Source organism: Solanum verrucosum, unplaced genomic scaffold, assembly GCF_900185275.1.
Source record: "Solanum verrucosum unplaced genomic scaffold, falcon-dt-bn FXZP01000012.1, whole genome shotgun sequence".
Lineage (NCBI taxonomy): Eukaryota > Viridiplantae > Streptophyta > Magnoliopsida > Solanales > Solanaceae > Solanum > Solanum verrucosum.
In genome coordinates, this window is record NW_026020063.1 from 257,155 (window position 1) to 326,290 (window position 69,136).

General features: G+C 31.8%; 2 protein-coding genes and 1 non-coding gene across 3 annotated transcripts; all 3 read right to left on the minus strand.

Annotated features, from left to right (window-relative positions):
- Positions 1-10,521: 10,521 nt before the first annotated feature.
- Positions 10,522-16,096, minus strand: LOC125823513 (protease Do-like 9). Its single transcript, XM_049502892.1, has 9 exons — positions 15,458-16,096; positions 14,333-14,532; positions 13,993-14,173; positions 13,707-13,898; positions 11,493-11,725; positions 11,289-11,390; positions 11,159-11,209; positions 10,933-11,037; positions 10,522-10,847 (listed from the first exon to the last, which is right to left on the minus strand). The coding sequence occupies exons 1-9, from the start codon at positions 16,041-16,043 to the stop codon at positions 10,749-10,751; spliced, it is 1,749 nt and encodes a 582-aa protein (XP_049358849.1). The 5' UTR covers positions 16,044-16,096; the 3' UTR covers positions 10,522-10,748.
- Positions 16,097-27,939: 11,843 nt separating this feature from the next.
- Positions 27,940-28,570, minus strand: LOC125823461 (uncharacterized). The gene is made up of 2 exons (XM_049502841.1): positions 28,214-28,570; positions 27,940-28,119 (listed from the first exon to the last, which is right to left on the minus strand). The coding sequence occupies exons 1-2, from the start codon at positions 28,568-28,570 to the stop codon at positions 27,940-27,942; spliced, it is 537 nt and encodes a 178-aa protein (XP_049358798.1).
- Positions 28,571-53,755: 25,185 nt separating this feature from the next.
- TRNAQ-UUG (transfer RNA glutamine (anticodon UUG)) lies at positions 53,756-53,827 on the minus strand. Its single transcript has one exon. It is a non-coding gene; the product is annotated as a tRNA-Gln (tRNA).
- Positions 53,828-69,136: the final 15,309 nt, after the last annotated feature.

Genomic DNA, 69,136 nt, shown 5'->3' on the forward strand with positions numbered 1-69,136 from the left:
TGTGCATTGGAGGGGATTATATAGGGATTCTTGTGAAAGATTTTTAATCCTCCCACAAGGCTTAATAAGGTGAATTTAGAAAATGAAAATCTGATTTGGTTGAGATATTTCATGTCCATTTTGAAGCCACACCAATATGGAAGGATGAACCAAAGAGATAAGGAAAGAAGAATATCTTCATTGACTTGGATAAAGGAAAGTTGATATTCTTTTTTATTTTCAAAATCCAACCAATCTTCTTGGTTTTTTTTCACACCTTGCAAGGAAGATCAAACGGAAAAATAATGTTACTACTCACTAGACCCATCTATTTGAAATCAATATAGAGGGTTCATGTGGTTGTCGAGCAAGAATGTTTAAAAAATTGAGATCACTACAAGCAAATCATTTGTAGTGGCTTAGTTATAATACGACAACAAGAAATAAATACTCTTGAAGTCTCAACAATGCATTCATGAAGACTTCAACTCTAGTCGTCAAATTTGGCAAGCCTACACGTAGAGAAGTCTCAAAAAATGAAAATGCATTCATGAAGACTTCAACATTCGTCATCAAATTCGGCAAGCCTACACGTTGACAAGTCTCAAAAAAAAAAAACAAAAAAAAAAACACACACACACATTCATGAATACTTCAGGTCTTGTCGCCAAACTTCGGCAAGCCTACACATCTACAAGTCTCGAAGTAAGGGGCATTTGTAGACACATAAATTGTATTGGATCAAATTCATACAAAATTTGAATTAAGTCCATGTTCATTTGGGCTGAATGATTAATTTGGGCTTTACAAATAAATAAGTCTATCTTATTAAATTCAAATTCAAGGTCCATTTCGCCCTTGAAGCCCAAACTCATGTCACGTGTCACGGTGACTAGGCATCCAAGACCAACAAGGTGACGCCACGTGTCCAAATGAGGTGGTAGTCTCAGTCAAATGCAAGAACCAATCACAACATGCCAAGTGTCAAAATGACATCCTTTGGCTAATCATATGCAACCTTGTCCACCCCCTACAACTATAAATAGGGGATGTACATGACATTCTAAGGGGATGAAGAAAACTCTTCAACAAGCATTCTGCAATTGGAGGAAGCTATACCATCAACTACATAGCTCTTCGAAGGAGTCATCAATGGAGTTCTTCCCGGAGATCGACTTGAAACGACGAAGCGCTTTTTGATGTTCCCGGAGATCGACAACATCTCAAGGAGGTCTACATCATCCAATATTTCAAGAAATACGCTACTGAAGGCCCTCGAATCTTGGAGAATCTTAGGAGAGAGAATCAAGAGAACAACAGAATTGTACTCACAACGATTCATCAATAAAAATAATATTTTTCTTTTATTTATTTTGCTTGCAGTCGATTTTCAGCGCATAAGGAAATTTGTTGCGAACAAGTATAATTGAGGAACAATCACTATTTAACAAAGTCAATCCTTAATCCATAATGTGGAACTTTTAAATCCTCAATGATACCATAATTGTGTATATGAGATATTGTTAAGGGGTCGTTTGATAGAGTGTATTAGGAAAAACAATGCATGTATTAGCCTTGTGTATTATTAGTACCTTGTTTGGTACTCTTTTTCAATCAATGTATAACTAATGCAAGCATTAGTTATACATGTATTAAGGTGTGCATTGCTAATACCATGGATTTCTAGGTATTAGCAATGCAATGGTTTTAATGCATGCATTATCATGATAAAAGACTCATTTGCCCCTCAAACCCCTTTTTTACATCTTTTCTACCATAATAGTGAAGGGTATCTTTGTAAATATTTTTTTATGCAATGCATGCTATTTTTAATGCATCAAACCAAACAATGCATAAAAATAATCTATGTATAATTAATACAATCATAACTAATACATACATTGCTAATACAAACATTACTAATACACTCTATTTAGCATTATTTTTATACACTCTACCAAACGACCCCTTGTAGTATCATTGAGGAACAACTATACATTCAGAAAAATTGCACAAATAAATTATACCATCATAAATATATACACGGTGATGATATCATAAAGGTTTTTCTAAGTCATTCAATGGAACAACTATACATTCAGAAAAATTGTGCAAGTACTGAATGATACCATCATAGTATATATACACGGTGATGATATCATAAAGGTTTCTTAAAGTCATTCAATGGTAGATGAATGGTACCATTACAGTATATTTGTATATTATCATGATATAATTGAGGAACAACCATTGTTTCACCAAGTCAATTATCAATCCTTAATGAGGGACTTCTGAAATCTTGATACACTATAACAATTTATTGCATAACATAAATTTGCACAAATAATGAATGATGCCATCATAGTATATTATATATAGGAAAAATTACGTCACATATCTATTTAAGGCTTAATATTACAGCCTTTAGATGTACTTTTTTATATTACTACTTATAACAGTTTATTACAAGTATTAACAGATTATTTTTAATCTATAATTTAATTTATTTTATTTAATTAATTAGTTATTATTTTTATAATTACATTATAATTAATAAGTAAGAGAAATAACATTAATATTAGACAATCAATTGTCATAATCTCTTACACCATTTTAGGGATAACATTAATATTAGAGAATCAATTGTCATTATCTCTTACACCATTTTAGGGAAATTTTTTTCTAGTTTTCACACAACAACCCCCCACCCACACCACCACCTTCCTCTTTTACCCACACGCAAACCCCACACCCCATCCCCACGTTCCTCTTTTACAGAGAACTATTTTTTTCTCTCTCACCATCTTCAACGTTTGTCTTCTTCATTCAAAAAGAAAATCAGCAGAACTCTTCCACATGTATATGATTGAATGTTGGGAGGAGATCTACACACGACGAATGTGGAGAAAGCAGTTGATAAACTTTCCACAATTATACCATTGTTTTCAGCTAGCACGGGATTTTATGGTAAAAGGCTGAAAATTTATCCCAATAAATTACCTGCATATGTTGACAAGCCTCAATCCAAGCTCAAAGTTGTATCTATAAAGAATGTGCCTCAACAAGATCCAAGCTCAAGGTATGTATTCCTATCTTATTGTGTTTTGTTCATAATAAGTAATTCACTTTCCTTCTCAAATTTTTTTTCAATGTTATTTCAATTATTGTGGACTAGACGCATGTCTTTATGCTAAATATATTAGCAATGGAGTTTTGGATATGGGTCTCATTCACATTGATGAAAAGTACCACTGTAAAATGTACGTCACAATCATGTGGCAGTATGGAAGAAGCAAGAATGTTGATGACACAATTTGTGAGAGTGAAGTAACTGGAATGGTTGTTAGCAAATTTGGTGGACTCCGCATAGCAAAAGAACATGCTTAGGATACGGCCAATTATCCTACACCAAGACCAAGGAAATGAACTTTGAAATAGTTGATTGTAGTTTAGACTTTAATTATTACATGTTTTGATTTTGGATGATGTATATTTCTTTTGCTACAATTTTTGTCAATAATATATAATTTACATTGTCAGATTTATTCTTCCTAGATTTATACTAGTTGAATACCAATTTCATACATTTTTAATTTTAGTCTCTATTCTAAAATTTCAAGTTGGATACCAAGTGTATACAAATTGGATACAACATTAACTTGTTTTAGATTGTCTAATTTGGTTGAAATATCAATTACATTTTATTTTTTTCATTTTTCAGTGGGATATCTATTGGATACCAATTTGATACAACATTAACTTGTTTTATGTTGTCTAATTTGGTTGAAATCTCAATTACATATTGATTTTTTCAATTTTTCCAATGGGATACCAGTTGGATACCAAATGTATACCAGTTGAATACAACATTAACTTGTTTTAGGCTGTCTAATTTAGTTGAAATCTCAATTACATGTTGGTTTTTCAATTTTTCCAATGAGATACCAGTTGGATACCAAATGTATACCAATTGGATACAAAATTAACTTGTTTTAGGTTAACTAATTCAGTTGAAACCTTAGGTTTTTCAATCTTTCTAATGGGATATCAGTTTGATACCAAATGTATAACAACTGGGTACAAAATTAACTAGTTTTAGGCTGACTAATTTAGTTGAAATTTCAATTACATATTTTTTAATTTTTTGCAATCGAATATTAGTTAGATACTGAATGTATACCAATTGGGTGCAATATCAACTAGTTTTAAGTTGACTAATTCGGTTGAAATCTCAATTACATGTTATTTTTTTTATTTTTTTTCAATGGGATATCAATTCATACCAAACTAATTGGATACAACATTAACTAGTTAATTTGGGTTGATTATTTTGGTTGGAATCTCAATTACATGTTTTTTCAATTTTACCACTGGGACATCAGTTTGATACCAAATGTATATCAATTTCATACTAAGACTTGACTTAATTTTTCCAGTTGATATCAATTGCATACCAGGATTACCTAATTGTTTACTATACATTTTAAAAACACCGAATACACAAATGATTAATTAGTACACATAATAAATGTTCTGAATATATAAGTCATTAACTTAAAAGATAAATAAATCAAAACATGAGTTTGTCACAATAAAACAATCAAATAAAAATAAAAATAAATCATGTCTTTTTTTAGCAGGGTAATTTGAACATGTCTTCTTGTTGTGTCCCACCCGACGACATGTACTGCACGTAACCTTAGACCTCTTGAATTTCAAATCAGCAAATCCTTTCCAGCGTTCAAGTTATGGACTCCCTATCGTCTTTTTGAACCAGGTGGCACTAATTTGTGCTCCAACACTTTTTGAATTGCATATTTTCATGTTCCATCATAAATTATTGTGTCAGCATTATAGGATACAAAAGTACAAATAACTTTTATACATATGTTATATCAGTATACGAATTTCATACCATTTTTATGCATACTTTCTATACCTATTTCATGCCAAAAGTAAACACTGATTCATACAAGATTCATGCCAAAAAGAATACATAATTATACGATTTATAACTAGTAATTGTCTTTTATTAAATAAATAGTATGCCAAAAAGAAAAATACATGTGTTATATTTCTATTCAAATTTTATACAATTATTATTCACACTTTTCATACATATTTTTACTCAATAGTCATCGATTATTCATACAAATATCATGCCAATAGAACACCAAATTAATTCCAACTTATAACAGTATACCAAATTTCATAACTTTACAATGCTAATACTATTAATATTCCATACACTTATACTCAAATTATTCAGATATTAATCCAATATTGCACAAATTCATGGTATAAACAGTATACAAAATAACCAAAATAAAATAAATAACAAACACAATCGTACCAACATTAACTCCAGTTTCACAAAAATGATTACTTATTATGAACAAAATAATGTTCATACAAAAACATCACAACTTAAATCTAGTATACATAGGGCTGGCAAGGGGATCGGGTCGGCCCGGCCCGGCCCGCGACCAACCAAGACCCGTCTCGCTGGACCCGGACCCGTTACTGTTCACGGTCTGGGGGGATTTAGGGTAGGGGGACCAGTTAGGGGATGGTTCACCCTTTGGTCCCGGTCAACCCGGCCCGGTTTTGCGGGATCCCAATTTTTGTTTGTTTTTTTTTTTTGAATTCTATCTGTTGGGGCAAAGGCTAGTGGGGGCCCCCAACGGATTTATTCAGCCTTTTCACTTCCCCAACACCCCCTACCACCCCCTACTTTTAAAATTTTAATTCAAACCCTAAAGTTATAATAAATACACTTTAATCCATTTTTAATATTATAAATACCCCCTATCCTTCATTATTTCTTACAAAATCATTTGTTCTCTCATCTATTTTCTATATCCTCTCATTCTTAAGTCTTAATTTTTTATTCCATTTAATTCTCATATTATATCATAATATATATATATTTTAATTCTAAATTTTATATATATATATATATATATATTAATTCTCATATTTGCTATCAAGTATTGGAGTTCCAAAATACAAGTTACAACAAACTACAAGCTTCAAGAATTGGTTATAACGTCTGCTATTAACACAGATGTTTGGTACATTCGTTTCATAATATTTATATTTTATTTTTCGCAATTAATTTTTGTGTTATTATTATTTTTATATTACACTTCACATTTAATTAAATATGAGTTCTAGCAAAAAAAATATCAATAAAGGAAAAGAGAAAGTAGCAAACACCCTTAGTAATCTATTTAATTTTAATTTAAAAAAAGAAAGTAAATGTAGTGGTACTTCTTCTAAATCAATGTCTAGAGTTAGATTTAATACAAATGATTCTACTTATGTTGATGATACTTCTTATGATATTGATTCAAATGTTCAACTCGATCATGAAATTTTAGAACGACATTATGGTAATATGAATCCTAATCTTGATGAAAATTCAGGTGAAGAAGTAGAATTTGATTCGGGAGAAGATGAATTAGAAGAAACACCTACAAGTCCAGTGACGGAAGTTCCAACTGAAACTACAAATCCAACAGAGCAAAATTGTGGACCCCCCCCCCCCCGTACCTCCTACAAGAGAGAAGGTGAAGTATCAACGCCCTAAAACTTCTGTTGTGTGGCAATTTATGACTTTCGATAAGAAAAACTCTATTGTTATTTGTAATAAGTGTAAGCAACCTTTTAAACATAAACAAGGTGGAGATCAAGGTGGGATGGGGGGCATAAATAGACATTTGTTATCTTGTATGCCGATTAAATATTAAGAAGATAAAGCTTTAGCCGATAGAAAAAAAGGAATTCAAGTTAATGATGTTGATATTAATGTTAATCAATCGGTAGGGGATTCTAACATGGTTCAAGGAACATTAGATCCTTCTAACCCCAGTGGTCCACTAACACAACGTAAATATAATAAGGAAAGAGATCGCGAAAATTTAGCTAAGATGATTTCTGTTTGTGGTTTGTCTTATAGTTTTCCTTCACATCCCGGTTTTATTGAATATATTCAACAAACTTATAATCCTTCTTTTACAGGTGTTTCAAGAAATACTGTTAAATCTGATGTTTTTTTTATATCAAGATAAACATTGTCAATATCTTCGTTGTTTGTTTAGCATATTAGATTGTAGAGTGTCTATAACTTCGGAAATGGGTCATAGTGTTAATGGACATGATTATTTAACTATTACAGCATATTGGATTGATCATAACTTGAATTTGCAAAAAAGAATCTTAAGTTATAAAGAATGTGTAGAGAAAAAAACTGGTACTTATTTAGCTAAAATATTTTGAGTGTTTTGAATTATTACATGCTTTTAGATAAAGTAATGTATGTCGCATTAGATAATGCATCTAATAATACAAACGCTGCTAGTATGTTAAAAACTAGATTATGTCCAATTGATATTAATGTTTTTCATGTTAGGTGTGTTGCACATGTAATAAATTTAGTTGTACAAGATGGTATTTCATTATTTGATTGTGGTTGTATGAAAATTGAATATGTTGTTTTATGAATTTTTTATGCTCATAGACCTGCTAGAATTAGGAAATTTAACGAGTGTTGTGTATTATGTGATATGACACCAAGAAAAGTTCCAAAACATATTTAAACAAGGTGGAATTCTTTTTACGAAATGTTTTCAGTTGCTTACGAATATAAAGGACCCATACAAATGGTGTTTAATGCTCATAATGCTGACCCATTAGATAGAATTTGTGAAGAAGATTGGGAAGAAACTAATGGACTATTGGAATTTTTAAGACTTTTTTATTATGCTACAACCATGTTTTCTGGAATTTATTATCCTACTATTTCATCAGTATTAATAAATATTTGTGCTATTACAATTTAATTTTCTAAATACAAAAACAAATGAAAAATTTAGAGTTGCAATTGAAGGTATGATTGAAAAATTTTAAAAATATTTTTTTCTTATTCCTCAAATTTATTTGACTGAGACTTTACTTAACCCTCAATATAAATTACGAGGTGTGCAGGGACTTGTTGAAACTTTTTATGATACTTTAGAAATTTTACCGGAAGAAATTTCAACTTGTAAAATGTGTAAGTCTAGCATAAAAGTAGAAGCAAAAATTTTGTATGAAAAATATAGAACTATAGGAAATACTAAAGAAGAAGTTGGTCAAACTTATAATCCTAAGAGTAAAGATCGGATTGATAGTTTTATGCGAGGTTTTCTTGGTCTTAATTCTACTAACTGTGATGATTTTGAAGAATATTTTAATCAGTCTTTAGAAACAGTTGACAACGAGGATGGCAATGTAGAAATATTAGCATGGTGGAGGAGACGGAGCGCTGCATTTCCAATTCTGAGCAAAATGATTAATGATGTTCTAGTTATTCAAGCTTCATCAGTTGCATCGGAGGCTGCGTTTAGTGCGGAAAAATTTCAACTTGGCGATCATAGACATTCATTGGCGGAAGAAAGTTTGGAAACATCAGTTTTATTTAGAGACTGGGTCAACGCAGAGAGGAGGAATTATAATTTGCCAAAGTTAACTTCCAAACAAGAAGCTTGGATTAATGCAGTAATTAGATCTAGTGACGATGAATTAGAGGCACAAGAGTTTCTAGCAAGTTTGCCAACACCGGAGGATGTTACCGTCGATATGATACGACAATTAGAATTGAATTTTCGTGGAGAATACAAATATTAGATTACATCTGAGAACTAATTGAAACAGATTCCTTCCTAGAAGGTGGCTGCGTAGATTAGTTACTCCTCTAATATTTGTAACAAATATTAGATTTACATATGAGAACTTATTGAAACAGAACCCTTCCTAAAAGGTGGCTGCGTAGATTAGTTACTCCACTAATATTTGTAAATTGTAACTTTTAAGTTATAAGTTGCAATTAGATTTTAGTTGAATAAATTTATAGGCTTTATTCAAGTCTTTTTATACAACTATTGTCTTGCATTTTAATTTTAATACATACATACATATTTACGTATATACTAAACTTACTTTAAAATACTTAATTTAAAAATTGAAATTTGAATACTTAAGCATTTTTTATTAGCTAAAAATGTTATTGAAAACCAAATAAATTAAAAATGGTATTCAATAACATATAATTTCAATACAAATAAATAAACATATAAAAAAAATAAAAAATCCCACGTCCCATCCCACCAAACACCATCCCATCCCGTATATATAGTGGGACGGGATGGGACGTAATTTTGTCTCGCCAATCCCGATCCCGACCGAATCCCGGCCGAGGGCGTCCCCCTTCGTCCCGTCCCACAGTCCCCTTGCCAGCCCTAAGTATACATAAACAAAATCAGAAAATGTCATTTACAGTTTCATTGTTCTTTTTTTTTTTTACGTTTCAATAATATACAAATACAAACAATTAATCGTAAAGAATACTAACCAGAAGAATCTCATCTACCACCATGTTTAATTAATATAGATAAGAAATCGTCTATTACAACAAAATGAAGATTATTCAACAAAAAAAAATTGAATCTACTCATGAGTAATGTCAAATTCTGAAGAAGAAAAAATGAAGAGAGAGAAACGTTTGAATAAAATCTGAATTTTTAATTAATGTTAATAGATTTGAGTGAAATAAGGAAAATAAATATTCTTAATTTGTTTGAATCTCCTAAATTTATGCCAATTAACAATTATCATCAATGAATTCAAAATTAATTAATATACCTTTATCCATTTTTTATCTTTTTATTTTTTTCAAAATCGATTTTTTATCCCTTTTTATCTTTTTGTTTTTTTCAAAACTGATTTTTCATAATTACTTTTTAAAAAAAATTATAAATTGTTAGAACCTGAAATTATTTATTGTTACAACCTGAAAGAATCATTATACTGTTTTAGATGAGAATCTTTTTTTACTGTTATGAAATTATTGGTGACAAAATATTTAGTAACAATTAGAAACTTTCTAGAAATGTTGTCTAATTGAAACAAATATTCGTGCACTCTATAGCAACAGACAGCAAGAAATCAACAACACTGTTAAGAGTTTTTTTAAAAGTTAAGTTAAACAATAGTCTACTTTTAAAAACTCACAATATAGTGTATCAATTCGTTCTATATCGATTTGCTCTGTATCAGACCGAACAAATACAGAGTGAATTGATACATCGATAAAGCTCCAAGCTAACAAATATAGAGCGAAATAGACAAAACTTAAAACTCAGTGTCTCCCAAAAGAAGAAAGAGCAGACCCCATTGAAAAAATATGTTTAGTAATTTTCCATATGAAATCAAATCGGAAGTTTATCATTTCGATTTAAACAAGGTCCTTTCCAACTGATTTTTTCTCTTACAGGCATTGGATTGATTCTACAGTGGTAAGATAATTTCATCCCCAAAAAGAAAACAGCAATCATAATGCTAAAGGAAGCTATGTTTTCTCAGTGGGAAGACTGTCTGCATATTTCCTTGTTTGTATACATCTCCTCATATGATATCTCAACTACATTCTACAGCTTTTAAAAGCACTCAAAGCCGTGTCCCACGCTACTTGTATCTCTGGAATGAAAGAAAGAACAGAAAGAAAGAAAATCTGGTACAAACTAACATAGCATCTGTTTCAGTTTCCCTATAGCAAGGATGAGAACACAAACTCTCTGTGGATTGGCCATCAAAGACACCACACTTGGCACTAGAACTCCATAACCAATGTAAATTGCCCAATGATAATGAAAAGACAAAGTAGCTAAAAGAGGGGAAGAGGTGAATCTGGAGATTTCCTACGCATCCAAAACATCACAAAACAGCTCTCATGTCTTCAGGTCATCAGACATGGCTGAAGGTATACAATGCATTGCAAGAATATCAGACGTTGCCGCTTTTGCATTTTTAGTCTGCAGTACAACAATCTAAAGAAAACAACAGAATCACCTTGAGAGGTCCAGAAGGATAAGAAACAAAAGGAGAATACAAAAGATCAGTTAGAGAGAGAACCTGATTATAATCAAGATCAAACTTCAAGTACTCTTCTTTACAGGCCTCCACCATGTTAGCCAAGCTCTTCAGATTTTTTACAGGCTTGCCGTTGAAAGCAATAACCTAGATTATATAGGATCCAATGTCAAAACATTCAGATGGACGTGAATAAGATAACAATGGCATCTTGCTAATTTGTAAATACTACTGTGATCAGCTCTGTTCCACAATATTTTCTTCTCACCTGAGTGTTTACCAGTTCTTCATAACCAATATTGATGTCAGCCACAAGCACCTAATAGGAAGTGCACAAGGCAGATCAGAAAGGAGTAATAGATATAATGGCTAGTAAGCTAACAGAGAGCTAGCCTGACCTGAGAAACCACAACCAGTTGTTCATCAATTGATTGTGCCATTGCGTGTAGAAGTTTGTCCAACAACTTAACCGGAGCATCAAACTCATAATCTTTTCCATACTAAATTTAAAGAAACAAAGATTGTACCAAGATATGTAAGCTCTCTGAGTCATGGACAAGAAGTAATAAATAAAATCTTAAGTAATGCAGTTGATTACAAACCTCGGAACGTAAATATGGAACAGAAACAGCAGAGAAAACAAAACCACCGACAATGTAGTAAGAAGGAGGTTTTCCTTTGATATGAGCTGGAATCAATCGTTTGTGTGCATTAAGCTTTATCTTAAATTCTAGAATCTTAGATTTGCGGAGAACTTTCACTTGAGCATCATCCCCAGTATATTTTTGAGAAACAAGATAGCTGAAACCAATACGCTCTCCATGCCTGAATGGTACTGAAAATAAGAAAACCAAAAATCAGGAATTTATAATTTTTAAAAGAACAATAATAAAGTTCAGAAATTTACTGATTGAGAGTCCCCTGTTTGCATCTCAGGAAGTCATTATATCTGTGAGTCGAATTTATTTTCAGTCTCTCAGGTGTACAAGGGATTTAGTTCATGGTTTGGCTAAATACAGGATTCATTTTTTCTTCCACAAGAAAAACATACAAAACAATCATTCATCCAATAGGAACCATAATGGCATTTCGGAAAAGTCAAACTACATATACCAGATTCATACATCCATTATTCCTACCCAACCATCCCTCCTAGGCGCTAATGGTTCTTTATAAGCATATCTATGCAGATTCCCCAAATCCATTATTCCCAGCCAACCGAGGGGGTACTTCTGAGCCCTAGTGTGGGGACTGAGGACGACTCTGAATTGGAGGATCTTGCAATACTTACATTTATTATCACGAAAGCAAGCAACACAAAGAACAGTTACGTATTTTCATTTTCCCATTCTCCCATCCCCCCAACCACTTATTTTTTTCCCTGAATGGCTAAAAAAATTCATCAACAGCATAGAAGAGAGAATTTGAAGATGTATGAAAGATATTACAACTATTTTGTGATCAATGAAATGCACTCTTCTGCAAGTATAAATGAATTGCTTGAGAAACTAGATTTACCAATTGAGCAGTGTGTACATTACTATATTCTACGATAAGTTAAACAGCTATCAAATGAACATCTTCGCAGGAAAGTTGGATATGTATTAACTACTAGACAATAATATCTAACTTAAAAAGAAACAGATCATATGGAAGAAAAACTAAGAGTAAAGGACAAAGCTCGAAACATATTCTAGAGCATCAATGGATAAGATGTCTAGTAAATGAATTCGAACCTTCCTTCATCTTTTAGGTTAATCTTTTTTTCTTTTTGTTTGAAAAGGAATAACCTTTTTCTTTCTTCAAACCTTTTCTAATTGCCAGGTACCTAAATCATATTGATTGTACAATTTCTCAGCAATTCTTTTATGTTGTGGATATACTATATGGAATTAAACAGAATTTCATATTTCCTTTTCAGATAAGCATTTGAAGATAGTATACTCAAAAAAAAAAAAAAAAAGCAAACAAAAGGGATAGTGAAATCTTGATGCTTTCATGATTTCAAATATGCTTTCTTGCTCTTGAGCACAACAATACACTCAACTCTAAGCACGTAAGTCAAGTATGAAAACCCTGATACCAACTTGTAGATTTACAATCATAATTGGGTACTCAGTCTAGCACTTGCACTAGTCGGACCCCAACATGCTACTTTGAACTGATCTACACTTATCTAGTATTGTTTTCTTTGGGGTATAAAGCATAATCTTAAAGTCACCAATTTAGTAGTCTATAAGACCAGACAAACACAACTGGCAAGCAGGAGGAGCCTTCAAAATTAGGTTGCATATTACATATAGTCTTTACTCTTTCATACTCCATTTTATTTACATGGCGTTAATTAACTGACGCAGAGTTCAAGACAAAACAATTTAGGTTTGACTCATAGCTAAACATGTACAACAAACCAAAATGCCCCTAATCCTGTGGTCATAAAATATGCCATCTCATAACTATAAAGAGTGTCGTTAAGGGCAAATGGAAATGTTATTACTCCCTCCATCCCAATTTATGTGATGTCGCTTGACTTGGCATGGAGTTTAAGAAATATGAAAAACTTTGTAATGTTCCAAAACCACCCTTAAAATAAATTGAGGCAGAGGGAGTATTAAATACTCTTCTATCTTTTGGAAGATTGTTTCATACTCCCTCCATTTTATTTAACAATCACTATGCATTTTCTCAATCCCTACTTCATCACAATCCTCTCTAAACCCTAAACCATACGTCAGTAGAGATAAATTTCGGACTAAAATACAAGCTAACATATCAGTGGAAGCACATTGATAATTTGGGATGAAATCAGTGTTCACCTGTTCCATCATTGGCTATATCAACCCCGTCAAAACTAAGGATAACATCTGAAGGCATTAGAACATTGGATTCTGGGGCCGTAGGCTCAACTCTTCGGATACGAACACCCTTCTGATTATGCGCCATACCCACCGACAAGCGGAGGTCAGGATTTTCCATTTTTTGCCATTCAATCCCAATGATAGGAAATCCTACAATGTAGGAGATGTCCATATAAAAATAAGTTTGCACTTTGAGACCATCCACTTTAATCAAGTTGAAAATGCTATTACAATTTTCAAGTACCTGTGTATGCTCCATTCTTCTCATAATCTTGAATGAAATGCATAATTACTGGTGTTGGTATGACATAACCAATGTTCTCGGCATCTTCATGTTTAAGGGATTGAAATGCAATACCGACACACTTCCCCTTATCATTGAATGCAGGTCCACCAGAATTTCCAGAATTGATGGCAGCATCTATCTGCACAATAATTTTTTTGTTGTTAAAAAATCCATTTAAATGCAGTCACATTATTTTTCTGGGGAAATTAAAAACATAGCAACTAAATAACAGAAATAAAGACCTGTATGATATATTAAAGAAAGTATTCGCAGAAAGGAAGAAACTTCCAAACATCACCTGCAATCCGAGGAGCTCGGTTGACACGTGAACATAAGATAGTATCTCGATGCGTGAGACAACACCGCTAGTCACAGAGATTGTATCTCCTCCTATAGGGTATCCAACAACAGTTACAGCATCTTGCAGTGCAGGCAGATCCCCAAACTCAAGAGGTGACACTCCTTCCCAGAACTCATCATCATTCACAGTTAACATTGCTGTTTCATAATAACAACAGAAATAGCTAGCTTAAGAACTCTTCAGTGCTGAATTTACTAAATTCTAACAGTAAAATGATGCAATTAGGGGGGATCTTAGTAGCTCAGATGGTTGGCTACCTGAGCTCCCACCTTGTTGGTGGTAAGGGTTTGATTCCCCACCTTGTAATCCACCCCACCCCCACCCCCACCCCCAACCATTTCCCCTTCCCCTACCCCTACCCCATTTTTTTTTTAAAAAATGATGAAATTAGAGGGGATGCATTTGGTAAGAAGAAAAGCACCTTCATGAAAAACATTTTCCTTTATGAAATCATTTTTTGGTATTTGGACGCTTAAAATATTCCCAATGAATACAAGTTCACTTATAGGCTACAAATATCTCAACTTGTATTCCATGCATAACTTGTTTGACCAATGTTATCAACCTTTCCTACTAAAAAATGTCATAGAAACGCTATTATCCCCAACCAAACGTAAATTACTTTCCAGGGTAAAACATTTCCCTAAATGCTTTGAATTGATAAGAAATGGACCTTAGGTCTAACTAAACCTCAAAAGTTGGCTCATGAGACAAGTATTACCCAAGATCATACAAAGAGAACTTCCCATCCCTACCCAAGGGCTTACAAAATGGAGTGTGGATAATATAATATCCCTACCCAAGGGCCAGCAACAGGTAAACCAATAATCGGAATGGGTCCTCACTTTGATGACATGATAAGAAATTGCCCAAAATCATGTAAAGAGACCTTCCTATCCCTAAGTAACCGATTTTTGAACTCAACATGAACTGACAAACCTAAAGTCTGTCTAAGAAAAACAACGGTCATCAAGATTTTTCAGAAATTGAAGCTTATGCAACAATAGCTAAAACAAAATTGAAAATTCAGTCAAATAAATAACTAAAAATTATGGAACATACCAATATCGCATTCCGTTCCAATGGAAAGTACGGTAGCCAAGTATTTGGTATCAGAACCACGTTTCTTGAGTTTAACCTGAGTATGGTGTTCCACGGAGTGGGCATTCGTGAGCACCCTCCTTCCACCAATGATAAACCCACTACTACTGGAGCTATATTGTCTCTTCCTCTGCCAAGGAAGCGAGAAATTAGGCTCTGTATGGACGCAGAACACCTTCACCACTGCATCCATAGACGGAGCCGCCTTTGCTGCTGCTGCTACCGCAGCCAACTCCGCCCCATGCCTCAAGTCGCCACTCAACACAGTGGTGATATCGCCGTTGTGGTCAGCAAACCTATGCCCTCGTCTCTCTGGCGAGGCCGCAATATCCCTGTCTACTTCTTCTTCATGTTTTCCACCTTTCTTAGGGCGTCCACGGCCGCGGCGGTGAGTTTGTGGGTCACCGTTGGTGGTGGCAGTTTCAACAGGGGTTGCAGATAGTACGCCGTCATCGAGGGCTTCTTTGGAAGAAATACCAGCGGCGTCGGCGGAGTTGTCCACCACAGTTTTAGGTTTCCGGCCTCTTTTTCTCTTGAGGTCTGCCATTGGAACGGAAAATCAAGAAAGCAGAGAGAGCAGTTCGAAATTTGACAGAAGAATTTCAAGTTGGAAATGAAAAGAAGCAATTTGCCTTATGAGTAATACAGCCCAAAATTACACTTTTGCCCAAAATAAATTTCAGCCCATTTTGTAAGGATTTGAAATGCTAGCCCAATGAGTTCTATTTGAATTCACTAATTAACTTGAGGGATACTTTTATGGGCAAAAAATTTAAGTATACAAATATAGTACCTTAATAATCACGATATAATAATAGTTTTAATTTTCACCAATATATTAATAATGTTTTTTTTCAAACCTAGAAAATAATATTTAAAAAAATATATATGGAAATCGTGATATTAATACATATTAGGTATATGTGATAAATCACAACAGAATTTTAGTTCGAAATCTAATCTTATTAGTATTGTATATGATGGTGTATTTTATGTCGTTAAAAAACACCAGTTTTCGTGATTGAATTTGGGTTGATTAGAAGGTTTAATTATTTTATTAAATTGGGAATTGGAATAATTAGTAGTCTGGTCTCAATTCCCAAATTAAGATTGTATATGATGGTGTATTGGTATTGTAATTTACGTTGTTATTAAACACCAAATTCGTAGTAGTCTTTTTGTATTTGTTGTGGTGTAATTGTGATGGTATTTACTTGATTATAAAATCAAATTCGTGATTTTATTTTTGTAGATGCATTGGTGATTGATATAGTATCTATTTTAATAAATGCCAAAATACTTGTGAATATTTTATTGGTAGATGATTAAGTGTAATTGATATTGTATTTGGTGTAGGTGATTTGGTGTAATTGATAGTGTGTATAGATTATTAATCAACACCAAATTTCGTTATTGTTTTTTGGTTTATGATCTGATGTATTTGTATATTTTATGACGTATATAAAAACCAAATAACGTGTTATTTTTTTGGTTCATCTATTGGTATATTAGACAGTGTATTTGCTAGTGTAATTGACGTATATAAACACCAATTAACGTGTTTGTTTTTTGGTTCATCTATTGGTATATTAGATAGTGTATGTGATTTGGTGTAATTGATAGTGTATTTTGTAGTGTAAGTGAAGTATATAAACACCGTGTTATTTTCTGGGTTCATCTATTGGTATTTTAGATAGTGTAGTTGTATATTTTATGACATATATATGTTAGGGTTTTGCCTTGATTTTCTTACCTTATTTGAAATTTATTTTTTCAACAAGAAAAGACAAAATATAACCATAAATGTTTTTACTTTTCATGAATGGAAAATATATTTTTCTTTCATATTTGGTTTATTTATTTCCTTAGAAGAAAAGTTAGGAGATCTATAAATTGAAGGCCCCTCTTCTCATATAAAAAACAACAATAGTATCCACAATGTAGTCGTTTAAGAGTCTTGTTTATGGGGAGATTTTCTCCAAAACATATTTATGTTTTTTTAGTATTAGTTTTCAATATGCTGGTCGCTTGACCAAACCATATTAATAATATATTTTTAGTATGTTTTTATTTGTCGTCTGATTTGTCAACCATATGATTTGCAATTATAAACTTCCGCATGACACCCTAATCACCTTCATAACCCAAGAAATGGTATCAGAGCACATGGTTCAATGATCCAATGGAACGAGGTTGAAGACAGGTTTAACGCGGTTTCAAATCAAGTTACAACCAATTTGTTGATAAAGAAGATTTTTGTCCAGCTACATGTGGAGAAGAAGTTTTAAACCATATTTTCAACATTCCTATTGCTGCAATTTTTTTAAAATAAAAATGAAATATTTTTTAACCATTTTTAACCCATATATTTTAAACCTTATTTTTAACCATGACAAGCAGTAGTGATGAAGACTATGTGAAAAACAAAGACTATCACGCAATTGAAGAAGGCGGATCAAGTTTTGTCAAGAAAATCCAGTCAAAATGGGAGATTTGTTAGGGTTTTGCCCTGATTTTCTTACCTTATTTGAAATTTATTTTTTCCAAAAAGAAAAGACAAAACATTACCATAAATGTTTTTACTTTTCATGAAAGAAAAATATATTTTTCTTCCAAATTTTGTTTATTATTTCCTTAGAGGAAAAGTTAGGAGATCTATAAATTGAAGGACCCTCTTCTCATATAAAAAACAACAATAGAATCCACAATGTAGTCGTTTAAGAGCCTTGTTTATGGGGAGATTTTCTCCAAAACATATTCATGTTTTTTTAGTATTATTTTTCAATATGTAGGTCACTTGACCAAACCATATTATAATATGTCTTTTGTATGTTTTTATTTGTCGTCTGATTTGTCAACCATATGATTTGAAATTGTAAGTTTTCGCATGACGCCCTAATCACCTTCATAACTCAACAATATAAACAACAACTAACGTGTTAGTTTTTTGGTTTATATATTTGTATATTAGATAGTGTGTTTTCTGGTGTAATTGATATATATAAACACTAACTTTTTGGTGTAATTGATATATATTTAGGGAAAATTGTGCATTATAGCAAACTATTAATTCAAAATAAATGTTATAGTAACAGCTTCATTTAATTCCAATTCGCAACAAACTTTTTGCCATTTGCCTCTCTCCCTTGAATCTCGCTCACCACTATATGAAATCTGGTTCGCCGCTCTCTAGCTCATCTCTCTCACTTTATACAAACACAAATGTATAAATTGTGTTTGTATAAAGTGAGAGAGAACTATATATACAAATACAAACTTCGTCATATACACTTATAATTATACAAATACAAATCTTCCCCTGCCCAGTTCTCTTTTGTCTTTCTCTCTTTCTCTCTTTATACAAACACAACTATATACAAAATACAATGTATAATTTGTGTTTGTATAAAGCGAGAGAGAGATTTGATATACAAATACAAATATTTTAACTCGATTCGATTGTATACAAATTCAAATTTTATGCAGATATATAAACACAATCATTGATATATATACATAGTAGTTGTATATATACAATTATCTAACCGATATTCATATACAATCGCTGTGATTTTATACAAATCAGATGCCTGTGAATCAGATGCTTACGATTTATACAAATCAAATGCTTAGAACTTTGTTTGCTATAGAACGCAAATAACAAAATTGTAGTTATAGAGTGCTAATATGATTTTTATGTTTGTTATTCCTAAAATTTGCTCATTTTAAGAATCTAGCTTCGCTAGCCCATGACCCACATCAGGCTGGGCTGGACTAGTATTTTTAAGGTTGTTTTAAATAGAACAACTTTCACATATAGCAAACATAAAAATCATATTTGTATGTTATAGCTATAGTTTGCATAATTGCGCTCCATAACAAATTTTATGTTTGCTATGGATCTTTTGATTTGTATAATTCGCTACAAACATCCAATTTTATACAAATTGTTCGGTTTGAATAAATTCATTTATACATTGTAATTTGTATAATAAGATCTGTATTTGTATAATTATCAGTGTATAGGACAAAAATATATGTATTTGTATTTGTATATACATTTTTCTCTCGCTTTATACAAACGCATTTTATACCGAAATATATAAAATGGCTAATTGTATACCGAAAAATGGCTAATTATATATCGAATCAGATGGCAAAACAAGGAGATGTTTGTTGTGAATTACAATTAAAATAAACTATGGCTATAACATTTAATTTGAATTAATAGTTTGCTATTTGATACAATTTTCCCAATTAAATAAAGATTCGGCCCATCCTAACTTGTCCATTTTCATATCTAGTAAGAGCTGACAACTCTAAACATGCCAATTTTCACTGTTCTATGTTAGCACCAATTGAAATACATATAGCAGAATATTAACAATTGCTCTAGTGATAATATTAAAAATTAATTGACAAATTTTGATATAGGCAAACACGTATAGGAAGTCCCAGATTCGGGGCTAAAATAATCCCTAACAAAAGCGACTCCTATCTTAGAAGACTCGAACCCGAGACCTCTTATTAAGGATGGAGGAATACATACCACTCCATCACAACCCTTGTTGGTCACGTACATTTCTTCATTTCCAACTTCACATCCACTCATATAAAGTTGCTTTAAGAGGGAGAGAAAGAGTTGAATGATGCGCTATCACCCAGGTAAAAAGATTAAAATGAACGAGATCTAATAACTTTGAGCATGTTATTCTTTTTTAAACAGACTAAAAAATCAAATAAATAAGACGAATAAATTAAAATAAAGGAACTAGATTTTATTTATTAACCAAGATAGACTTTTAAGATATATAAGCAACAAGAAACACAAACATAACAAGGAGCTAATAATAATAATAATAATTTATTTTATGTAATATATAGCTCTCATAAAATAATAATAAATCGACTGGCCATATTTTTAATAGCAGTAAGAAATTGTAGCAATGATAAATTATCTTGTTTTAATTTCTCATCTTCAACTAATTTATGTGTTGGAAATAAGTTGTCACAGTCGATTATGATATTTATTTCTTGTGTCAACGTTTCAAATACACCAACAGTTTCTCTGTGCCTAAAAATGACATACCAATCATAATGTGTGTATATGCGTATGCAATATAAGACCCACAATCTAGGTATACTCTCTTTAGCGTTGGATTGGTCGCGTTGTCACGAAGAGAAAATGACAAATCTATTGTTGATCATGTTGAATGTGATCGCGCCAAGGATATCAAGATCTTTGGTTTTAGAACGAGGATCTGATCGTATAAGTTTCTCGCACAAAGGAGGTTGGGAAGCCCTGGCGCAAACATCAGCCACCAAATCCCCCTTCACAATTGAAGATGTGAAGAGGATGACAAAAGAAAAAACACAAGAAATGGGGTGATACTGAAAGAAAAAATCATTTTATGAAATTATACTGAATATGTGACCCCCTATTTATATTGGATAAAAAAGGGGAAATGGAAATTTATTTAATTACTTGCTTTATTTGACTATAGATTGTTGACTTAAAAAGTTTATGACTAGTCAGGAGACGAGATCCCTTAAATGTATTAGTAATAGAATGAACAATAAATGCTTAAAGCAATGAACAAGGATGTTTATGAGGAAAAATTATTGCTCAAGGGAGAAAAAACCATGACATGTCAAACATGATTTCTCAAATCCCCACTAACTAATACCAAACTTGTGTGAATACAAACTCCAAAACTCACACAGATTAAACTTTTAATCCTACACACCTTGTAACACCTCTATTACAAGATACAAAGTAATAACCCTATCACCTACTATATTATCGACCTCTAGTTAACATAGACTTCAAACACACACTCGACTAACTTTAGCCTCAAACTCATCTCACAAAGGTTACGACTAAAACGATCTATAATCCTTTATAACATAAGCTCAGATCTTACAATGTAAGAGCACAAGTCATAAAACTCAAAATACAATAAAAGACTATGCAACATTCGATCAATTCCCTTGTTGAATATGTGCAATGTTCTTCTCTAAAATGAATTTTGCCTTTTCAAATAAACTTGATTGCAAAAAAGCTAGGTTGTTTCTTGTCAATACACCCATTGTAAAAGAGAGACAAAACAACCTAGTAGCATGTCATTGGTCGAGGACTGTTGTCCTTGGTCCACCTCTACTGTTGTGCCAACCTACCACAATAGTTCCTGCAGCTTTATAACTTTACTTCATAACTTGTCTTGTAATGATGAAAAATCGAAGGACCGGATTCTTTTACTAGATATTATTTTTTTATAGTTTGTTAAATCATCAAAGACCCAAAATACAACATAGATCTTGACAATTCACATACATATCATTTCTATTGTTAAATATCTCCAAAACGGCTTCGTTTGTTTGAATCCTATTTTTATAGCTATAGCAAAATATTATTATTCTTGTAGAGAACATATAATATAACATAGTATGAAAAAATCAGTTCCAAAAAATTTTAACTGTTATAAAATCTCTCTCTCTCTCTCTCTCTCTCTCTATATATATATATATATATATATATATATATATTAGCTGAATGTAAGTAATTTTATATGACACCTCTCTATGACCAGTATTCTATGGTTTTTTAAACTTTTCTTCCTTTTTCTTTCATTAATTTGCTCTATTAAAAAAATTATTGAATAAGATAAAGGAACAAATATGTTAAATATATTATTGACAATTGTGTTTTTTTCATACTCATAACTGACACACATAAATATTAGAAATTAAAAGAGAAATAAATAATTATTCATAACCTATATGGGAGAATGTCAAGAGTTTTCTCTAATATTTAAAATAAGGTAAATAATCACAAATCATTTCAAAAAAATATGGTAAAAGTTAATCACAAACTAATATTGATGTGTTCATTGTTGACAAAATAATAGAAAAAATCATTGTTTGATTAGCTCCTTTCTCAATATTTCATTTCTTTTTATGATTGTGTTTTTAACATCTTCTTTGTTTAAATGGTTTTTCTTCCTTTCTTTAGCTTTTAAATTTTCAGGAACATCAAACAAGTTTCATTGAACATGCACGTATCAAAGAGAAAAAACTTTAACAGCGTACCAAATAAATAAAAGAAAAATCATGAAGGAGAGAAAGATAACAAGCAACGGAAGAAGAAAAACAGAAAACAATAAAGTTCCTTGGAAGCAAATTTAGAGATGATGAGTACATATCTCAGAATGGACAAAATTTCGTCGACTTAGCATAAAATAATAGTCAGATCATTAAAGGTAAGCATTATATATAAAAAATTTGAAATTAATTTTATGCAAGAGTTAATCTAATATCCTATTTAGTATGATATTTTATATGATTGAGTAACTAGAAATCGCAATATTTTCCTCTTTTTAAAAAAATTAAAAATCTAAATTATGTGTTTAAAGCTCAGATAAAAGAAATACAAAATTAATAATCAAGACTAAAAAACGCAAAAATAAAATTATTAGGAATCTAAAATATGTTAAGAATCTTATATTTCAAAACTATTTTACAATTACAAATATATATACATATAAAAAGAAATTCTCAAAATTATTTATATATAGCCTAAAATAAAAAATTATAAGTAGTTAAGATCAACAAAAATGGACACCTTAACTTTGTCACTTCTTCTTATGATGATAGAATATGATTTCTTTATGAAAAGAGAACGAGATAGTATCTCATGATTCTTTAAGATATTGATATAAGAAGAAAGGCCATGTAACAAATGTTTCTCTTTAAAAAGATTTTTTTTAAAAGGTTGTTGCACTATAAGTTTTTCTACAAGAAGATTTGTATTGAGAAAAAAATCATTCTGATTGAAAAACTTATATAAAAAATTATGAGTGGGTCCACAAGACAAGAAGAATTATTTTGAGAAAGAATCAATTTATTTATTGAATTCATATTAAATTAGAAGAAGAATAAGGAGAACATAGACAAGGTGATGTGGCACCTCTCTATGGCCTCCATTCATATTTATCTTTTTTCTCCTTTCTTTTGACCATTTTTCTTCATTTAATTATTTATTTTATTTTTAATATCTCATAAAGTCTTGTTTTTTGGATAACCTTTTTGGCCGGTTAGGCCTTTTATTTATGGAATAATAAAAGCAATAACAGACATACAGGCCTAAGCCCTAAATAGACAAGTAAGGCACCTATTTCTATTTTGAACGGACATAGCCCATTTTCGTAATACTCATACTTATGCATATTCTTCAGCTCAGTTTCCTCTCTTCCCATTCAAGCTTGTAGTTGATCTCCAATGTGTAGCGATACACCTCTGTTGATACCTCTATTTTGTATCCTTTTGGTACGGATTCGTAACGAAGGAATTTGAGCTTTTTCTATGTTTATTATCTTTTTTTCAAATGGCGGAATTTGTTGGAAAGATCTGAAAATCTGCTTTTCATCATTGTCAATAGCAAGATTTGCCATGTAGTCAGCCATTTTATTACCTTCCCTGAATGTATGCTGAATTATTGCCTCAATTTTCATCAGCGCTTGTTGTAACTCATCATACTGTTCTGCCAGCTCCCATTGCACCCTCCAGGTTTTATTAGTGATATTAACCATTAACAATGAGTTTGATTCAATCACTAGCCTCCTTACCTCCTTACTTACACAATATTTTAACGTCTCTGCTATAGCCTTCATTTTTGCCTCCACAGTGGTTGTTTGTCCATTTTTCTCTGCTTCTGCATAAATTAAGTCCCCCTTATTGTCCCTCAAACAGAATCCATATGCCCCTATCCCTGGATTTCCTCTTACATGCTCCATCCGTATTACACTTCAGAGTACCTTCTTGTGGCATCTCCCACTTCACTGCATAGTGATATATCCTTGGCTTATATGCACTCAAAACTTTGACCATTTCCTTCCAATCCTTTCCTTTTATGTTAATCGAATAAAATCTCTTCGTAACTACATATTGAACGATTTGTAGCACCTGAGATATCATTCCTTGTAATGATAGATCCCCTCCATGTTTCCTGCAATTCCTTCTTTTCCATAGTACCCACGTTATTGCAGTTGGTAACGTCCTGAGTATGAATTTCAGTTTGTTTGGACCCTTTGTATACCAGCATCGCAACAGAACAATTGGGAATAGTATCCCATCCAGTTTCAGACCTGCACAATTAGCAAAATGCCTCCATAGTATTACAACTATGAGGGTTGTTAGAAATAGATGTTCCATTGTTTCTTGTTGATATTGTTCGCAACACCAACACCTCGATATGATATTAATCCTCATTCTCTGAATATTATCCTCCGTTGGTATTCTTCCCTTCCATGTCCTCCGTAGAATTTATTTTTATCTTGAACGGAATCTCTTTATTCCATATTTGCTTATAAACTTCGCGTTCCTCTCTTTTTTTGTCTCAGTATCTCCCAAGCTGATTTCACACTGAAAACACCATTGGCATTTCCCATTCACCAAGCCTTATCCATACCCTCCCTCGTTAACTTTGGGCTAATGCTGCCAGTTATGTAATCCACCATCTCATCCGATAAATATTGTCTCAATTTATTACTATTCCACCTTTCTTCCGTTATAAATTCTTTTACTTCTATCTCCTCTTCCCCTCGACTTTGTTCCTCCACAAAATATAGGTCCCCTTGTTTCGTCCAATTGTCAAACCAGAAGCTTGCTTCACCTGTCTTAAGCTTCCACCAAATATTATGTTCGACATTTTCTCTAATACTGATCATTTTCCTCCACATATGTGAGGTCCCTGTGCCATGAGCCACCACCGGATGCTTCTTCTTACAGTACACTCCATATGTAGTGATCCTATAACGAGTCTGAGGAAGTTCTAAATTTCCATCACAATTTTGCAAATAACGAATCAGCCACAACGTGTAACGATCGAAAGCCTACACCACCTTCCTCCTTTGGTAGACATAAATCCTCCCATGCCACCCAATGTCTCTCTTTAATACCACATGCCTTACTCCAAAAGAATTTTGTCATGGTTTTGTGCATTTGATTTATCACCCCTTTTGGCGGATTCATCGCAGACATCAAATATATGGGTAACGATTGTAGAATATTATTTACTAGCACAAACCTTCCCCCATACATTAACAATTCGCTATGCCACATCATAACACTTTTATTCATTTGTTTTATCAGATCCTCAAAGTAACTAATCTTTTTCCTCCTATAGAACATCGGACACCCCAAGTATGTGAAAGGAAAAATTCCAATAGTGATCCCAATGACCTTTTTGATTCAATTTTACACCACAATAGGCACCTTATCATGCAAATGGCCTGATATATGTTCATAATTGTTCAACACCCTCATAATCTTCTTCATTGAACCTTTGTGCCCAGAACAAAATAATATTGTATCATCCGCATATGATAAATGATTTATTTTTTCACTCCACTTTGGCATTCCATAACCTATGAAGTTTGCTTCCCTGTTTAATTTATTTAAGCTTTTGGTCAACACCTCTGTTGTGATTATGAACAAAGTTGGGGACAACAAGTCTCCTTATTTTTGCCCTCTTGTCGAGTGGAAAAATCCATATGCATTTCCATTTACTGGCACTGTATACCAATTGTTGGAAATTAACCTCCACACCACATCAATAACTCTCTCGGTGAAACCAAATCTTCTCATTACTTTTAGTAGAAATAACCACGACACCCTATCATACGCCTTAGCCATGTCCAGCTTTATCATAACATTGTGGTACATGTTCCTTTTGTTTATATCCATGATGATCTCCTGAGCCAACAAAACATTTTACGCTATATTTCTCCCTTTCATAAAGCCTGTTTGATTCTTCGATATAATTCCTGGAAGCACCTCAACTATTCTACCATGGATAACTTTTGATATCATCTTGTTTATATAAGTGCTTAAACTTATCGGCCTCAAATTCGTGAATCTAGTTACTTTTTCTTTTTTTTGGAATAAGAACTAAATTCGTGTGAGTCACGTATCTCGGCAACTCCCAGCCACAGAAAAAAGCAATTACCATTTTGACCATGTCCTCTTTTATTATCTCCCAACAACTTTTGAAGAATTTCCCTGAAAAACCATCAGGGCCACATGCACTTTCACTGTTTAGGGAGAAAACAGCATCCATGATCTCATCCTCAGTCGACATTTTATCCATGCTCTCTTGTTGTTCCTCTATGATGAGCTTTGGTATACATTCTAGCATCAATTCTTCGTCATTCACATTGCTATCAAAGAACTGGCTTTTAAATACTTTTACAGCTTCCCCCCCCCCCAATACTTCTTACATTCTTAAGCATTTCTCCCCGTTCATCTTCAATTTCATTTATCTGAAGCCGTCTTCTTCTACCTATAACGTAAGTGTGAAAGAATTTCGTGATTTTGTCCCCATCATTGAACCATTTCATCCCTGATTTCTGCCTCTAGAAATCCTCCTCCTCTGACTGGTAGTAATTTTGAAGCTCTTCCTCTGCTTTTTTTTAATTCCTCCCTGTTTTGTTCTGTATTATTTATCTCAAATTGTAATTCTTTCACCTTCACAACATCCTCCATGGTTGCGACCTTATGAAATATGTCTCCATATATATCTTTACTCCATTTAGTTAACACCTTCTTCATTATTTTCATCTTTTCCTGTACAACGTGAAAAAGGCTTCCTTGTATGTCGCTCGCCCAATGCTTCTTCACCACTTCACATAAATTGGTGTTTTTGGTCCAGAAATTTAAGAATCTGAAAGGCTTATTGACCTTTTCTTGGTTAACATTACATGCTACTTGCACAGGCGTATGATCTGAGCCTTCCCTTATGAGATGCTGTACTTCAAATACTGGGAATTGATTCATGAATTATTGGTTACCAAACACTATATCCAACCTTTTAAATAAACAATCCTCCTCTATTCTGCCATTCCACCATGTATATTTACTCCATGTGAACTTCAGTTCTGTCAACACACATGTATTTATACACTGAACAAAGTCCATTGTTTCATGTTGCGTTACTAGTAGCCCACCCATCTTCCTCGATGCATCCATGATTACATTGAAATCCCCTCCCACCACCCATGGTACATCAATATTGCAACTTTCCTCCTCTAAATCCTCCCAAAGTTCCAATCTATCTAAGGCATTACACCTTGCATAGACTGTCGTAATGAACATCTCCTTCTAGATTAATTGATGCTTAAATTGGATCGAAATTTGTTGGTACGTGTCCTTGATAACAGTTCCAGCCTATTCCTCATTCCAAAACACCCAAATCTTGGACAAAATATTTGCCACTGCATTTTTCATCCCTAATTTACTTTAGCATCACTCTAATTCATGAGGCCCATTAAACAGTTCCAAAGGGGCGATATATGCCAACTTATTTCTTTTTTTAGATCAATCAACCTCTCAAATGAATTTTGAGTGCCTACTGATCTAATATTCCAAAAAAAGAAGTTTGTCCATCATTATTTCGACAGAGGTGGTTTTGCTGAACTACTCATTGTGCTCCTGCCCCTGCCAATAACTTTATAGATCTTTCTACTCGTTCGTAATTCTTTGGTATGTCTTGGTGAGAGGTCTCCATCTTTGCTTACTGCATTGATATTTTCCTGGATATCCTCTTCATCATCTTCCTCCCTCCTACCCTTCATTAGTTCATATTTTGCACTTGTTCCTGTACATCAAATTATTGTTCTTCTTTTCATTTATTTGTCGCCCCTTGTTTATTATTTGATGAACCTTCCCCTCCTCATCTATTGTATAAGATGGGTCTGGTGGTTTATCCTCATCATCCCCATCACACTTGTTCTCTCTCTTACTATCCACTTCCTTGTCATTCTGACTATCTTCTTCATTATGTACGTCTTGTAGTTGATCTTCTCTATTCCATATCTTTTCTCCTACCCCTTCATGGCTCTTTTCCTTTTGCGCAGATTCCCTTTCCCATTGTCTTTTTCTGTTGGTGCTTTCTCCAGTCTCCTTATCTTTCATTGGCTTGTTGCTCTCCTCACTTTGTTCTCCAAAAATCTCGTCTACCCACCTCCTCGTTGGTGTTTTTTCTTTGTCCTTAACCTTTGTCGTCCCTGTCATTGGCATTATTGTTGTCTCATTATTTTCCTATTATTGGTTTGGAACTTCTGTCCCTTCTTCTTGATTCAGCACCTCAAATTTGTTCCCCGTCATAATATTATCATCTCCCCCTGTCTTTACCTTTGGATCCGATCTCTGATTGCGTCTCCCCCTAATTGTTCTCCTCCTCTTCTCATCCCAGTTTTTATCTTTGATTCCTGAAAATTGTTCTCTGTCACCTTCTCTTTGTTAATTACCTCTTTCCTTTCTATTGTCGTTGTTTCCCCTTTGCTATTTGCAACCTCATCATCTGTCTCGCCAATCATTTCCTCCCTAGGATATAGCTCCAGATGTAGTACAAAGCATTATTTCTCATTATGCCCTTGCAACTTATAATTTTTGCAATACTTTGGTATGTAATCATACTTGATGGTAACCCATTTGGCCATTATTTCTCCTGTCTTCTTCTTAATTCCAACATTGACTCTTTTTGGAAAATCTCCCAATAAGTCCACTTCCACCTTGACTCTAGAGCAACTTGGTCTCGTTTTATTACTTGTCGCCATATCAACTTGCAATGATTTACCAACAGTTGCCGCCAAAAAAAATATCATTTCTTTTCCAAAGAAATTAGGAGGTAACGCTGGTAGTGATATCCATGCAATCACAATCGATGTTTCTTCCGTTGGATAAAATAAGGGATCCCATTTAAAAGTCCGCATAACGCAGTACCAATTCTTATGAGCAATGTAAAAACTAGGTTTTGATAATAAATTCACATAATCTTCCATCCGGGAAGCCCTTATAAGAACATGTCTATTACTATTTCTTTTTTTCTTCCTTTATTTTTTCTTTCTTTTTGTTCTTATATATCTCTATGATGCCTTTTGAATTTAATTTTTACATGAAGAAAGCTTTTGAATAGTGATAGTGTTGACACCTAATTTTGATCTTCCCGGATAATAGTTAATTTTCGAGCTTCTTAATTTCTAAACGTTTTAGAATAATTAGCTTTGTAAAATTCAAATAGTTTCAAGGTTAGTTTAAATAATTTCAGTCGGCTTTTTATGGTATTTTGAATAATAAATGTATTTCATATAATTATATACAATTAATATATTCTATGAATATTTGAAAACCATCTCACAAGATTTCTACATTGTTTTAGTAAATATTTTATTAATTTAGTCTAGTATAATTTATAGTTATAATTTTGGGTTATTGAAATCGGTTAGTTTATATTTGAATAATTTAGTCTAGTATAATTTATAGTTATAATTTTGGGTTATTGAAATCGGTTAGTTTATATTTGAATTAATTATTTTATTTCGTTAAGTTTGAGAAACTCATTAATTAGTTCACGTTAGTTCATCTTGATTAAATGTTGACCAAATCCACCAATTAATTTCAATTTGGTTACATTTGAAAATTCATTTGGGGATTTGTTCGATTATATTTTCCTTAGCCAAATCTCCAATTCATTTCAACACATTTTTTTTTAAAAGACCGAAGTTGGGCCATTAACTAATTTTCAGCAACACACTACATCAGCAATACCAAAAGCCCATTTCCCCCTTTTGTTTTCCAATACAACCGACGACATACAGTGCCAAATAACCCATCCCAGCCCAGTTCCCCTTTTAACCCGGCCCAACCCCATGTTAACAACAACAGTCTGCCCCAATGTTTCCTTCAATGTTCACGAAGAAACCCAGAAAGTCCTCCAACGTTAACATCCAACTCCAACGTCCCTTTCGATTGGTACAATCGTAGCAAACAGAAAGCACGCATTTTTTCCTTTCCTCTTTCGAAATGGGGAGAAAATTTCAGAAAAAAGTGTCTTCCTGTAATGGTGAAAAGTTTTTGAAATTTGATTTGGAGGGCCTTGTTTTTATCCGAAAAAACTCCCGCCTGTTTCCAAATTTCTGTCCTAATCTCATTCTATAAATACATCCCTCTTACTCACTGTTGAAGGTTGGAGAAGATAGGGGAGATTATTTTAGTTGGGATTTTGGCAAGAATTTACAGGAAAAAAAGAGTCGCTGAGCTACAGTACTCATATAAGAAGCACATTCTAAATATATACCTTTTCTTTCCTCAGTTGTGGGTTATTGGGAACCTGCCGAATTTCTGAAGTTCGAAGTTGGTATCAAAGTCACTCCAAGTTCGTTTTCGTCTTCGGTTCGCTGCCTCGAACAAGGTAAACAACTCATGATTCTTTTTTTTTTTTATTTCGAGTGCATTGGGTTGGTTTGATATATAGCTCTTTGTGGATTCTAAAATGATCTTATATGATGTGTTTGGTCTGATGTTACTCTCTTCGTCATATTTTCTAAGTTAGGCAGTATATTCTATTTCCAAGAAAGCTTAATGCATTTCTAAGTTTGTCTCTCCGTTTGTATTTTTTTTCCCTCTCTCGAAGTTGTGGTCGTGTTACTTGTCTCGAGGTTGAGTCTTTCACATGTTAGCATGATTCGGAGGTACTTGTTTGAATGTTTGGGGATCGGTTTCAGACAATTGTTGTTCTTTCACCTCAAGTTTGGATGAATGAATCAAGACATCGATATTTCGAGTTCGTTCGGTGTCTTTAGGCTTGCTGTTTTTGGATGTTTTAGTTGACTGTTTTAACATTTTTTATCTGAAATTTTGCTCTCTATCTATGTGAAAGTTGGACATATTTATATCTTGTATGTAATAAATTGATCGAATTTCTTGTTTTGTCTAAATAGATGTCCCTCCATGATACATTATCGCCCCATTACTATAGTTGTTTGTTGAGCATGAGTGTTCTTTTCTTCCTTTCTAGTAGTTTCTGCCAATAGAGTTTTATTTTTAAAAAAAGAGATCGTGATTTACAGTTTTGACTCCAAATTTAATTTTTGTGTTCAACTATAGTAGCTAGAGTCAATGTGAACTTTCAGATTTCTAAAGCCATTTTGCCCTTTATTTGAAATGCATGTGTGGTCATTTATGGTCAGTCCTTCCGATTTTTTGCAAGTTTGTTAAATCTGAAAATTTGTGATGCTTGCTCCCTTAAATCGATCTGTGGGTCTTTTAACAATAGAGTGCAACTTTGCTTATTTTCATTTCGGTTGGATTATTGTTGGGCCTCATTATGGGTGCTTTAATTCGAACGAATAGCGTTTCGGTGCTCAAAGTTGCTTATTTCCTGATTTCGTTATATGCTTGGTATCTTAATAATGAGATAGTAAATGTGCTTCATATAGCGGTGATGTTTGGATACAGGTCTATGGTGATGAATAATATTTTGAGTCATCTTATCACCAATTATTTCCTAATTTAATGACTAATGTCTCATCAAATGTTCTTACTGCCTTGTGCCTCCTCTTATCTTTGAAATTGGACCTTGTTAAATCTAAGTTTACATAATTTCCATTGCCTTCGAGTGTTATATTACAGTTCTTATTAGTTATTGTTGATTGAACTTCGTTTAAGGTCAAGTTTAGATCGATCAAATTTCGTGTGATTATTTTGTTTGTTTTGTCATTATGAATAGATGCTAACTCTTATTTATGTGTTCTTTTGTTGTGAAATCCGCCCGAGTTTACCATGAACTCCCTCCTCCTCCCTTTGCATGTCATTTGGGCCATGAAGGCCCAAATTCCTTTATCCTTGAGTCAACCAGCAGGAAACCGATGAACATGTCAAAATCGAAGATGAAACACATGCTAAAAATTGAGATACAAGTCAAAAATAGCAAAATGCAGAAACAAGGCCCAATTTCTTTTTGTTACAGCAAATTCAAGCGAAAATAGGCCCCAAAAGGTCCAAGAGAATGGCTAATTGCAGAATTCGGATTGAATGGGCCCAAGATCATGTTGGGAATTTTTAGTATTAAGACAGGTTCCTAAAGTTGGGCCAAAAGTCCAAATTTGATATCTTTCTCCTTTGCTTTTTATTTGTTTATTATGTTGACTAACCATTTATTTGGTTATGGTTTAATTTAGTTAAATCCTCATAGATAGTCATTTCAACTTTTTATCATATTTGAATTAAAATATTTATATTTTTAGCTCTATTTTTATTTAGTCTTGTCACTTAAATTATTCTCCTTTGGAAAAATCTCCCCCTTTAGTTCATTTCCCTTTAAGATAATAAAAATGACAATAATAAAATAATAATAATAATAATAATAATAATAATAACGATAATAATTAAAAAAACAATAATTAAAAAAATGAGTTTTCTTAGTTGATATTTTCTAAAAAATTAGTCAAAGTCATTTTAGTCAAATCGCTGGTCAACCGCAGGTTAGCGGACATTCCGATGGCCTAACACCTTCTCGGAATGTACATTTGAACTCGAACCCCTTTATTTTCAACTGATTTTATCTGTTTAAGTCTTTTGAAAACCTTATATTTTTTTTCTTGATTTTTACTAAAAAATTAAGTGGCGACTCTGTTCTTTTGGAAATTCGATTTCTCTTAAACCATAAAGTGTAATCGATTTTTCGAAAACTCAGTCATTTTTCTTTTATTTATATTTTCGAGTAAAACATATAGATTTTTAAAGTACTGAATATCAACAAGAGTGATGCCCTCTACCTTTGTTTGACTTGAAAAAGAAGAAGAAAGCTTTGAATATTGATAGGCTTGTGAAGTGGATATGACAATATCTTAGACAATTATGCTCTGAATTTGTTTTTCCTTCTACTTTTAATTTTAATGACTAAAGGCGCAATGATATGTGTATTGTATTATTTTTTTTCCTTCTTTCATTCTTTCTTTATTGTGTATTTTATGATGCCTCTCAAGTATATTTGTATACGAACTTAAAATTTAATTTGAAGGACGAGTAATTGAATTTTAAAAGTATGAGAACTATTTGTTGTATAATTTCTATTTATATAATTTGGTCTCTTATTTTTCCTCATAAAAATGTCAATAAAAAAGTAATAAAATAAAAGATATAATAATATTATACCAAACAACACGAAATAACCTTTTAAAATAAATAAATAAATAAATAAATAATAAAATAAAATAATATATATATATATATATATATATATATATAAAAAAAAAAAAATTAAATTACAATTATTAATATAAATATATGAATACCATTTAGATAAGAACAAAAGGCTAAAAGACTTATGCTACTCTTATTCTCTTCGAAATAAATATTAACTTTTGTTCTTCAATTGACAAATTTTCCAACATTTTGTTGTAATAAATCTATAAAAAGGTATATGATTCAATTTTTTACTGGGCAAAAAAATAAAACCACATGTACATATATAACAAAATTAGCTACATTAAATAGAATTTTACATATATATTTTTATATAATTTTTGAGCGTATATCATATAGTTCATGTGATACGATCGTTAATGAGTGTTGCTAGATGTTACCCTTGATTAGTATTTGATATAATCAATTAACAGTCAGCTTAGTAATGAACCTATGGAAACACATGCACATTAACGAGTGTTCTGATATTTGCTAATGGATTAACTATTTTATTGTTTGATAATTAAATTAGAGAATTTAAGTAATCAAATAAATAAAGTATTAAGTCCAAATAGTATATTATGATATAATTTGCTAGCACATAGAATATAATAAAGGGTATAGTTAAAAATAAAGAATTATTATTGGTCCAAATCAAATAAAAATATTTCCTATGTGATGCTATATAAAGCCTTCTCTTATGGAAAAAAAATAAAATTGTCACGTTTATTTCTCATCTTTTCTACAAATTCAACATTCAATTAATGGCTTCGGGTTACCTCGCTAGGCGGGTGAAGAACAAAACCCCAGCCCCAATCCAAATCACGGCGGAGCAAATCCTCCGAGAAGCTAGGGAACGTCCAGAGGCAGAAATCAGACCGCCCAACCAGGAAATCACTGACCAAACAGAAGTAGCTGATTACCGCCTTGGCAAGCGAAAGGAATTTGAATCCTTAATTAGCCCTGTAGGCTGGAACAAGAGTGTGTGGGTGAAATATGCTGAATGGGAAGAATCACAAAAGGACTTGAAGCGTGCTCGTTCTATCTGGGAACGTGCACTTGTAGTCAATGCACTTTAACCGTGACAACCCTAATTTAGATAAATGGGATCATGGGTTTGATCTAGGTTCATATAATTGTTAGTAATTCGGGTCATTAGTGATTGTTTATTGATTACCTTATTATATTGATTGTTTGTAGACCAAGAACAAGCGGAACGAATCCGGAAAGGGAAGGATCAAGTTTCTTAGGGTTTCAAGCTTGTTTCGAGGTAGGTGATGGTTGTGATTCTATGATTGTGTGATGTATGTTTGCTCTTGCTTCATTATGATACATGTATGTATATGAATGTTGCATTATTGATCACACCTAATCGTAAATGAGATAGATGAATGATGGTTACCATGAAATCATGACTTAATTGTATGATCTTGAAGATGTACTTGTGATTGTGATTGTGGTGTGTTGAATGGATCGGTTGCCACGTTCCGACATAACTAACTTGTATCGGTTGCCACGTTCCGGCATAACTATGGGATCGGTTGCCACGTTCCGGCATAATTATTGGATCGGGTACCACGTTTCGTATGCTAACTATTTGGGTTTGGGTTCCATGAGAGGACCAATGATTTGATATAATTGTGTATCTTGAGAAATGTGAAGTTGTTCGTTGTTAGTAAATGTTGATGATATTGTATATGTTCGATATGTGCATGTGATTATATTGTTGTATTGACTAATGTATGTTACACTTAGTGGGATAGCCGCGTGATCCTACCAGTACACTGTGATTGTGTACTGATACTACACTTGCTCTTGTTTTGTTGAGTATAGGGCATCTTCAAGCGGCTACTGACAGACCTCACTTAGGAGATAAGTGATCGTTCGAATTCAACGGTGAGTCAATTCTTCCGGGCTGCCATGGGTTCTCTTTCGTCTATGTCCACCATTTCTGGACTTAGACTATGTTCTAGTTAGTTGATTAGTTCATTAGATTGGGGTTGCATCCCTTCTCGTTTAGACTTGTTGAACTTTAGATGTTTTGGTATATTGACTTTCAGGTTCTAGACGTATCTTCCGCAATGTTAGTTTATTATTGTTAGACTTTTTGCTAGAGTTTATGAGAACTCTATTTACTTCCTTAGTATTTAACTTGCTTCAGTAACTTAAATGCCTTAGTTTTGGTTTAGTTGCTTGGGTTTGGTTGTAGTAGTGGTTCTCCCACCGGAGAGTTAGTGTGGGTGCCAATCACGATGGTCTGGGTCGTGACAATTAATGTTATTTATATTATATCTTTAAATCACTTTTTTTCCTTTCTTTGTTCTTTTTTACTTTCTTTTATTTAATTACTAGGGAACTTATCCGCGCTTCACGCGAAATAAAAAAAATTTACACCACCCATTTGGTCATAAGAAACTATAAATTAAACTTTTTTTTTGAAATTTTTTACTTTATTTGAATATTAATTTGACCATGAAAATTCGAATTGAACTTTATTTATATTTTGTTTTAAGCAAATATAAAAAAAATTATGAATAAAAATAACTTTTTGACAGACTTTTGATTATATATTTGTCCACCCAAGTTATTTATATATATTTAGTCTTTGCTACTCAGGAAATAATTAAATGAAAACATGATATCAAAAATTTCTCAAAAAAACATGCTTTATTATATCACTCAATAAAGAATATAAACTAAACAAGCTTTCATCAGTTTTCTACTCATACTCACCACTCTAATATTTTGGATTCATGAATTGAAGATGTTTCATGAAATGTTGCTATTCATTTGAGTGTAGGTGTAAATATAGCGATGTTCAAATTCTTTGATTAAGTTATGAAGTTTTTAAATTTTTTAAAATTCATAATACACAAAGTAATACTAACGCAAATAATATGTTCAATCTATTTAAGAATTTTTAGAAAAAACAACGAAAAAAATATTATGCTTCATTAACTTGGTATATAAGCTAATAATCCAAATTAGTCTAGGAATTGTATGAAGTATTAATAAAATAAATTAATTGAATTATCATATTGAAAAAAATCAAAACAAACATGAAAAAAAAGAGATGCTGTAAAAATTCAAAAGCCACTTCATAAGACCATTTATTACATTTTCTTAAACATAAATTTATGTTAACATATTTATTGAATTTCAATTAACATTGCAAGTTCATATGAGTTACAACCTTTTCACCTCACCCAATTTTTCGTATTTCTCGTAAATTTACATTGAATATTCTATTATAAATATTAAGTACCAATGTTTTTGAATGAGTATTAAATCATTTTTTCAATCTTTAATTTTTTTTATCATGTGTCCAATTTATTTCACAATTAAAGTGTTAAATGAAAGAAGGGTGCAAATAATATTTTATTTCATAAAGAGGTATTATATCATCTTGTTTATTCCTATCTATATAAAATTATGTGTTAACTTAAAAATATCTAAAAATTGTCTGCATATATTTGGCCTTAAAAATTAATTAAGAATGTGTTGGCATTGCCTTTCTAATGCCTTATTAATTAATTAAAAATGTGTTGGCATAACCTCTCTAATACAAGTCAAGCTTTAAGACCATAATGGTTTGGATGGTGGTAGACTTGTCATTATTTTTGTATTGACAATTATTTTTTCTTCCTGAAATCATTCGTCTTTTGATCCTTTTTGTATTGTTAGGTTTTTTCCTTCCTCTTTTTGAAAATCGAATGAAAAAATTATTATTTTTTATTGAAAAAAATGTTTTTAAGTATTATGAAAGAACACATGGAAAGAATTCAAGAATTTTTTAGAAAAAAAACGTTATGAGATTAATATAATATAAATTTATATCACATATCATTTGATGAAAATTTATAAAGTCAAAAAAATTAATAGAAAATAATTATAGATCATGAAAAATTACAAAGAAATTATTTAAGAAAAAAAATAAAGGTAAAGGAAGAGCATACAAAAGTTATTGCATAACGAAAACTCACACATCAAAGTCTCAATTCAACATAGGAAACAATCACCTACTCAAAGTTGTTGCATTCGGAAGTATAAATACATATCAAAATCTTAAATTATAAGTATAAAATAATTATGCATTTATATTGAATAAAAGAAAAAAAAGGCAAAGAATAAAATATTTTTTATACCTTAGTGTGGGTTTACTTTTCCTGTCAATCGCACTGGACATAAAGATAATTTAAACCATTGTCAATTTTTTCTTCAACTAAATGAATCAAAGACAAACTGAAAAAAGGAAATAAAAAATAAAGTACTTGAAAAGTATTATATTTTTGAAATTCCGACACATTTTTCACACTATTGCATATTTATACTACTTCTAAAACAACCAAAAAAGAAAGAAGTGGGCAAATTATTACCTTGAAAATGCAGCTTCATAACCAAAATAATAGCAGAAGTCTTCACGTAGATTTTTGTCTCTTTGAATTCGTTTGTAACAAATCTTATGGTTATTGGGAGACAATGAATTTTCATCGTATATAATTACAGGGAACAATTACAAAGTATTAATACATCTCTTCTAGTCTAGAAGGTAAATGCAATTAGATGTGACTATTCAAGAATCAAAACATATTCCAAATTAAGCTAAAGAAGTAATAATATAAGTAAGAAAGTAGACAAAAAAATGTAGAGAGATAAGATAGAAGAGTTTTCTTAATCTTCCAAGTATATTCAAGTGTTTCTCAAATCTTCAAGTGCAAAACATAATCCTCAAGACCTCTATTTATATTGTTACATAAAGACATATCAAGAGATAACAATAAACATGACATTAATTCTTGAGAATGTGGGGAAGATTAAGGGGTATGGAAGATAAAAGAGGCGGTGGTGGAGGTGTGAGTTTACTACACATAATGGTGAAATTACATCTTGAAATTATGAACATCTACATTAATATAACATATTTAAAATAAAACATTAATTATTAAAAAAAAACTAACAAATGCCAAAAAAAGAGAGGAGAAAAAAGATAAATAGGAATGAAGACCATAGATAGGTGCCACATCACCTTGTCTACAATAGCTTTATTATATATATATATATAATTGTCATTTTCTTTTTTATATAATAAGAAAATACCCACAAGGCAAAAAAAAAAAAACTGATGAGACTTTTAATTTTTCAAATTATGGAAATTGAGTGGAATAGTAAATTTTTAGACATTCAATTTTGTACATTAAAAAAATAAAATAAATGGAGGAGTAGTAATTGTCATTTTTCTTTTTTATATAATATAAAAATAAAAAAATAGTTGTCATGTGAAGAGTCTTTGATATACATAAATGTTCCTTCATTAATATAATATTTATTTATAATAATTTAAATAATACTTTCACAATAAATTAAATATTTTAAATATGAAAAAGAGCCAAAAAAAAAAAAAAGAGAAAAAAGAAAAATGGGAATGGAGATCATTGAGAGGTGCTACATCACCTTCTCCATGTTTCTCTTTTATATATATATATAGATTTTAAAATTTTAGTTATTGATATATAGGTTTTTGAGTATTATTTTGCACTTCTATAAAATAAAATTTTGAATTATGCCTAATTTAAAGAAAATAATTGATTAGATGAATTCATTATTTTAAATGGAAAATAAGATCTATTTTCTCTTCTTAGACTACTTTAGGATAAGAATTTTAGTATTTTTTTTGAAAAAAAATGAAATTATAAATGTGAAATTATTAGAAGTAGAATTTTCAATAAATTATCATGGGAGCTATCATAAATCATGTATTCACAATTTCTTTATCTACATGAAATTGATTAAAATTCGTGAATACTTATATATTGTCTATTTTTTCTTGGATTGATTTTTAAATAAAAGTTAATTACTTTCATGAATGAATGATATCGTGTTTGAATTAAAGTTAATTGGGAGTGAATATGATATTGTATTAAAATCTTAATTTGGTAATTAAATTTTTAAAAATATTATAACATTATCATGTCAATTTATTTTGTTAAGAAAATTGATCGTTTTATCTAATGTCAACTTAATGTGAAGATACTATTTTTTTTCTTAATTATTTTACTTAAGAGGAAACACAAATCTCTGCTCCAATCAAAACATAATTTTTCTTTTTATTTCTACTTAATTCATAAAAAGTTCATTTTAAATTCCTAGTTAATATTATATGTTATGATTGTTTGCGTGACTATGTATATGTGGACAAGTATATACATGGGAACTCGTAAATTATATGTATTTAATAGTATAAGGAATAAGAGTCTGAAAAATATTTTAACTTTGGTCGGATTTGCTGTTGCGATACTAGACTTTCATGAAGACCTATTACCTCCCTAGACTATTTAATACCATATATTTTACCCTCTGAACTATTTAATAGTGTATTTTAAAGGTATATATGTGCCCACGTGAACACATTACTATTTACAATTTTGCATTATTTTTTATGTTCACGTGGGCAAATATATATATATATATATATTTAAAATACGGTATTAAATAGTTTAGGAAGGTAATAGGTCCTTATGAAAGTTTAGTATCGCAACAACAAATTCGACCAAAGTTAAGATATTTTTCAGACCCTTATCCCATAGTATAACGATAATATATGACTAACAATGCTTATTTCCTTTTTTCACACATTTGATATCTAAAATACATCTGATTCGACTAATTTAACTTTGCATTAATAAAGTCTACTAAGAAGATAAAAGTATTTTTTTGCCAAAGCTGGGGCCACTTAATTGTAAATTATGCTATACGATAAGGTAAAGTAAAAAAATAATTATAATATAAGCCGTCGAAGAGTTTAAATTATTACATCGTTAGAGCAAAAATAAAAACAAACAAAAACTATATCATCAAATTACCTTTACTTATTGCAATAACTCTATTTGTTTTATTTTCAAACTAGTGTACTTATCTGCGTTTTTCGCGGTTGAAAGAAATATAAAATATGAACAAATATTAATATTACAATTTTTGTAATACATATTAATTAAACATCTTTTCATTATTTTATTTTGATTCGTGATGCTTTATATAATTTATAGAATATGTGTGAACATCAAGATTAAATATGAGTTTATTCATTTAAATCAATATATATTAGCTGAAATGAAAAAAGAAGACAAAGATAATGTAAAACTGATAACGCAAACTTAATAAATAGAATGTTTCATCTAAATATTCATAAACAACAATTTTTAAAAGTATTAAATTATTTCAATGATTTTTTTTTTAAAAAAAAACAAATTACTAAAAAGGATATTCATGTCAAGTGGCCAGTAATTATAATACCTCAAATCTCTCCATAAAATTTTTCTAATTTTCTTCTCAGTTTTACACTATTTGATCTTTCTCTTTACTCTTGCAAGAAGCAATACATTACAAAAATTGATGCACTACAAATGAGAATTATAAGAAAGTAAATTAAAATTTACATATTACATTTTTGCTCAGAATCAATGTAAAATATCAATAACTAATTTACAGAATGAGAAGCTTAAAGAGTAAAATTATACACAATATCTTTGTTATTAAATATTCTTTCAGTGCACAATGAAATATATATAGAATTATATATATATAACTATTGGTAATTAAGTATTGAGAGAAAAACGTGAGCTTTATCAAAGGTTTAATTAAGTTTTACTGCAAAGTTACGTGGGTTAAATTTTGTTAATGAATATTTAATGTATGAGGTCTTTTTAAATCCAATTAAATAATAAATTATTTAGAAAAATGTCAAAAAAAATAAAATGAGTCATGAGTATATTTAGATATTTTTTAAGGAAGAAAACAAAAGTATATAACTTTTTCTATGTCTAAATTTAATTAATACTCCATATAGAATAAAAATTTAATAACAACAAAGTTTATATTTGATTTAGTATCTGAATTGTATATTTGATCGATAATTTTTGTTCTAAACGTAGAAGTGCTCCTCCCCTAACGACTTCCTCATTCTTATTTTCTTATGCATCAATAATTTCATCCATTCAATCACAAGCAGAGTCGGACCCACATGGTATTGTGGGGTGCAGGTGCACCAGTTAACTTTAGAAAAAATCATGTATATATATGTATATCTATCTTAAAAACTGACAGAAACTAAATATAATTAATAGTGCCTCCATAAAAAATATGAAATGGTGCTTTGTACTAGTGGTACCAGCTAATAGATCTACCCAAATCACCAAGGTTCAATCCCAAGTGGAACCTTTTTTTTAGCTTAATATTGGTGCACCCGATTTTTTCAAATCCTGAATTCGCTACTAATCACATGAGTGCTGTTTTAGACTATTTCCTGGGAAAATTGATCAACAACTTTCAACAAATAGGGAATATTACAAATATATAGTAAATTTATTGTTTTGATAAATCAAATGAAGAAAAGAACTTTTGAAATAAAAGATTAACCATATAAATAATAAGAAAAATTAATATATTTACGTATATTCATACAAACAGATTGAGAAGCACATAAATAAAATGAGAGGAGGAAATAAAATAAAAATATCGTGATAAGAAATTATGGTGAAAGACTAGAAATTATAATACCTTGACAAATCGGCTTACTCTAGCAAAAACTCATATTCTTTGAAGATCAAAATAAAAATTTCACTTTCGAGTCCTAAATCAAAATGAAAAAAAAAACAAACATAATTATCCACCATAACAACACAAAATCACCAAAAAAAATATAATCTGCCAAATAAAATTACATTCACCAAATCTGAAACATAGAAATTATAAAGAAAGAACATTTAAACAAATTCTTATCATGCAAATATAATACAATAAATTACTAAAAAACAAAAATAAGGTTAATAAAATTACATCAGAGCAAAAAAAATTATGAGACAAATGAAGAATAGATAAAAATGTAGATGAGTTGTTGGAATGACTATTGTATTGTATAAGTTAACTATGAACAAAAAAGTAGTATTTGTAGGTTGGTATATTTTTCAAACAGAAATGAAAATGATTTACGGGCTTCTAAACGGAGTGAAACACAATTAGTGGTAGTTAAGATTGAGTAAATGCAAAAAATTAGTAACGTAGATTGATATGATTAATTATTACTGCAAAAAAATATTAATAATTAAGAAAATGTAATTAATAAATTTTTTAAATATTTTCTAATACATCATATAATAAAGGGAAAAAGGACAAATATATCCCCGAACTATCATAAATGGTATGCAGATACCCTTCGTCATACTTTTGAGACATTGGTGCCCCTGTCATCCAAAAACTAGAGCATATATACCTTTTATACTAACGGACATTCACGTGTCATAATCTTATCCACCAATCCGACATTTATTAAATATCGGATCTACGAATAAGATTACGCCACATGTCCCTATTTAGTCTTCCGTTAGAGTGAAGGGCATATATGCTCTAGTTTTTGGACGACAAGGGCACCAATATCCCAAAAGTATGGCGGAGGGTATCTACATACCATTTACGATAGTTCAAGGATATATTTATCCTTTTTCCCATGGAAATAATTGAGAAAAATGTCAAAAAATTGAAAAAAAAAAGATAGATGTCATTCTTGGCTTTAGAAGCATGCCACATTACCTTCTCTACATATAGCTTTATTATATATATAGATTACAAATCACATACTCCCTCCGTCCCTTTTTAGTTGTCCACTTTAGAAATGGCACACAGATTAAGGCAACAATGATTAACACAGTGAAGTTACAATTTTACCCTTATGACAACTTTTCACTTCAAAATTACAACCACTTATTTGAATTTAAGTGAAATAAATTGGAGGAAAACAACATACACTTTTACAATTTTCAAGAAGTGTAAATAAGGGTATAATAGGAAAAAATTTGTTGTCCTTTCTTGATTTGTCAAAATGGACAACTAAAAAAGGAAATATGGACAAGTAAATAGGGACGGAGGGAGTATATTTTAAGAAGACTTACCTATAAACTGTTCTTTGAATGACCTTATGTAAAGCATAAAAAAACATTTACGTTCATAGTGTATATAAAATAAATTAATTGTTGATAGAATCACCTATTAGTTAAGGGAAAATTAAAATTAAGTGGTAAATGAAAGGGTGGTCAAAGATTATCTTAGAGACTTCTGGCATTATTGCTAAAAACTACTTATTTTTAGAAGCACTTTTTTAAAATGACGTTTTAAAAAAAGCGCTTTTGAAAAAAAAACAATTTGTGTTTGGCAAATTCATTTGAAAAATGTTTTTGATAAGCAAATAGTGTTTGACTAATCTTTTTTAAAAAGTCCTTTTGAGAGTCAAATTACGAAAAAGGGTAAGTATCAATGTACTTTTAATATTAAGATTATTTTATAGAGAGAAACTATTTTAAATATCTATTAGAAAATTTTAATTAAAATTTTATTTTAATTTATATATATATATATATATATTCAAATTGTCAATTAATATTATACATAAATAAATAAATTGAATATTAATATATTATTAACATGATGACTTTAATATAATTCAAATTATCAAGAAAAATAAATTTAATTATCATTCCACAAATTAAAACCACAATATAAATATATATTTAAATATCATTTCTGGCCTTAAGGAATGAAATGAAACGACCCTTAGGCACTATTGAACTACTCCTCCACTCTATAACAGGCTCATTAGGAAACTGAAACTTTACTACACTAGTTCTACAATCAACTGAGACAAAACAAGCATGAAGTCAGTCCATACCTAGAATAACATCAAATTCCACCATGTCTAGCTCGACTAAGTCACCCACAATGTCCTTGTGATTGACAGAGATGACACAATCACGATAAACTCTCTCGGCTAGAGTAGACTCACCAACAGGTGTGAAAACACTAAAGGGCTCAAGAAGTTGTTCGGGAAGAATATCGAACCTCATAGCTATGTAATGAGTCACAAAGGATAGACACGCACCTGGATCAAACAATGCATATGCATCAAAAGTAAAGACTTTGATCATACTAGTGACAACATCTGGTGAGTTCTCCTGCTCTTGGCTACAGGTGATAGCATACATGCGGTTTGCTCCTCCGCCCGTCCCTGAAGTAGCTCCTCTTAAAGCAGCTCTATTGTAACACCTCACCCCAGATTGGAAAGAGGGCATTTTGGCAAGTTTCAGGGAATTGCAGGTTCCAGCCACTGAGGCCAACCATGGCCCGTAGATGGGACCATGGACCGTGGGTATGGTTCGTGGAATGGGCACCTAAGATCTCTCATGAACGCCAGAACCAAGGCCTGACCAACAGACCATTGGTCAGACCATGGTCCGTGGTTGGGGGCCCGTTGTTCGATAGACAAAATTCACTTTCTGACAATTATCGACGACCGTGCAAGACGGACCGTCGGTCAGTCCACGGTCCGTCGATTGGTGGTCGCAGGTCATGATCTGGCAGTTATTGTTAGGAGCAGTTGTGTCTTTTCCTAATTATTTTATTCCTATACTATGCAGTATTGACCTTCATTAAGACCCCTATATAAGTATTCCCAACCCCCAAATCAGCCCGTTCACTTCATCCTCTCCAAATTCACCAACAAAAGAACTCTCCAATATTTTTCTCTCTAGAAAGCTTGAAGAAGAAGAATTCAACCGAGGGTTTCAAGTCAAGTCTCAATTCCTCCATTGAAGATTAGCAATTGGCTTCAAGGTATGATAGTTTTCATCTATGGATTCCTCCATTCATGGAGTTCCCAAATTCCTCTATTTTCAAAGTTAGAAATCCCTAATTGAGTTAGGGTTTTCTTCAATTGTCATGAGTTCTTTTGATTATTGATTTAAATGATTGAATTATGATTTCTTATGCATGAATTGATGAAGTACTATGATTTTATGATGATTTTCCCCATGAACTCATGTAATCCCCATGTTTTCAAGTTATGCTCATATGATGTGGGATTTTGATTATAAAGGAAAAGTTTTATGAAATTAAGCATGTCTTGCTAGCTTTACATGAATTTATGATGAAATCCATATCTAACCCATGTTTTCTAAATTTTGATGATTGAAAGTAGGTTTTGAGCTTTGAAAGGTAAATTATGGAATAATGCATGTTCTTATGAAATCTATGCAGATGTTTTAAGGATGCTTTGAGAGTAAAGTATCAATGATGATGATGTTGATGTGTTATTGAAACGATTTTCTCACATAATAAGGATTCTAAGGTTGAAAGGTCTTCTCACCTAATTGAATCAAAGATTAAGAGCTATCCTAATGAACCTAGCTTGAATTGGTTATTGAAAGATACTTTTTTTTATGGATGATGACTTATCTTGGATTGGCAAGATGACGTGTCTTTCTATGGATAATAAGAACAAGTAAGAAATGACTATTCCGTGGGATTTATGCTTAGCACCAAGAGGATATTGAGATGGAAGCTCTCCCGTTAATAGAGGCCGAGTTTCTAGAAGCAATCTCCTTATCCCTTACCTGTGTGCCCCCATAGGGTGATTGTCTATATAGACATTAGCTAGTGGATCCAATTTAGCTCAGAATTATGGTCCTTACCTTGGCAAGTAGGACAACCCTTTTCGGTGTAGGAGACACTGGGATCACGTTATAGCTCACATGGTCTCTATGTCGGTTAAGGCTAATCTCCACATTAATAATGAACTAAAGTTACTTCAAGAAGTATCTCATATGTGTTCAAAGGTTCTAAATGATGTTAGCTTGCATTGACCATGTTTTATGACTTACGTTTTCTAACTCTTTTATATCATGTTTTAGCTTGATCAATTGCATGTTATGAAATGTCCCCTTTTATCATGATTTTAAATGTTTGATGCACAACTATCATACTTGGTACATTATTTTGTACTATGCATACTCTTGCCTACATTTCCCCAAATATAGGGTTCTCGACAGTCAAGTTTCTTAGTTTCGTGGCTAGTGGTTGATCTTGAGTTCCCGAGCTTTGGTGAGTCCTCATGCTTCGATGACGGATTTTCATTGTTTAAGTTTACTTCTTGTATCAGTTTTGGATATGATGTAAGGGTTAGACCCAATTTCATTTGATAGTATTAGATGGCTATTAAGACAAGAGTTTTAGACTTCCGCTTTTCTTTTATAAAACTATTGGACTTGAACTATTGTTTTACTTCTATTGTTCTATTTCTTATGTTATGAATGCTAACAGGCTTGTATGAGGTCTTTCGGGGTCCTATACACCATGTTATATCTAGGGGGTACCCCTGGGTCGTGACATTTATCTATTGGAGCCGCAGAGGAAGATTGACCTCTATTCCCCCCATTACCATTACCCTGCATGTTCTTAGGGCACTCTCTCATAAAGTGACCTGCCTGACCACACTTGAAGCATCCATTGGAGCCATAATGACATGCTCCTGGGTGGTTTCTACCACTTAGTACATGTAGGTCTAGCTCTAGAATTCTGGTTCCTGAAATCACCTTTGTTCTTTGGTGCAGATGCATTAGCTGATGATGGAGCAGGTTCAGTTGATCTTTGCTGAAAAGATGACCGGTTCACATTTCTGGTCTTCAACTGTCCGGATTTATGACTTGTTGTCTTAGTCCTCTTACTGCGAAACTCTTCCCTATCTTTTAGATATCTTTCTCAACCTGTTGTACATGGATCATAAGTCTGGATATGTATATGTCTCCTATCAATATAGCTACCTTACCCTCCTTACTTGTCAAGCGAGATAACCCAAACACAAACAGACTCATCCTGCTTCTCATATCTGCCACCATATCCGGAGTATAACAGGTAGTTGAGTGAACTTGAGATTGTACTCATGCACACTTATGGATTCCTGTTTGAGATTCATAATTTTTTTAACCTTTGCTTCCATTAGTTCACGGGGAAAGAAGCACCCCAAGAAGGCACCTTCAAACACCGCCCAACTCAAAAGTGGTTCCCCAGCCCTGCTCTTCTTCCACAAATCATACAAAATCCTAGCAACACTCTTGAGTTGGTATGCAACTAACTCCACACACTCAACATTAACAACACACATAACCTCAAACACCTTCTGCAGTTCCTCCACAAAGTTCTCCTGATCCTCAGTGACATTTGACCATGTGAATTATGGGGGATTTATTATCAATAATTCATGAATTATGGATGAATCAGCCACATCCTAACGAACCACTCTTTGTTGACCAGCTTGATTGGTCACAACTTGACTCAACATCCGGATAGCATCTCAGAATTCAACATTGATGACCTCTCTCTGAGGGGGTTTCACTTCTGGTGCATTGGATACCCCTTGGTCTTATGGATCAACATTTCTCCTTACAGGATGACCTCAAACAACTCTTCATGGAGGCATGATGTGAAAAGATACGCTCCATTACGAATTAGAAGGAAACTTTTATAGAGTAGTACTCTATCGCACGAAAAAGAGTAAGAAGAAAGTGAAATGTTTCCTGAATGTTGTAACATCCTAATTATAGATGTGGCACGCTTCACATTAACAAGGACTCTATATACACAACTTCATAGACACCTTAGGGCTCTTGAAATATGTGCTCTGATACTGGTTTGTCACGCCCCGAGTCTACACCATGGACGTGGCCGACACTCGAGAACTATTGCTGGTCCCCAAGAAAATCCTTGGCCTGATTCATTGCTCAGTGGAAGACTTATTCAAGTGAAATAGGAACCTCATAGTGAATAATAAAACTCAACTTATCTTAGTTATGAATTTCTCAATAGTTATATGGAAATACTCAATGAAACATAAATACTGTCTCAAGGTTTTTAAAAAATCAATAAGAATAGTGAGAAACTCCTCATACTACTATTGTCTACGAAGCCTCTAAATACTATGATAGATGTCGGGACAAGATCCACGACATCTTAGCATGACTGAAATGTAAATATAGAACCCTATGGAAAGTAATGAGGCTCACCAAAGCGAACTGGAATGCAAATGGAATTAACGAAGCGCCTGTTGATGACCCTGAACACCTGTATTTGCATTATGAAAAGATGTAGGTCGAATGAAGTCAGTACATTGAATGTACGAGCATGTAAGGGGAAAACTGAAACATAAGCAACTGAACTGATACTTCAGGAAGACATACTCACCTTATCTAAACTCAAATGGGAAAGCAACAATAAATGATGCAATAGATAAAGCTTTTAAAACAGTAGATATTAACTCAATATGTATAAAAATACAATAATAAACTCTTTACTCTTAATTGGGAGATTCTCTAACCAACAACAAATCACAGTGAGCTACGTGATGATACATCATCTTGCCCACTGCCAGAATTGTCCTATACCTTGCCGGTTATAGAACACCTCAACTAAGTGGATCCACTAAGCTATGCTTAAATATAATAATGAATCATCTAAAAAGTATTGATCCTTTACCCATGTTGACATACATGGTTTATGAGGATTTAAGTTGTCTAAATTCGTCCCCACCTCGGTGCTCAATACTACTCCCACTAATATATAACTAATGCTCAAATGTTTAAAGCATAACTCTTTCTCAATTTGAGATAATTACTCAAAAGATACTCTTAAAAGAGGTAATGCTCAAGACTCATCATAAACTCATTTAGAAATCGGCGTTTCTCTCTGTTAAATGTAAAAGTATTACATACTCGGTAATACTTAGTTCCCTTATACTCATTTTGAAACATGAAACTCAATTTCCCTCATCCCCATACTCATCTACTCAAGATTTTATTCAAACATTTTAGTTAATTTCAAAAGACTTCTCAAATGACTCGAAAAGAACTTCTTGAACTTTTCTCTTAACTTTACTTTAATTTGAAATGTAAATTAAGAGATGTGTTTAAGATATGCATGATCTATCAAGTATTAAATGAAGATTTAAGTGTGGATATCAAGGAGAGAACATAGGTACGATTCGAGGGAACACATATGGAAAGATTGACGGAAGGGTAAGGGACCTGGCGACCCTGGCGCACTAAGTGGCGCGGGGCGCTATCCCCAAAACTATTGACCAGTGTTTAGGGCGCACTGAGTGGCGCGCCGCTCTAGGCCCCAAACTACTGGGCAATAGTTTTGGCACTATGGTGGCACGCCGCCCCATGCCTCTGCCCAGATTTTTGACGAATTTTCTTGCTTCAATTCAAGGCCTAACTCATCTAGAATCAAATGATTTCCTCCCAACTCATTTGGATTCATAAGCCCAACACAAATTCAATGTAATCACACCCAAATTCCATCAAGAATAACACTCATTCGCAAGACCCTCATCTCAAGAACTCAAAAACCTCCATTGTTACAGAATGGGGTTAAAACTCGAGAACTTCTCAAGAAACTCAATCAATCAACTTCAAGAAAGAATTCATGGATGAAAATTACATGATTGGTGTGAGGGAGAACAAACCCAACACTATAAAAGCTTACATACCTCGAAGAACACTTGTTCTTGGCGAAATCCTCAAGTTCTTCAAAGAACGCTTGAAACTCTTCTCCTTTCTCCTCTTGAACTTTTTCTAAAACCCCTAAACGCTTTTGAATATTGAAAAGTGGTCTAATTCATATTATACCTTTAACTTTGGGTTGAAAATGTTTTAGGCTTAGTGGGGTAAGGAAAAGACCAAAATACCCTTTTCCTAAAATGGATGAAAAACTTTAGCTAGAGAGGCTTCACTCAAACAATCATAACTTTTAGTTGGATCTCAAAATTTAGCAAACTTGGCGGCATTGGAAAGATGACTCAAAGACCTTCGATTTGATACTTTATGGGCCACCTAACTCTTTATGTGCTAAAAGATATGGTAGTTTGAAATTGACCCAAAATTTGAAAACGAACGAAGTCTGAGGTGTTACATATCATCACTCATCTACATATAAAAAATAAAAAAATTATTTCAAAATAAAGTTTCTAGAAAATGAAGAATGTAGTAAATAAAAACTCGCCAATAAAACTGATAATCGCCAATAAAAAAAAAAGAGAAGTAAAATTAACACTAAAAATCACCAAAGTATATTTAAGAGAGGCTAAGAAGTTAGAACTCTATTAGAATTCAAATTTCATTTAAATTCGAATTCAAATATCATATCAATTTTTTTTGTTAAAGGATCTTTTTATCACTGTTTCTTATTATTTTTGTAATCTTGAAGAGTTAGTAAAAATATTGTTGTTGTTGTTGTTGTTGTTGCTGTTGCTGTTGTTGTTGTTGTTGTTGTTGCTATAGTTATTTTTATTATTTTTATTGTTGTTATTATATCATATTTTTTGTTTTATTTAATATTTAAAATTAAATATATTTTTGTCACGATCCAGACCGTCGTGAGTGGCACACACACTAATCCTCCGGTGGGAGAACCATTACTACAACCCAACTACATAACTTAACCAAAAACTAGAACATTTAAAGATATGAAAGCGGATTTAAATGCAGAAACGAAATAAGGAGTTCCCATAAACTCTAGAAATTTAACAAGACTATCAAACATTGCTGAAATATTCCCTAGAAACTGAAAGTCAATGTACCAAAACATCTAAAGTGCAACAAGTCTAAGAAAATGGTACAACCCCAACCAAACATAGGAAGTATCTAAACAATAGTCTGAGTCCGAAGAGAAATGGACTAAACGAAAAGAAGGACTCCATGGCAGCCTGAAAGAACTTGCTCACCCTTGAAATCCGATTTGATCACTGATCTCCTAAATGAGGTATGTCAGTAGCCGCCTGAAAATGACATGTACTCAACAAAGAAAGAGCAAGTGCAGCATTAGTACACAACCACAATGTACTGATAGGATCACGCGGCTATTCCAGTAAGTGAAACATATAAAAACAGTCACAACATAGTAAACACGCATATACCGAATATATACAATATCAATCATCTTTTCAGGATCAATGTAGCATTCTACGTTTTCAATAACATGCATATATGACAAGTCAATGGTCCTCTCATGAAACCCATACCCAAACTGTTAGTGTGCCGGATTGTGACACCCGATCCAAGTTAGTGTATCGAATCGTGACACCCGATCCAAGTTAGTGTGTCGGAACATGACACCCGTTCCAATATGTATGTCGGTACATGACAACCGATCCTAGTTAGTGTGGTGGAACGTAACACCCGATCCATTCAACAAGCCACAATCACAATCACAATCACAATGTACATTCTCATAATCATAGAATCAAGTGTTGATTCATGGCATACAATCATTCATTCATACTCATTTACATTAGGTGTGATCAATAGTGGAACATTCACATACATGCATTACAATGAATCAATTGCTAACATACACCACACAAACAAGAAATCAAACCATCATCTACCTTGAAAAAAGCTTGAATCCTCCTAAGAAACTTGATTCTTCCCTTTCCGCTTGTTCTAGGTCTACAAACAACCAATTCAATACGAGGATCAATAATTAAGGTCTAATTTACCCGGAATATGACAATTCAATAACCCAAGACCAAACCCATAATTTGAAGGTGCAGCTAGGGCTTTTTCCCACCATCAACTTCAGGCCAAAAACCCTTCTCCAATAGTAATTAACCAAGAATCTAAGTTCTACGGATCGAAAAACGGATTAGGGGAGTAAAGACCTTACCTTTAGTGTTAGAAGAGGTGGACAACTATCAAGAACTTGCCCTGGTTCGTCCCTTAGCTCTCAAGAACGAAATTCGCAGAATAACAACATTTTTGGGATTTATTTCTGACTTAAGTCGCGACTGTCCCGCCGTAGCGGGACCCAGCCTATCACAGTGGCCCCGTCCTGGCGGGAAAAATCCCGCCTCGGCAGCTTGCACGGAAATAAAGAGTCGAAAGTTGAGTTTCAAACCCCCATTTCACAACACACCTTCAACACATGACACTCAGAAACTACCTATTTACGTTAAGATCAGTTTCGGGAGTTATACTCGGCCGAATTTGATTCCGTAAAGTCGTATGGGTTCCTTAATGTCTTAGCTATTTACTCATGTTATCAAATACATAATTAGATCTCTCATTCATTACCAGATTTCTGTAGACCTCACTGACTCCGATTTCGTCCAAATCTGGACTAGGCTAGGAATTTTCAAGTTACTACCAAAAAGTTTTCAGGCCCAAAATTTTTCGCCATTGGCTTTTCTATAACGACGGGAGTAGGTCGCTACAATTTTATAACATCCGAAAGTTTCGGACAAGTTTATGAAAGACTAAGAGTTCATTTAGAACTCTACTGTCATGAATTTCTACTATAAATTTCTACTTCAAATATATTTTATAACATCTGAAAGTTTCAGACAAGTTGATCGAAAAAAATCTGAAAATCTAAAATTGTCAAGTGTCTTTTTTTTTCGTTGTAAATATTATTATCACTATTGCTAGTACTGCTGCTACTAATATTTTTTTTATTACTATTATTATTATTATTATTATTATTATTATTATTATTATTATTATTATTATTATTATTATTATTCCTACTATTATTGCTGCTATTACTAATTATTATTATTATTATTATTATTATTATTATTTTTATTACTATTATGGTTATATCTTTATCTTTTAAATTAATATTAAATCAAATATATTTTACAACATCTTCAAAGGATAATTTGAAATAATAAAAGTTAATTTAGAGTTCTACTGTTTGTGAGTTTCTATTTTAACGATGATTTAAAAAAAAAATTAAAAAACTTAACGTATTTTCTAAGTCAATTGTTTTTAAAGTTTTTATGAAAATATTTATTAACTTTTCTTACAATTGCCAAGTGCCTTTGTCACTTGCTACTCTCAAAATATATATATATATATATATATATATATGTATAACCCGCTAGTCACTATTTGTTTATTTATGTTAATCCAAATATCCTGGCAAGGAAATTTAAAAAAGAAACAATTTAACATTTCAACTGCAATATACCTAAGTCAGCCTCTAACTTAAAACATTTCGACTGCACTATAACTTGAAATTTTCACCTAAAACACAAGAAAGTTCACAAGCTAGAAGAAAGAAAGCAAATGACCATATATTATATGTTTGATCAATTAAATAAGATAATAAACTGAGTACTCGATAATCTAGACTCTAGTGGCTTTGTTCAAATGTTGCGATGTAAATCTCAAGAAATATAGAATCTCCTCATACTATTTTTCGCTTTTATTGTATAGTGAAATAAACTTTAATAAAAGATCATGATCTCTAAGGAGATAATTTTAATAAAATTTCATGATAACTAAAGATTCATATAGTCCACTACTACCTTTTAGGAGTAAAGCGTAGTTCTTATTAAAAAAAAATTGTTAAATAAAAATTGAAAGGTCCTACCGGGAGTCGAACCCAGGTCGCTGGATTCAAAGTCCAGAGTGCTAACCACTACACCATAGAACCTTATACATATTAAGCAAAGCAATGTAATTATTTTACTAATCAATATTTTAAATAGGTACCTAATGAGGTGTACCATTTGTATTTACCACCATAATGCAATCTCTTAATCCAAGAGTTGAACCAAATACGAAATAATAATATAAATTTCATTAGGTAGACAATAAAGTCCACAAAATAAAAAACAAGAATGAAATATATCGTAATTAGTGTAGTATTTTATTGCAAATAAGAATGTTGTAATCTATATGAGTCTCTGATTCTTTTCTTCAAAATAAATAAATTTAAGGGTCTTTGAGTTTGATCTTGAATTTAGTAGATTTGAGCTTATCTAATACTTGAACTTAAGGGTTTTTGACCTTGATCTTGCATTTGACTTGTATTTGAATTCAAAGGCTTTTATGCTTGATCTTAACTTGTACTTGAATTCAAAGGCTTAAAGTTTAATATTGACTTGTACTAGGATTAAAGAGCTTGAAACTTGATCTTGATATTGACTTATATTTGAACTTGGTTGCTTGAACTTGTAGCTCGTAGAGATATTTGCAGCATTTGATCCATGATCTCTCTCTAGCTTCTTGTTAGAATGTTGAAGTGTTTTTTGAATTATAAGACTCATATTTATGGTTGTAGGATGGAAGAATTATGATAAGGATGAACTCTTTCGACGAATCAAATTTAAGCGACATGAATATGTTTAATTAGTTGTAACATACTACTTGTACACATATCACATTTTCATTAGCCTTCAATTTGACAACCCATCTTGTGTCATTTTCGACATGCAATATAATTCTATTGCATTCTTACTTCACATGTCATGCCACATCATTGAACATGTCACCAATTTGGGCCTCTAGAGTAAGATGATATCATGAGCTTGGTAAGGTGGGCTCATCATTTGTAGCCTAATTTGATAGACTAGTCTAATGAAATTGGACCACGAAATCTCTATTTATTTGACTAAAATATTAAACTCAACTATATCAATCCATAGTACTTATTGACTTAAGTCATACTGAGTTCCTTAAAGTTGACCACATATTTCATTTTGATACCTTATTTAGAACTTGATCCTATTGAACACTTTCATTGTTCAAAATAATTAAGTACCTATTAGACACTCTTCGCTGACATTGCAAGGAAGGTGCAATACACATATATTGAGTATGTTAGGGCATCTCCAACCCAAACACTAAATTTTACACCAAATTTGGTGTCAGCACTATTTTTGGTGTAATCAACTCCAACCCACTGCACCAAATTTTACACCAAAAAGGAATATTTTTCTCTCTCTTCATTATTATATTATCATTTCTTATTTAATTTATATTTTCTTATTTCATAAAACAAATTCTTTCTAAAACATTCACCACATATAATTTATATTATTTTGTTACATGGGTCGTGAGTGGGAGCTTAGCTTCCGTCTGGATATGCGACCTTGGATTGCTGTTGCATATGCAGCTCCTATTGCAGCTGTTACTGCAGTTTTCTTGATCTACCCAATCGGTCAAGGAAGTTTTTCTAATGGTATGCCTCTAGGAATTTCTGGTACTTTCAATTTCATGATTGTATTCCAGGCTGAGCACAACATCCTTATGCACCCATTTCACATGTTAGGCGTAGCTGGGGTATTCAGTTTCCTTTTATGTTTAATATAAAATTATTTTGTACCATAATTTTTTAAATAATATAAATTACTAGCAAATATTATACATTATACATAATAATGGATAATATAAATAAAAGTGAAATCATTAGTGAAGTATAATTAAATAAACATTACATAATTGGAAAAAATATTTTAAATTCTACATAAATATTTAACTTTTAAGATCACTACGGTGCTCCATAAATGCTCTATTAATGCATTACGTAGTTTAAAATGAGCTTCTTTGTCCTTTATTTTTTTATATCGAGCAAGAAATTGTTGAAATTGGTAATTTTTGTGAATGCTAATTGTAGTTATATCCAATTATAATTATAGTAGAATTAAGATAAATTTAATTTTTAAAAAAGTCATATATAGAAAAATTAATTTATGAAAAAACTAAATTTTATATCTAAAATTAATATTATAAAAATATTACATAAGAAGGGTACTTGTAGTTATTTTTAAATTTCTTTTTTCTTCCTTCTTCATAACTTCTTCCAACACCATTTCCATCACTATTGCCGATATTGCCACCACCACCATCCACCTTTCTCTTTTCTTATACCACCTCTCCCTCTCCCTCACCTCTATCATTTTCAACTGGAAAACATCATTACGATTTCCTTCTTCATTTTCTTAAGTCTGATGGATACTACGATCTTATTCACTGGAAAAAATAGAGACTCACACAATGACTACTCTATTTCTTCCTCCCTTCTTTTTTCCTTTTTGAAAAATATACATCTATTTCCAAACAAATTAGATCTAAAATAAAAAATGATTCACCTCTCCTTCCTCCTTTCTCCATGTTTTGGTTAGATGGTTATGTAGTAAATGGTTTCATTGGTATCTAAAATTATAGGTGGTTCATATTTTGTAGGTTCATGTATTGATTAATTTTTATGTATATGTAATTTGCTATTTTCAGCTTTGAAAAAAAATCAAATTAGAAAAAAAAAAATCGTTAGATTAAGAGGATTGGAGGTGACAACGACAATGGTGGGTGGACGGGTGGCATTTTGAATACATGATTTGCACCTAGTCCTAGTTAAGGTGTCTAAGCGAATTATGCGAACAACTTTAAGGAACTGTCGATACTTAAGCCTACTTATTTGGACTAATACATCTTGAATTTAATATAATTCAAAATAACTGAGGAGTTAAATTAAAGTAAATTTCATTTTTCATAGATTCATAACACACCTACATGATCAAAGATCATCAAAACTTTCGAATCATTTTACTATGAAAGGAATCTTTACTTGCTGTGTAAACAAAATTGCACTTTTTGTGTGTAAAGAAACAAATGAAAGATAACCAATTGTCAAAGTTTTTTTTTTTTTTAAAAAAAATGTTTTAACAAGTTTAATTTGATACAATTTGAGCTAATATGCTATTCAACTTGGTCCAAATTTTTAGATAGAAAAAACTTCAATTATATTATACCGCTGATTGACACGCGGCAAGTGCAAGGATAGTCGCTTTGGGATCATCATTTAAGTTACAGACTGTATATAAATTTGCTTGTTTAGACAGTATAATGCATCCTTCACTACAAAAAAAAATGACTGAAAAACGACGGTCAAAACCAACAGATTGCGTCGTTATTTTGTTCAAAATTGATAGAAAAGCAACGCAATTACTTTCGTCATTTTTTTCTTTGACGCTTTTAGAAAAGCGACGAACTACGTCGCTTAGGAATGATGGACTACGTCATTTTTGTTGTTTATTTTAATTATTTTTTAAATATGTGACGGACGGCGTCACTTTGTTCTTCCATAGGAAGAACATAGCAATGGACGGTATCACTTTTATAATTTTTTTTATAGAAGCGCAGACAAAACGGCGGACAAAAGGAACCTTTCCGTCGCTTTTATGCAATATTTTTGACAGTTTCTGGTGCTCACCTGTAAATAAATTTACAAGTCAATTTAGCTCATTCATAACAAATGCAAACAATAAACATAATAGAATAAGAAACTTCATTAAACTTTCATTAACACTAAAAATAATTTAAAGACTTATAGAGTCTTTCAAATTTAGTTACAAAAAATCTAAAATGTTCACTTAAGGAATGCTAAGGGGTGGACTCTATGTATTCGTCTTCTTCATCACTCTTGGTGTCCTCGGTAGGGAGGACCCTCTTGAATAATGGGACACACTAGGTCGATGATCGAAGTTGAGCACTTGTTCTTTGATTTTCTCGACAGTTTTGTTCATGCTTTCTTGTTCAACAACTCTTTTGGCCACGGATGCTACCAATGCATGTGTAAGTTGTGTGATTTGTGCCATGTGATCAGCTATCTGAACACCATTAAGTGACTAGGCTTGACGTGACGATCCAATACCTTCTAGACCTAATTGGAGTCGTCATACATCATTCCAAGAACCCATCCCATTGATTCTATGCTTATGTGTCTCCCTACCACTTTCTCCTTCCACGTTTCACTGGATTCTTCAGGAGTGAGCTTACCGAATCATCCATCTCAAGCAATTGTCGCTCATACTCTCTACATATTAAAAATAAAAGTTAGCATAAAAATATATACATAATATACATTTAACTAATTTATATCTAAAGTTCAAGGGTAGTTCATAAAGACCACAATTCATCAAGAGTTCTAAAGTTCACAACCTAAGTTCATAAATTCTACCGTTCAAGATTTCTAAATTTTACAATCTATGTTCATAAATTCTATAATAATTCAAAATTTCTAGAGTTTAAGCTTAATTAGTTCATAAAGACTACAATTCATCAAGATTTCTAAAGTCCAAGCTTAGTTCATATAAAGACTACAATTCAATAAGATTTCTAAAGTTCACAACCTAAGTTCAAAAATCATACAATTCAATTTTTCTTAAGTTCAAGTTCAAAATAATTAGTTCTAATCAAAGTTCTAAAGTTCAATTTTTTTTTACAAAAAAATTTCCAATTCTTATGATTTTTCTAAGTTCAAGTATTATAATTCCAAAATCACACACACACACAAATATTTATATATATATATATATATATATATATATATATATATATATATAAGAGAACCTTAAACCCGCCTACGTGGCGCTACCACAAACTACAATTCCCTTTTAATTTATTTATTTCCAAAACTAGCCTTCCCTTTTCATGAAAAGTTGCAACTTTTATGAAAAGTTGTGACTTTAATGAAGAGTTGTGACTTTTATGAAAAGTTGTGACTTTTATGAAAAGTTGTAACTTTTATAAAAAGTTGCGACTTTAATGAAGAGTTGCGACTTTTATGAAAAGTTGTGACTTTTATGAAAGGTTGTGACCTTTTCGAAGGATTGCAACTTTTTCAAATAGTTGTAACCTTTCCGATAAACAATAAACATTTGTTCACACTACCATTTGTTGTCTATAGATAGATGGATTTCTTCTCATTTTAAAACAACAAAAATTTTGAACCTCTTCTTCTTCTTCTTCTTCTTTAAATATTTGTTTATTTTGCTCATGTTGAGTGGCTCACTGACACCATTGCTTATGTTACAGATCCTGGTATGTATTTTTACAGTCATTAATTTATGCTTATGTTTTCAAGGATAAATGATAAGATGTAATAATTGTCATTTTCCTTTACATTATTAATATTTGTTACTACGTAATCTTGTATGTAAGATAATATAGTGTTTTAGTTTTAATGACTGATAGATTTTAAGTATTATTTTATAAATTCCGTGATAATAAATTCCCGCGCGAAGCGCGGGTAATTTTACTAGTTCAAGTATATTTCTAAAGTTGCAAGTTCATGATATTCAAGTTCGAAGTTCGAAGTTCTAAGTTCTAATTACAAGTTCTAACTTCTATGTTCATGACATTCAAGTTGAATTTTTCTAAGTTCAAGTACAAAGTTTTCAAAATACAAGTATAATTAAAGTTTCAAAATCCTAAAATTCAAGTATCTAAAGTTCAAGTCCACGACATTGAAGTTTTAAGTTCTAATAATTAGTTGTAAAGTTCAAAAATTATACAAACAATAATTTTTCTAAGTTCAACTTCAAAAAATCTAAATTTCAAGTTCGTGACATTGAATATTGATTCTGCATTAGTTCTAAGTACTAATTAGTTCTACACTTTGAAAATCACGCAATCCACTATTTTTTCTAAGTTCAAGTTCAAATATCATAAATTCAAGTTGGGATAAGGCACAAGTATCTCCTAGATTATGACCGAAATTCCAAAGAAACACCTAAACTTAACTAGAGTGCTATTACCCTCCCCCTCCCCCCGAACTCATTTTTTTCGTATTTTTGTGCACCTTTTGTGCTGATGTGACACCTTTAATCACCCAAGTTGGTTGTGTTTGTACACACCTACCACTTTGTAAATGTTTTTCTTTATCATGTATTTATGTTAAGTTAATACACATTTTTTCCTTGTATCTAATATTTTTCTTACATTTTTTTTTCTCTTTTATTTTTCTATTGATCTTATTTAGTCCTTTTATTTTCTTTGTCTTTCTTTTTGATTTGATTTCAAATGTCTTGTATTTAAAATAAGTTAATATCGAACATATATCAAACCAAGTGAAGAAAATCAAATAAAACATAAATAAATTAAAATTTTAAAATTAAAGTGAAAAGATAAGAAATTAATAATAAATTATTAATAGTAATAGATAAGAATTTGATGAAAGAAAAAACATTAAAATTTAATTATATCAATATTTAATATTTTCTTCGATTTACTTGTTAATAAATAATATATAATAATAAAAAATGAGTTGATATAATTAAATTTCTAACATAAAAAATTAATGGACGGAGACACTAGAAAAATTAGTCTATAATCTCGACTATATGTTGTCGCTTCTGTTTGATAGTAGATAAACTAATCCATCTCTAATCATACACGTACTAATCTTATTTAGTAAAGAACTTGAAATTTTGAAAATCATATTTAATAAATTAATATTCTAAAAAATAATGAAACTTTTTATTAAAATTAAAAAGATTTATAAGAACTTAGAAATTAAGAAAAGTGCTGTACTGTACTCTTAATATCACCTCACAAAATAATAATAAGATCTTATTAATTAAAAAGGCCAATTAATAATTAATGTTCACAAGTAAATACTAATTTTTAATAATTGAACTGAAATTTTCAAAAAGCAAATTCACTGCATTTCTAATGTCATTGTATAAACTAAAATAAATTAATGAAAGAAACAAATAAAATTTTAATGTGACAAAGAAATAAAAATAAATATTTTACAAAGAAAGAAATAAAAATAATTAAATATATATAAATTTTAAACTAAATAAATATATAAATTATGTGTACTAACTAATTATAAAGTTGCCAATTGAAAAAGAAGATATGTCCAATTTGTTCACTGATCACATGCCTTCAAGAGAGCATGCACACTCTCCCTGCCACATCAGTGTTTATGGTGTATTTATTCTATTTTAAATTAATTTAGAGGTGTAATAGGACCTAGTTAAATTTAGATGTGTCTATGAGATTTCAGTCATAGTCTAGGAGGGTACTTGTGTCTTATCCCATTCTAGTTCAAAATTCCAAGTTCTAATTTCTAATTACTTCTTGTAACACCTCGGATGTTCCTAAACCACCTTAGAAATTAGAAATGACAGATATCAACACTAGAAAAAGGGATTGTACGAACCCATTCACGGACTGTAAAAGGGACCACATGACGTGAATGAATCCGTGTAAAAAGGACCACGGGACTTTTAAGTCTTTTCCACTCATTCAATCCCTATACTACGTCATTTTAGACTATTCTAATTGGGCATAATTGATTCCTAATTACCCTAACCTCCCCATTCCCTCGTATACTCTCAAACTAAGTTTCTTCTCTCCCAAGGCAAAAAAAAAGGATCCCAGCTTGAAGTATCCTCTTCCCAATTCGAGCCAGGGTTTCATTGAAGGTATGTAGGAACTTTATCAATGACTGCTATTTCACTTATTGAGTCCCAAAGAAACCTCAATTTCTCAAAATTATGGTTTCTCCAAAGTTAGGGTTCATATGATTTTCACGAGTTCTTATTGAATTTTAGTTTCTTCCTCATGATTGATCCTATTATGCATGAACTGATCATAATTCAATATTTTAATGATATTTTCATGAACACATATCATGCAAGTATTTGCATGATCAAAACTACGCCATTTTTACATGCATGACTCAGATTATCATATTTTTATGACATTAGCCAGGGGATCTAGCTTTAGCTCAGATTTCATGGTCCTTGCCTTGGCAATTAGGACACTCTCTTTTCGGTCTGGGAGCAGTACACTGAACTCTATGTTTTAGCTCATATGATTTATGTGGGTTAATGGTATCCCACATTGTGTATAATTTTCAGATATTGCATCACCTTGTACTATGTATTTTAAATCAGATAATAAATTTTTATGTTATATTTACTTGGTCATTGGATCAACATATTTTACAATCTTATCACGTTCTTATGTCATGTTAATGCATTTTCCTCATGCTCAATATATTTTGAGTACTGACCATATACTTTTCTATCTATATTATTTTAAAATATAGATTTAGACGCACATTCTTCATGCTTCATATAGTACAAGATCCTCTCAGCTTACACTGTTGTTGGTGATTCCTCATATTTTGGGGAAATGAATTTTATGACTTCAACACGTCTCTTCATTTTTCAGATCGTTAGAGTTAGCTAGGGACTTTTCCTAGTAACTCATATATGATTAGAGGCTTTTCACACAGTTAGATTTCTTCATATGTGGTCTTTGTATTAGATTCTCTTTTATGATATGATAGTTGCTTGAGACTTTATTTCGCTTTTCAATTTATTCTATTACGTATGATATCTTAGAGTCATGTCATGTCATATGGTTAGCTTGGGGTCACTTGTGGCTCTACACACCATGTCACGTCTAGGGGTAGTCTTGGATCGTGACACTTCTAAAGTTCTAAACTTCAAAAAACTCTTCAATTCAAGCTCAAAAATCCCTAATTCATAATCTAATTAAAGAAACTCCAATTCAAATTAAAAACCTAAAATCCAAAATTATAATCTTATTAACTAATTCACAATCAAATTTACAAACTAACAATGTTAATAACATAAATTAATCAAACTAAATACGATAAACTAACATAGAAATTAAAAATTCTCAAGATTGAAAAAAAACTAACATAAAATGCAAAACTCTAACCTTAATAATTAGTTGAGAGAATTAATGATGTTTTGGAGGGGAATTGGGGTGGCAGGCGGCAACAACTGGGTTTGCAGTGGTGGTTGGGGAAGTTAAGAGAGAATACGAGAGGAGAAGAGAGAAAGAGAGAAAGAGGGGAAAACATGTCTATCTGTCCCATATATTTTAAGAAAAGTGACGTACAAAGTCGCTTTATTCATCACTTTAAAAAAATGTTTGATCAACATTTTGACCATAATTAAGCGACAGACTAAGCGATGCCATATGTCACTTCTTTTATGAAATATTTAAAAAATAAATTAATAAAAAATGACGAACGATGTCATTATTAAATAATTTATAAATTATTATTATTAATTAAAAGTAACCTCTAAGGACTCATGTAGATGTTTGGGTTGTGAAGGAGTACGGAGTTAAATAGTCTTGGAAAAAATGTTTGACATCAGGTATGTAAATGTTTAAAATCAGGTATGTGGAGTATAGTTTATTTGGTCCACACTTTTGCATGTCAAGTAAAGGTAACATTTTGTTTAATAATGGATCAAATTTCATGATTTTCTATCCAAATAATGACTCAATGAGATTTACAGAGGTTACCAATTGTGGTCACCTTGTTGACGCAAAGCTCTACATTGAAAGCCTTATTTGGTCCTTTGTCGCAGAACATACCAGGAATGCAACAACATCATAGACAACAAAATCATATATGACGAAAATCGTGTGATAAATAATTAGTAAGAAATAATTATACATTTTTCTCAAGAGCTATTAAATTTTGTTTCTTTTCTCATGCTCATGAGCAAATTTAGTTACTTTGATCATGAACATGAGATGGGGTCAAAGGCACAAATATAAGAGAAAGACAATGGGGATGAGCTTTGTTTAAGAGGGCCCGTCTATTCTAAAGTAGATAAGACTACAAATTTAATCATCGATGTTATATCCATAAAAAAATAAAATTCCTACAATAGTAGATCTTTTAATCATGCTTAGAGTATTACATTTTGTTCTATCATCCACAATATTAAAGTTAAAATAAGGAGGTGTATTGGTTATGTATCACCAAGTGAGAGATGAAAACCATTTTAAAAGTAATTGAATTGTAATTCTTACTTGTTATGGTGTCAACTATCTTTCATGATACTTTAAAAAGTTGACACAAGTCAATGTAGATAATCTATAACAAGGACATATAGTTAATCCTTGTAAGAAAACGGCAAGAGTTTCATGGATATGCATCAACTTTTATTGTTGTTCAATTTTTGAGTTGCATCCTTTGTGATTCATTGAAGTGAGGAAGCAAGGGAAATCTACATCATTGACAAAGAGAATTTACTATACATTTGACTCGACTAGCAATGTTTGAGGGACTTTTGTCTTAGGCCACAATTTTGAGCCTCGTGCCAACCGAACTAACTCTAGCATTTAAGTGGGAAAGGTAGAAAGGCATGCCTATCATCCCTGAGTTTCAAAGGGCCCGGTTGGCCAAAACACCAGCTTTAGAGGGATTTCTAGATTATAAAAAAACAAGGTAGAAAGAGGGAAGAGGTTTAAAGGTCTGTATTAGGAATATCCTTGAATGTTAAGACTTATTGGAGCTAGAGAAGGGCATGGTTTCTACGTAAATCTCTTGTTCTTAACTAATTACCCTTTTTTTTTACTGATATTTAGGGAGTGAATTAATGGTGATGTTTGGAACAACGAATCTACTCAGTGCTGACTGCGTGAGTTGCAATGTGGAAGGATGAGTTTTCTCTGATTTTAATGTTTATTATAATATAATAGTGTTATTGCCTTGCGTGTAAAACAAGATTTACATATGCTCGCTCATTGTATATCACATTTGCTGGTACCTTTGAATCTTAGTTGAGAATTTTTTATGTTAATTGAACATTTCCATTACAAGACCGGAAACAGTTATTTAAGAGCTATTTAATGTTCATTATTTTACAGAAGCTACATAGTTAGAAAATCAATGTCATATGATATGCTTGAAATGAGAAAACTCTCGCTTTTAATGGGTTTTATAAAAACCTTGTTCACTTCAATCAAATAACTTTCAATAAAACAATGAGATCATGTCTTTTGTAGTGTATTCTCTTTACCCAAACTAATTCTCTTATAATATTGCAAAGTACGAAGTTTCTTGCAGTTGCATTTGTGCTACTCTGTATTCAGTAAAATGATTGTCACTCCATTTAGTGGAACTCAAATGAGTAATAATTTGGTTTATACCATTTTTAGGTAATGAGATAGAAATAATTTGGTTTATACCATTTTCTTTCCTGTCTTCTTGACAGAGTTCTCTCGATCATAACATCACTAAAGCAATGGTTTGGGGCCTCAATTTTGTGTTAAAAGAAAAATCTCTTGTCCTGTTGAATTTGAAGAAATTATTTTGAGTAGGAAAATAGAATGATTTTTATCTTTTTTAATGTGGGGATCGTTGGTATAATTGTGAAATGGGTGAAAATCATTTACTCCCCCAAACTTTACTTTAAAAATCAAACTCCCTCTCAATTTTGAGAAATAATCATTCTCCCCCCTTAATCCAATGCAAACTCTATTCTACCCTTATCATTTTTAAGTTTATTTTTTTAATCTTTGTATGTACAGATTTTTATTTAAGTCCATTAACTTTAAAGTAGAATAATTCTTTTACAAGTTTATTGCAAAATCTAATGTTATTTACTTATTTTTATGATTGTTATTTTGGTATTACATATATCAAGTACGTACGTGTGAACGTATTATGTGCATACATTTTTAATTTTTGGGATAATACATATCAACTTGAGTGTATCTCATGTTAATTGTCATGTAGGACGCGTGTGTTTACTTGATCAATTTTATATAAATTTAAATATCTATTTGTGCACACCTAAAGTTGGAAGATGTAGATGACAGTTGAAGCAAGTTAGAAGGACACGTTTATGTAATTGTGTTCATCTTTTATTCTCTATTATATATGTAGATAAACAAATTTTGATTGTCATTAATGAAATATTTTCTATAATTTAAATTTATATACAAAATAAATAGATAATCTTTTAAGAAATTGTTATGAAATATTTTAAATAATTTTTATTAATTATCTTTATTACTTGCATCACATTATAGATTCCATTAAAATTAATAAAATTATTTGCTTATTTCTTCATTTGTTTCATTATAGATATCACGATCCAAAGTACACCCTAGACGTAACATGGCATATATCATTCTGAGAGCCCCTACACTAGCCACTTAGCATACATCATACAAGATAATAGAAATCCAAAAAGCTTTTGGTAAAGTAACATTTCAAATAAAAGAGTTTGACAAACAAAATAGCGGAAGTCTAAACACAAGTCTCAAAGCCATCTGTTACATCATAAGGAAGTAATTGAGACGCAACCCATACATCACATACGAAATCTGAAGTGAAATGACATGAAAGCAATAAAAGAGTCCCGGTCCTCGAAGTATGAGGACTCGCCAATCTTCAATGTCTATATGGGATCACCAGCCACGAGTATAGGAGGTAGGAGTGTCAGACCCTACATTAGTGAAACAATGTAGGCAAAAGTATGCGTTATTACATGGAATGTACCAAGTATGATAACAATGTATGATCAACTTTTGATATTTTAGGAGAATGAGTTCAATTGGAAAATTTGGGGGGAAAATGTTTATGTAGAGTCCAGGATAGAAGGTAAACAACATAGCTTTGGGTAAGAATAATTAGGAATTGAAAAGATCCAAAAGCCTTTAAAATAAAATTGTCAGATCTTCACCAATGGTTCAGACCTACGGTGCATAGAAGATCTACGGACCGTCTTGGTCGACCGTAGGTGGGGCTTAGGGACTTGTTTTTGGACATTCAAACGACGGGGACCATGTACGATTGGTAGGTCTACCACGAACCGTACATGACCACCGCAGGTTCTAAAAAATTTCCCAAACATTTTACTTCATTGTTTTTGTCACCTAAGGATGCCATCTACGGTCAGTAGATGCTTCTACCAACCGTAGGTCAGACCTGCAACCCAAAAATTGGCATTTTCCATTCTTTTCAAATCCGAGGTCTCACAATAGAACGACATTGAATTATACATTCAATCAATTGTTTTTTTCTTTTTGAATGAAACTAATAATTTTTAAACAAAAAAATTGTTATATAGATTAAAATATAAAAATATTATGATTTTAAAAGAAGTATAAAAAAGATATAAAGGTTGATAATGTGAGGGTAGAATAGACATTTAAAAAAGTCAATTAGAAAGAGTGGGGGAGGGGGGGGGGGTGATTCCCTAATTTATTATTTGACGATTAACATGAACCCACATTATTATTCCCATATTTTCCTTTCTTATTTCTTCCCTTTTTTCTTCTCTTTTTTCTTCTTTACCCCACCCTAACTGCTCCACCCTTTTTTCTCCCTTGATGACTTAAACTCACAACTCATGATTGGAAATGGTGATGCTTGTTTACATCCCTACTTTATTCAAATAGGGTGAAACGTCGCGGTGACTCAAAAAATAATCAATTAATTCAATTTTAAAGGAATTTTAAGAATAAACAAATTTTAAAAGAAACGCCACCTAATTTTAGGAAAAACTAGAAAACCAATTAAATGATCTACGAAACCATTATATTCTAGGAATGGGTTCAAGTTATTCCGAAGGGAAGGTGTTAGGCATCCTTCGAAATCCACAAATGTGGTTCCCGACTGAATTCATTATTTTCAAAATGAGGAGGAGATAAAATAGCATACAAGTATAACAAACATACGATATGCATAAGTAATAAAACAAAAATAATATCAAAACAGCCTAATGTTTGCCTAACATCGATAATATACAAAATAATGAAAAAAAAATATAATTGAACTTCGTTCGAATAGCTCCAATGGGAAGCAGCTCCGAGTACCTATGAAGACACTTAGTAAAAGTGTTAGTACTAAATAAATATGAATAAAAATAAATAAATCAAATAAAAAACTTCAAAATAAAAGTCCGTCTTATTAACATGGGAGGCCTTGAAAATCGAACGTAATTTCTTCATCGACCACTACTTTTTTAAAAGATCTCAAATGTCAAGTGAATTACGATTAACTTACTAGACTAACAACAATTGGAACTAAAGAAAAGAAGTACCAAACAAACAAATAATAAATGAAATCCTAATGGAGTAAAAGAACATAAATAATACTGGTAAATAGCAATTATCATGTTATCATTGTGCAATAGAATAAACAATAGTGATGAAATATAATAAAATATAAAGTGACCATATACAGTAACTAAAGATTCAACATAATAATAAATCAATGAATTAATGAGCAATAATGGCTAAGATGGCTAAGTTAAAACAACTACCGATACAGCTTAGAGTATAAAGAAAAAAAAATGGAGTAAAATAATACAACCAATCTAAATAGAGCAGCAAAGAAACTGTACAAAAATAACCTGAGACAATATTAATTAAAATGTTTAATAAATATAAAAATAAACAAAAATAGTAAAAATCGACCAAAGGTGAGTCAACTAAACACTAGAAGCCAAATATATCCAACCCAACACACTAAATCACGCTAACAATTAGTAAGAAATAAAAAGAAAAACATGTCAATATGATAGAAAATTAGCTAAACAAAGCACAATTTATAACAAAATAAAACTGCATTTATTAGCAAATAAAGTAAAATTAAACAGAAACAACCCAATAATATGGAAATAATAACTAATACCAAAAGAAAAATAAGACATTAATAAATATGGGTTACCGAAGTAAACTCGGGTGGTTTCTCACTGGACTTGGCGTTGCTGGTTACTTGCCGGAGATGGCTCAGTTGTTCGAGGTAGTGGTTGATTGTGCGAGCTTCGAGCTCGCTGGCTGTTTCGTCGGAGCTTGGGGCTCACTGATTGCTCATTGATATTAAATCGAAACACCTGAAAATGAAGGAAAATCGTGAAAGGGGAAGAGGGGAAGGGACTGGCCATTTGGGGTTGAGTCTTGGGGTCGTTTCCGGTGACTTTTTCACCGGAAAAAGGAGAAAAACGAAGGCGTTTTGGTTGTTGCGTTGTGGGTCTGGCTTCTGGTTGTTTTTCGCCGGAAAAGGCGAGGAACGAAGGTTGAGTGATGGTTGTTTGTTCGCGGTGTAAGCGTCTAAAAGTTTCAATCCTGAAATACAGTAAACAGGAAAAGAAAAATAGCAAGCAACAATAATATTTGTATTTGAATAAATGCGAAGGTTGTCTACAATCTTTATAAAATCTCTTAAAAATAAAGATATGTAATCCCCTGATTCTTCTCTCCACAGATGTTCTTGATTTGGTGGAATACTTGCGGCTCAATAGTTGGAGCGGAAGACTTCTTTGTATGCGGGAGGCTTACAAATCGCCACTGAAAAGAAATTATTTATTTTTTGTGTGGATGTAGGTGTGTATCTTTTGGTCTTATGAAAATCTCTTTATATAGGCTTGAGCTAGGG

Coding starts and splice junctions, on each gene's coding strand:
- LOC125823513 (XM_049502892.1), bottom strand. CDS start 16,043: ATGGCAGACCTCAAGAGAAAAAGAGGCCGGAAACCTAAAACTGTGGTG. Junction 11,726..13,706: donor TATAGCCAATGATGGAACAG/GTGAACACTGAT, acceptor TCTTATTTTCAG/TACCATTCAGGCATGGAGAG. Junction 11,210..11,288: donor AACTGGTTGTGGTTTCTCAG/GTCAGGCTAGCT, acceptor ACTTCCTATTAG/GTGCTTGTGGCTGACATCAA.
- LOC125823461 (XM_049502841.1), bottom strand. CDS start 28,570: ATGCCAATGACAGGGACGACAAAGGTTAAGGACAAAGAAAAAACACCA. Junction 28,120..28,213: donor CAATAGATGAGGAGGGGAAG/GTTCATCAAATA, acceptor GAACTAATGAAG/GGTAGGAGGGAGGAAGATGA.